We start from the raw sequence: 62,958 nt of genomic DNA, 5'->3' as shown, positions 1-62,958 counted from the left end.
GATTACAGCCTAGGAGATCCTATGGGGAGTTCTACTCTGTCCTATAGGGTCATGATGAGTTGAAATCAACTTGATGGCACACAACAATGACAGCCACCCTGACTGGCCATCTACCCCAGTAGCTGAAGAAAGGATTCCACTTCTGTCCACCTTGACCCATAAAATTCTGACAGGTCTGATCACTTTGTTTTGCATTCTGTGGAAGTGTACTTATAAATCCCATCTTGACATACTCAACCATACATCCTACAAATCCCCCCTGCAATTAGCAGCCAGTGCCCAGGTAAGTATATATATTAGAATAGGATAACTGCTATATTACATAGACCCCAAAATTTGCAATCAATCAAACACAAGAGACATTTATTTCTTGCTCTCATAACAGACTGGGCGTTGTGGTCGTAAAATGATTCTTCAATGGGAAAGTCATAAGAATGTCTTTCATGACAATGGGAGATGATCCTTGACTAGAAATGGGGAATGGAAAGTGACTCATGGGACTCCCTTGGTGTAGAAATGATTCCCTCATTTCTGAGGACCTGACACACTGTCCCTAAGAAGAGAGAAGGGGCAGATAGTCTAAAGGATGGAGCTCTGGTGGTGCACTGGTTAAGAGCTATGGCTAACCAGAAGGTCACCAGTTTGAATCCCCTAGCCACTCGTTGGAAACACCATGGGGCAGTTCTGTACTGTCCTATAGGGCCACCATGAGTTGGAATCAACTCGACCGCAACGGGCTTGGTGTTTTTGTTTTTCTTTTCTACCAAGGACCTAGCCTCTTGTTGTCTGTGTTGACCTGACTTCACTAAGTCAAGGGAAATTTCCTTCTGATTTCTCATCAGTATTTGTAATGGAAAACACTCTCGTACTTTTCCTGAGAGTTTTCTGATTTATTGTGCTGTTAGTAGACTATTACACACATCATCATCTACTTTGATTCACAGGGATTTCTGTTTGGAGAAGGGTAGAAATGAAACTGCACATAGACTATAACTTTTCCACAGCAGATGTATTTCTTACTTTATTCCAGGATGTGGTTTCTTTTCAGTACTCTTGGGAAGCTGGAGAAGAAGGTAAGAAGATACTTAGCAATGTCCAATGTTTGGACCAAATCTCAAAAAAAAAAAAAAAAAAAAAAAAATCTCAGGGACGAGGAATATGTTTATCATGTCTTCTTTTAATGTTTTGCATGGTCATTGGAATGTTATGGGTTCTTGCAGTGGTTCAGTTTTCCACCTCGAAAGCATAGATTAGGTTTTCTGTCTGTTTTCTTTATACTGTTGGCTACATGGAACTTCTGAGGAAATTCCAACATCTGAAGCTTACTTATGGGTTATAAGGGCAGAAATTACATGTACATGTACAGTAAAATCTATGAAAGCTGCAACCTGTGTGACGCAGAAAACTGTCAGAGAAGGAAATCTCAAATATTTTCCATTAAAGTGAGTGATAGAAAAGGGTTTAGACTACACCCTGTCAAAGGCAGAAAACTTGTGAGACCCAGAAAAACAAGGCGGTCCTGTTGAGTTTCAGCTGTCACAGGTTTCGTGTCTAGTATATATATTTATAAGTTTATGTAAATCAGCAAATTATATCAGAGTCCTGATTTCAAACTGGCGCTCTGCATTGTATATTCTCAGGACAGAGGAAAAAACAAAAAGTAGTGTTTAGCTTTGTGAGCAAAAACAAAAACAAACCCATTGCCACCAAGTCGATTCTGACTCATAGTGACCCTATAGGACAGAACAGAACTGCCCCACAGGGTTTTCAAGGAGCAACTGGTGAATTCAAACTGCTGACCTTTTGGTTAGCAGCCATAGGCCTTAACTACTATGCCACCAGGGATCCATGAGCAAAATAGCAAACAAATACAAGTAATCAATACATGGAAACCCTGGTGGCACAGTGGTTAAGAGTTCAGCTGCTATCCAAAAGGTTGGCAGTTTGAATCCACCAGGTGCTCCTTGTAAACCCTATGGGGCAATTCTACCCTGTCATGTAGGGTTGCTATGAGTCAGGATCGACTCGACCGCAATGGGTTTGGTTTTTTAGGTTTAATCAACATGTAAGGCTTACCGTGCACCATCATGACGTGCCACCAAACCCACACACGTACACACAAAGCTGGCTAATTTCAATTGTAAACAAAAACATACTAAGAACCAAAGTGATTTTTAAAAAATTAAGCTGACAACCAAGCAGCTAATCCTTAAATTATTTGGTCTAATGGAGAATTGCTATTTCACCTTCTGAATCACGGCTGTTATTAGCTAATGACAACCGCAATTTAGACCTAAACCAACACAGGATATGTGGTACAGCTAAAGCTGAAAAAATAGTAGTAACAGCAGGATTGAACAATGAACAAATGATTCATTTTTGTTTGTTTACACTTCCTAAACAAATTGTGGCTTTAACAATTGCTGACTTAGTTAAGGTATTTTAAGAGCTCAGACTGCTAACCGGTTCAAATCCACCAGCCGCTCCTTGGAAACCCTACGGGGGCAGTTCTACTCTGTCCTGTAGGGTTGCTATGAGTTGCGAATCGACTTGAGGGCAATGGGTAAGCTATTTAAGTTTTTAATTTTCACTAATATATTTTTATTTCATAAATTACTAATTTTATCAAGAAGCCAGAGTTAACCAACACAGTACAAGACAAATTAGGTAAAATCTAAGATTCCATTTTCAAAAACCGAAAACTTAGCCAGGATTCTCAAATTAGCTAATTAGTCTTCCCTGTTGATAATCCTTGGATAGGCTGTATTTACTTGTATATTACACACATTTCATCAGCAGAACGTCTGCTGTTCTTTTTTTTTTTTTCTCACAACTGTTGGCTCCTGTCAAGCAAGACCATAAAGAAAAAGTAATTAGTTCTGCAACTTACAGATAAGGTTCTAGAACAAGACACAGACTCAAGTAGCATTGTCTTATTTATTAACATAGTTGAAACATTTGGTGATAAAACTTTTGTCCATGACTATTCTAGCAACAAAATGTTACTCAAAATATTTCACTGTGAAATGGTGTTGCAACTTGAATGTAACTTTTCTTAATGAATTGATTTCCATAAAGCAAATCTTACTCTTAAAATGGCAGATTCAGTGACCAAAAAGTGATTCAAAAAAAGCTTCCCCCTCCCCATGCCAACCCTCAAGACCATTCGAATCAAGCTGAGCTCTGGGCCCTGGGCTTAGAATAAAGAAGGAGAAGGGAAGGAGCCATAACTCATTTCTAACTAACCAGAACGGTCTAATGAGACACTTCAAACTCACACGACAACGAAACCACATGAAGAAATGAGTTTACTAGGCAGCTATAGGAAGGTGCGAACTGGATGAATGCCACGGAGCATATTCATCATCATTACCACAATACGATCCCTCAAGCATGCCGTCCTAACTGGATGAGCTACAAAATCGGTCCCTGTTTCCACCCTTCCCATCTCACCTGTTGGCCCTACTTCAGGAGCTTGGGAGAGATCCTGAGCTTTTCGTATTCTACTAATTTATTTTGCATTATTCTTTTGATGAAGCAAATATAATCACATGCTTCTCTAATTAGTCCCCTAAAAGTGTGTGTGTGTGTATTAGATTGGGGGAGAGTGGATTCGGATTGTTAAAGTACAAGTCGTTTTTCCCTGTAATTCTCTGCCCCTCGCTGTAGTGTGATTAAGTCTTGCTTTCTGCTTAATTCGAACAGAAGTTCTTTTATTCCTTCCAAGAAGCTGGAGCATGAGACTAGAGAATGTTGGGGAAAGGCTGGCAAAGCTGAGACAGGAAGAACGGTGTCTCTAGAAGCTCTAGCTCTGGTTTCAGGCACTTCAGTAAGAGACATTCCCCCTACCCCGTTCCTATGTACATTCAAGGAAAATGAAGCAAGAAGGCCCCAGAGGCTGTCTGGGGGGCGAATGAAGCACCCTCAACAGCACAGACCCCCAGAAGAGCATTACTTAAGGAGAGAGTCATTGACACAAAGGGTTTTCCTCCTGCCTGTTCTTACACATATCAGTCATTTTCAGAAAAAATGGGAGAGACATTTTTTATTGGTAGGCAGGAAATGAGGCTCCAGACCCCTCTTGGCACTCTCATTCTAGCCCATGCCTTTCTCAAGCTCTCTGAGTCATGCCAGCTTTGGGTTGCCCTTTGTAGGAAGGAGCAGGATCCCAGAGGAAGTCAGGTCCTAGAGGTCATCCTGTTGGCACCTTAGTTACCACTTCAACTCTGAATCATCTCTGTGGTGTTGGCTGTGACTGGATCAGAGCCATGATGTCCTGCCCTGGAGAGAGAGAGCTGCTCTGACCTCCCCCCAAGGAAACAAGGAATGGGGCTGGGTGATAAATGGATGATTCTAAGAGAACTGGGGGTTGGCTTTCCTCAAAGGAAAGCTATTTTTAGCATGATTCCTGTGATCCACCACGTTAAGGTCTACCCCATTTCATTCTAGAAATCTACTTCTTCCATTGCCCTACCCTTTTCCTTCATTTATCTCACTCTCCCATCCCATAGGCCTCCCTGCCCCGACACTGAACACGAAGAGCCAGCCCAATTCCTTCTCATGAATTGTGGACTAAATGGCCTTGGCTAAAGACCAGCTGAGTAAGAGTAGACCTAAGAGACAAAACAAATCCAGTCTGTCTTGGGTCTGGTCAAATGGGCCCTCATACCCGGCCTTTGGAGTCTACCTACAAACTCCATGTTCTTGCAAATGCCACATTTCGCCCAGAAAATCTAGCTCCTTGTTTTCCTTTGTATCATTTTTCACCTTATGGCTCTTTTTCCTGGACAAAGTTTCTTCCATCTTTCTCTCTCCAACAATAGTATCATCCTGAACACTTGCTGTGTACTTGTTAGCCTTCCACAAAGCAGTCTTTTCTTGGCTTCAGAGGGTCCATTTCTGGGCTTCCCTGCAAACTGTTGAGAGATCTCTTGATTTCTAAGGAAAACCTAGCTTCCTTGTTCACCATCACGCCCTCTCCTGGGACTGATATGCACAATGCCACATGTGGGAACACCTGGGAGAGACAAAATGTAAGAGAAAGATGCCAGGTAAAGGCTTGGGAAGGGTAGAAACTACATAGTACCTTGTCAGTATCATGGAGAACTGGAGGGAGAGAGACCATGTGGTGCAATGGCCTAAAGGTCAGGGAAACAATATCCTCTTCCCAGGTTCCACACTTGCTGTGTGACCTTGGACGAGCCTTTTAATCCCATGGACCTCTGCTTCCTCGTCATTTAAAGGAGAATGTTGGATCAACAGAGCTCTAAAGTTTTTTCCAGTTTTATAAGTCCACGATCTTTGGCCAAACACTGAGACCCAAGAATAGGATCTTTGTTTCCTTCTATGGAGATTATTTCCACAATGCAAGAACAATAACACCCCTCAGGATGCTACTCTACCATGCTCCTATGTAGAATTGAGTTCCTTTTCCTGGAAGCTATCAAAGGTTGCTTCAGAGGTAACAATGTGTGAAGAAGAACGCTGTCCCTGGTGTCATGTCCCAGCCTGTTCCTCCTCGGCCATAACTACCACTAGATTTCTGTCAAAACTATCCTACTGCTTGGGGACTATTTTTCACAGACAACCAGAAACCCAAGAGCCAGAGACTAGCTGAGGGATACAAAGCCCAAGAAAGTAATTTTGGGCTTTCCAAGTAGGACATGTGTGAGGCCTTAACAATCAGAACAGGGCCTGTCAAAACTGTGTTACCAGGGGCAGCAGAGGAATGTGGGAAATTAGGGAGACAAGGGATGAAACAGCTAAATCCATATGGTTTAGAGGCTCCTAACCACCCTCATGAACTCTCTTCTGTGAACCCACTCCCCTGTCAGACAGATTTCAGCAGGTGGTTACAGTGGCTGCTAGGCTCTCCCAGGCCCTGTCAGAGATTTGGCCCAGTATCCAGAAACAGGACCAAGACACTGATTCACAAGACAGAATCAGCCTTGGGTGCCACCTGTGTTACCTCAGCTAGAGTGGGTGAGAATCATTAATGCCTTACAGAACAACAAACAGTTTTCTCCCAGATCATCCTGGGCTTAAATTATGGCAAAGACGTTTCCCAGCCAAGTGGGCAATAAATAATCACCATTAGCAGAGATCTCTAAGGTCGAGTGGATTCCTAGCAAGTTTTATTTAAGAAATTACTGCATTATCAGAATTTGGCCTTGCTTGTATGATTCTTCTTAGATGCAGGAATGTGCCTAAGTATGGCCCCCAAGGCCTTAGACTGGTGATCTTAAGGTTTCTTGGAAATGTCTGGGCTGGCAGGGAACCCATGCTCTGCCCATCAGCCACAGCCCACATAAGTAAATGTGCACATACCACCAGGACAGGGCTTAAGAAATGAGGATGGAATGGCTTCTTGTGAGCGTAGGTCCAGCACATCAGGAAAATGGTCTTCTGGAACTAAGGAAATGGACACAAATTCTTCTGAAAAACCTTACTATTCCCAGACTTGCCTCCCAGGTTTCAGGTCCTGAAGGTCTCACTCCTAGCCAAAGGCTGTGTATATGTGTTTGTGTGTGTGTGTGTGTGCGCGTGCTGGGAGAGCAGAGGTGTCTGGGCCCTCGTTACTGGGTGTGACCCTCACACATTTACTGAGTGCTGAGGCTGGCTATGATAGCCTACCAAAGGGAAAGTAATACCACAGAAGTGCATCAAGACTGTAACATAAAGAACCATGGATACCGATTTCATCCAAGTTCTAAGAGGGCTGGGAAAAAAAAGAAAAATAGCCCTTTGTGGTAAAGGGCATGCTGGGAAGGCGAGTGCCTGAGCCGCCTCCCCAGAGCATGCTGGGAGGATGGGCACCAGAGCCGCCTCTCTAGAGCATGCTGGGAGACAGACACCAGTACATCTCCAAGGACTGTACTTTCCCCAGCTCCTACCCCTATTCCCTCACCCACCCCAACCTGGAGACTAGAGGAAAGTTTGTTCAAAGATGACTATGGAGTAGTGTATGCCGTGGTTCTCTGCAGGTCCCACACACTGTGGAGGTTAAGTCAGCGAGTGCGGAGAACAGTCAAGATGAGGAGATGGTGAAACAGAGAGGCAGGAGAGAAACAGAGGGACTGACAGAGACTGGAGGGGCAGTGTGCTGGCGGAGGACGTGGGGAGAGTGGAGCAGAGGGCTCTGTAGTCGCTAGCCAGAGGTGTTGATGTACAGCTGGCTCTTGAGGATGTAGTCGATGACTGGCTGGGACAGATAATCCACAACATGGCCGTCCCCATGCTGCAGGGCCAGCCTGGACAAGAAGAAACAGTAGATCAGATGGGTACCCCGTTAAGCAAGTCAGGAAGACTCACCCGTTCACATTCCTTCAGGGAGAGGGACAAACTAGTAGGTTGACACGTGTCTCCCCAGCAACCCATTATCAGTCTCTTCCCTTAAGCTGAATACATGGTATCCATGTTAGGACAGCTATTTTGCCCCCACAATTCCTTCCCCACCCTAGCGACATCATTTCATCCTAGCTCTGCCACTTCCTAACTGAGGGATCTGGGAAAAGTTATTTAAGCCCCTCTGCTCTTCTGTTTTTTTCTTCTGTAAAATGAGGATATTTGTGCCCATCTCATTCTGTTATTAAAAGGATTAAATGAGTCATTGTGCAAAGCACTTAGAGAGGTACTAAGCACACAGTAGGCACATTATTGTAAGGTTAGTTATTATGATTTCATTCCTTTGGGTTCCTCCCCATGATGGTCTTATGATGGGAAATGAACATGAATCTCACTGGAGTTCTTATGACTGACCATTTCTTTTCCTTCCTACAGGAGCCCTCCACTGTGAGCTCTGTGGTCATGGAGGGACGGCACGGAGAGGCACGAAGTGCCTCCAGTGACACACTTTGGCTTCTGTGACATTTTGTTCCAGCCTTGGTCTGACTGCTTCCCCTTGTTTCCTCATATGATGGCCCTGGGAGTGTCAGACCCCAAGGAGCTATTTTCGAAAATTCACATACTCTTCAAGATATTTATATTCTAAAAGGCATCAGAGCTGTGTCCTGTGAGATCCTGAGAGGCTGACTCCCTGTCTTCTCTATGGACATACTGCCCTGATTGTGCAAGCGAGGTCCCTAAGTGCCTTCCTATCACGGTAAAACTTCTAAAAAATGTATAAAACAGTGCATTTCCAAATGTTGATCCCAACTTCATCAGAATCACTCAAGAAGCAGACTTGTAGGTGCATCCCCCAGAAATCTCAACTCAGTGGGACTCAATGGGACACAAGAGTTTTTATTTTTGTCTAAGTTCTCATGGTGATTCGGATAGTCAGCTATTTTTGGAACCACAGTCTTCCCGTGTCCACTCATTGTCATTGGATGTCTGCCCTCCCTCCCACTTGATGCTACTCTTGCAAGCGCAACCATAATTGCCTTCCAGGGAAGAAGTCCAATGAACTCATGAGTCCTGGGCTCCTTTGGTTTTTCTGAAATACTTGACACAGATGACCGTGCTCTCCGTCTTTGTAACCACTCCTACTTTGATTCTGGGCCACCACTGCTGGTAGTTTTTGACTGCTCGTTAGCCTTCTTCTAAATGCTGATGTTTCCCCATAGCCTTCTCTTCTTGTTGACTCTCCTGTGAGCTCATCCACACCTGTAACTTTAATTTATATTTATATGCCCATGACTTTCAGTTTTACACTTTCAGATCTCTATAGTCCACATATCTGAGCATTCTATTGGGTGTTTTCACTTGGAGTTTGTATTGGAGACTGTTAACTGACCTCTAGTATCCCTCCTCTCCTATTTAGTTATAAGACCTCCTGAGTTGCAGCTGGGCACATGGCTTATTAGCTATAAAGTCTATTTCCCAGCCTCCATTGAGGTGTGGCCATGCAACCGAGGCTGAGCCAGTGGGTTGCAAAGGGAAGTGATATGTGTGACTTTGGTTTATCTTCTTACAGACAAATCTTCTTGCCATGGGCTTTACCTTGCCCTTTCCCTCTGGCTAAGAACAGTCATTGCAACAGCTGCAGGCTCAGAGAGGGAAGCTTCATGGTGAAGAGAAGCCAGAGATGTCAATCCCTCTTGACTATTCAGTAAAGAAAAAACAAAGCAAACCTGTCACCATTGAGTTGAGAGGGAAACAAGCCTTTATCTTATTTTAAAACTCTTGATATGGATATTTTTGTTATGGAAGCTTAGCCTGTACCCTTACTAAGCACCTCAAACTAAAGAATCCAAAACTAAAAAAAAATCCTCCTTCCCCCTCAAAGCAGCTCAGAATAGATAATGGGCTATCCTCTTTTAAAAAATAAATGATTGGGGATAAATAAATGAGATCCAAACAGGAAGCTGACTACTGGAGCAGCAGGTGTTGGCCTGAATCCAAAGGTTAGCCTTGACTTAGGAGAGTTATACAGAAACTCATAGGCCTGTTTGGTCAAGTTCTCTCTGGCTGTTTGTCAAACATACCTGCTCTTGGTTGAACTGACAACAGACATGGGATGGTTGATGTCATCCTTCACTACCATGATGTTGTTCTGCAGATAGAGCAGAGAAGGTGGTTGTCAGCGCCTCACACTAAACTCCTCTTGCTCCCTCACTCCTCAGCCTCCCAGACCTCTCAGAGAAGGGCCACATCACAGAGTTATCCCAGAAGGGAGAAGGAGGACTCACTCTGTATTTGCGGAGTATTGAGGAATGGTTCATAATTCGGTCTGTGTCAGCTGCATCCCGGGGCACCACCACGATTCCAAAGTCCCCAACAATCACCTCCATCTGAAGAAACAGAGAGAGGTGGGGGAGGGAAGAAGAGATTGAAAGAGACAGAGAGCCCTTTAGTGAGACCATGACCCCAAACCTCTATCAATTGATTACTTAGCAGGGTGGAGGTATCTTCCACGTAGAACCTCAAGCTTTTGTTCCAAATTTGGCTTCTCCAGCCAGCCCTATCAGTCAGTTCCTGTACATAACAACCCTGGCTCCAGTGTTACTTGAATGAATGGAAACTTTGCCTGGCACACAAGAAGACACTTAATAAAATACTTCTAAACCGACTGAGGAGGCAGTGGTGGTTCAGTGGCAGAATTCTCGCCTTCCATGCGAGAGACCCACGTTCAATTCCCAGGCAGTGCACCTCAAGTGCCATCACTAGCTGTCTGTCATGGAGGTTTGTGTGTTGTTATGACACTGAACAGATGACTAGGAGAAAGGCCTGGAGAACTGCTTCCTAAAAATCAGTCAGTGAAGACCCTATAGATCACCACAGTCCGATCCTACTGTGCATGGGATCAACACGAGTTGGGATCAACTCCATGGCAGCTAACAACAAAGACTGAGTAAATAAATGTACTCGCACATGTCTGGGCCAGATTTTTCCAATTTCGGAGGCTCCTGTTGAGTTCACAATGCTGTGGGATAACGTGAATGACATATACTCCTTACCTGGTAGGTACCCTTCTGGGTAAAACAGATCCTGTTGCCCAGCAAGCATAGCTCAGCCCTCAGGCCTCTCATAAGAGGGACCGAAATGACCCTCTGGTCCACTGTGTACAAGCTGCTGTGGGGCTCAAGGGCAATGAAGAGCATGGAAGTGTTTGGAAGGCACTGCCACGTGTAAGGTAGTGATGATACAATTATTCCTCGCGGGGTCACCTCTGAGGCCTGCCTCGGATGGAAGCTGGTGTCATAGTGAGAAATGAAACTTTTTTTTTTTTTTTCTGATTGTAGAAGAAACACAAGCTTGGAAAGTCCAGGAGGAAAAAATAGAAATCAATTACAATCATACAGTCCAAATGTTAACATTTTAGTGTATTTCTGTCCAGTGTTTTCTTCCAATGAAGTAGGTGTCTACGCCCACAATTGGATTAAACTGCCAAACTGGTAATTTTCCCTGCCTTTATTCCCACTTAGCAGTATATTGTGAGCATTTCCTCCTACCATTAAAAATTATTTTAAAACCTAGTTTTTAACAACCCGTATAACATTTTATTGTTTTACAGTACCGTGATATACCGTGATACGGTAAGCCAATTCTGTATTATGGATCTTATAGTTACCTGTGATTTTTCAGAATTACAAATAAAACTTTGATGATGATCTTTATACATAAATCTTTTATCACATCTTTGATTACTTCCTTAGGTTAGGCAGTAAAATAACCAGATCAAAGACTATGACTGGACATATTTCAAGCTCTTGAGGCATATTTTGCCAAGCTGCTTTCTGGAAAGCTTGTGCCAATTTTTATTTTTCAAAGGTCCTGAAAGTTATGGCATTTAATATGATTGGATCTTGCCTGGGCATATTACTATTTAGGTCTTGCCAATTATGGAGCCCAGGTGGGGTGAGGAGAGGAGGAGGCAGGTTATTCTAAGCGGGCAGCTGACTGAAGAAAACATGTCTTTGGGGCAAGGAACCCAGATTTTTTCCCATAGTTCTCCAAACAAGTGCCACTAAAACAGACATTATGGACCACTGTGGCCCTTGCTTCTGTATTAGAGAGGATTTCTGATTCTTTGGTGGTGGTGGTGGTGTATATGTGTGTGTGTGTGTGTACACCCTTAAGCATTTCCATCCACCTTTACCCTCATTTTCCCATTTACTTACAACTGGAGCTAGAGTTGCAACTGATGATGCTGAAATAAAAACATGGCTGAAGGTGCCCCAGGAGGGAAGTTGTGGAGAGGAGTTAAACGCTGGGTGTACAATCCCAGCCTCCACTGGATCATGTCGTTTGGAAAGACACAGCGCATTCTAGAACCTGCTGCGTCTATCAACGGTGTTCAGACTGGGAAAGCCGGCACCAAGTCTCGAGTCCTATCAGTAAGGAATGCTCAGGAGAGGCGGGGCGGGGAGCTGGTCGATCCAGCTGCTCCTGTGATAATTTTACATTACTGCATTGGGGTTCGCCATTCAGAAGGTAATCTAAGGCACTGGTTCTCAAACTTGGCTGCACATTAGAATCACCTGAGGAGCTTTTAAAACTCTCAGAGCTCCGTTTACACCCAAGACCAATTAAATCAGAATCTCTGGGAATGGGATGGAGGCATCAGCGGTTTTGCCTTTTTTTTTTTTTAAAAAACTCTCCAGGTGATTCCAATATACACCCAAGCTTGAGAACCAGTGATGTTTAAGTTCTGAATTAAAACCCCAGGGAAATTGGTAGGGCAGAGAAAGAGAGAGAGGAAAAAGGAGAATGGAAGGGAAGAGAGAGTGCATCCCAGCTGGTATTTGTGGTTTCTCCCAAACTGCATGGCAACGTAGAGATTTCAGGATTATCTGGTACAGATCGCAGGATGTAGGATCTGCTTTCAGTTTGCTTCTGAGAGCTTGAGAGATGTTTCATATGATGCATGAAATAATGGGGCTCTTTAAAGTGTGCATCTTTGTTTAAAGGATGGAAATGAAGGCTTAGGATGGCAGCCAGGCCTCACGGGAGAGCTGCCCTGTGGGGGTGGTATTCATGCAGCTGCCCCTTTCCACTTAGGACCGAATGATCTGAGTACCCAATCAATAACAGTGCCAGGCTGCTCAGTTGGTGGCAAGCAGGTGGAGGCCTTCCTGCCTGAGATGTTTTCCTTTTCCAGAAACAGGAATCCCAAACGGGGCAAGGGAGACAGGGCCACAAGACCAGACACACAGCTTTAGCTCATCCAAGCAGCAACTCTGCGGAAGTCAGGCCAGAGACGGCAGACTCTCCCTATTCCTGTGGTCAGACACTAGGGCATGGGTGTGATTTTCATGTTAGAGGGTGTGTGTGTGTGTGTGTGTGTGTGTATGAAGAGATGGAGGGGAGGCATGCCCATCTCCATGTTCTAACTGCCCTTCCCACCCACATCTTCACTCCCTGCCTCCAGGACACCATCCTCTTCCTTGTTGTCCTTCTACCTCTCTGGCCGCTCTTTTTTGGTTTCCTTCTGCTGGTTCTTTCTCATCTCCCTGAACTCAAAATGTTGGACTCCCCTGGGCCTCAGTCCTTGGATCTCTTTTCTATCTACGTTCACATCTTTAATGATTTTACCCAACTTCAAAGCTTTAAGGACATACTGAAGGCTCCCAAATTAATATTTCCAGCATGGACTTCGCTTCTGAACTTCAGGCTCGTATGTCCAGCTGCCTTCTCAACATTCCCACTTGGACGGGGCATCTCAAACTTAACAGGTCCAAAACTGAGTCCTGGAGCCCACTAACAAAAACAGAGAAATGAAGCAAAACAACAAAAAATGTTTCTCCTGCAGTCTTTTCCACTTCAGTCAGTGGAAACTCTTCTTGTGATTGCTCAGGCCAAAAGCCTTGGCATTTTTCCTCGATTCCTCTTCCTTCACATTCCACATCAGATAATCTTACCCAATCCATCTTCAAAGCAAATCCAAGGGTCTGCTCATTTCTCACCATTTCCATCACTTTCATGTTCGTCTAAGCCTCCTATGGATGGCTGAATAATGGCCCCAAAGATATCTAGGTCCTAATCCCTGGACCCTGGAAAGCCTGGTAGTGTAGTGGTTAAGATCTATAGCTGCTAACCAAAATGTCAGCAGTTCGAATCCACCAGGCGCTCCTTGGAAACCCTATGGGGCAGTTCTACTCTGTCCTATAGGGTCGCTATCAGTTGAAATTGACAGCAACGGGTTTGATTTTTTTGTTTTTTAATCCCTGAAACCTGAGTGTTACTTTATACGGAAAAAGAGATTGTGGAGATGTAAATTAAGGATCTTGAAATTATTCTGGAAAATCAGGGTGGCCCTAAACACAATCATAAGTGTCCTGGTAAGAAGGAGGCAGAAGGAGACACAGCACAGAAGAGAAAGGCAATGAGAAGACAGAGCTGAGAGAGACTTGAAGATGCCACACCGCTGGCCTTGAAGAGGGAGGAAGGGGCCATGAGCCAAGAAATACAAGAAACGCAGCTCTAGAAAGTGGAAAAGGCAAGGAAACAGATTTTTCCCCTGGAGCTTCCTGAGAGAGTGTGGTGCCTTGGTTTTGCCCGGGAAAACGCATTTTGGATTTCTGACCTCCAGAGCTGGAGGAGAATAAGTTTGCATTCCCCTCCATCATCTTGCGCTTGGATTGCTCTGGTCTCCCTGTTTTTCTCTTTCTCTTTTCAGCCTATTCCCAACAGCCAGACCAAGTTCTGCTAAAATACAAGTCAAATTATGTCGCTCCTTGGCTCAAACACCTTCATTTAAATATTACCTTCTCAGTGACACCTTCCGTGGCCACCCTATTGAAACTTGCATCCCTGTCCACATGGACCTGCACACTCTCTAAAGCTTCACAGTCTCTATTCCCTTTTGTGCTTCATGTTCTTCCCTAGCACTTATCCCCACCTGTTGTTAGTGTTGTTTGGTGCTGTGGAGTTGATTTTTGACTTATAGCAACTGTATGTGATAGGGTACAGCTGCCTCCACTGGGTTTCCTAGACCGTACCTTTACAGGAGCAGAATGCCAGGTCTTTCTCCCACAGAGGCTCGGATGGGTTCGAACTGCTGACCTTTCAGTTAGCAGTCAAGTGTGTAATGATTGTGCCACTAGGGCTCCTTCACCCCTGATAACCACTAATAAAAGTTGGTCTCTATGCATTTGAGGACAGGAATTTTTCTGTGTTTAGTTCATTGCTATGCCCTCAAGTGAAAAGGACCTGGCACACCATAGGTGCTCAATAGATGCAGTCAAATGAGTGAGTGCCTACAGTCTTCTCTGGGCAGTTGTCATGGAGAAGTTAGCTGATAAACCCTCAAGGTCTCAGGATATGGAGGGAAGCTCATTCTAGCATTGGTGGCTCTGGGAGACCCAAGGAAGTAACTCTATAAAGGTAGATTTTCAGGTCCCTAAACAGGGGTGACCTCATTTTTGCATGTTCCCAGGCGTGATCTTGCTGATAGAAGAATCTCTCTGGGGAGCTTTAAAATGAAATACAGCCCTCACCCTAGAGACTTTGGTGAGGCAGGGCTGGGTTGGGCTGGAGCCTCTCTCTGAAAAAGGAGCACCCACATTTGGGAAATTATTGCTTTAAATCACCTAGACAGTTGGCTAAGCTGCTGACACTCTGGCCTGGCCTGGGTTGAGCCAGCAAGCACCTTAGCACCTCTGGGGATTCCAGCAGAATGAGGACATCACAAGTGTGCCCTGGGGCATGGGGTGGGCTAGGAAAGACATCTGATGGCAAGAAACAGAGGGGTGCTCGGGCAGTCCTATCCACAGACCCTGCCAGGGGTGCACCCAGGCCCCTGTGACTGAGCACGAGTGCCAGCGTTATTGTTGTAGCTGCCGTCAAGTTGATTCTGACTCATAGTGACCCCATGCGTACACAGTAGAACTGCTCCATAGCGTTTTCAAGGCTGTGACCTTTCGGAAGTAGATCGCCAGGCCTATCTCCTGAGGCACTTCTGGGGTGGGTTTGAACCACCAACCTTTCAGCTGGTAGTCGAGGGCTTAACTGTTTACACCAACCAGGCATTCCTGCATGGGTCCAGAGCCTCCTGCATCTTCATGTAGAGTCCTCTGTAGGCCTGCCCTTGCGGGAGGGGGTGGCCAATGCAGCAGAACTGTTCTGAATAGCAAGGTCCTTTCCTGCTGGTGGCCAATGGGACTTCACACTGCTGGTCCCAGTGGGCAGGATCGGGGTACGTTCTTCTCCGCCTGCAGCACACTGTGGCCGTCTCAGCTCAGCTCTGGGCTGTGTTATGTCTCCGAGGTGGAGGTCTGTGACATTCACCCTGCTCAATTTCCTGTTCATAGGCAGGTCTTTGATCAAAACTTTTCATCTTCTAGTCTAAGGCTTCCCAGGGGATGCAGGGGTGGGGATGGGAAGAGGAAGCTGGAGGGGGTGGATTCTGCTTCCCCAAATGTGGGAAATCTCGGGAAGGATATGAGACGTGTTGAGGCAGGAAGCAACTTGGCCTTGGGAGACAGAATACTCATGACCTAGGTGGCAAACCTCTTAGAAGGAATGTAGCGTTGTCATCATCCCCTCAGGATGAATTTTAAGAAAGACCTGCCCTGCTGGGTTTTGGAGATGCTGTGGGTGGGTGTTTGTGGTCTTAGCCAGGCTCTTTCCTAGCACTGGAACACAGAGGTTAGCAAGACAGATCTGGCTTCATCTCTTGGAAAGCTCACTATCTAGTGGGGAAACATTAAACAAATGATTATTTTTAGTTGTATCTAGTGCTATGAAGGAGAAGCAGAAGTTGTAATTGGGTGGTTGATATCTTCTGGCAGCTAAAGTCTTATGAGTAAATGGTAAAAGTTTGGGTCACATCTCATGGTGGAGGCTAACTATCTTATGGGCTGAACTCCTCTGATCTAGTTGGAGGTATCTTTCCATTCTTTTAATCAACAAGTTTTTATTGAGTGTATGTGGTGAACCAGCAGTGTTCTGACGTTAGCAAATAAGACAAGCGAGGAATTCAATAGGGCAGTTGCCCCAAGTCAACGTCATCTTTCGTGTCCCAACTCACCAAAACTACAAACTTTCCTATTTTAGATTCTATATATAGTCTATGTTTAGAATATATTAAAGCATATTCTATATTTTCTGCTTTTAGTATACTAATTGTTTCCTGGAACATTTTGCTTTCGTTACTACATTTTTTCTCCTTAATTTTCTTTTTTTTGGGTGGCATGTGTTTTCAGTATTGGAATGAATGCTTACTAATTGAGTGTGTTTACATTTTTGGTTGGTAATATGGATTTTGAGAAATACGATCTGGTAATACAATCCACCACTAAGGCGAGTGGCACTGTGGCACCACCGATCTGTGGTATGACAATACACCAAAGAGAGCTATATAGATAATTTATTGCAGGTGCCTTTCCATTAGGTTACATGAGAAACCTCTGATTTTCCAAATATGACACAGAAAATCCAAAACAAGCCCATCAGGAAAGCCATAATTATGCCTGTAAGCCTGATCTCACAGAAATAAAGGGGGTAAAAAGGGCAAAAGTTTATAAAACTAACACATGCAGGAAGCATCACCTAACAGAATACTCGACCTACACAACAACAAGGCTCCACTCTGACTCTGGTCTGCTGAGCTTCACGCATTTCAAAAGGGACCCACCCTGACACTAAATGCATTGGAACTAGAATAACGCCTTATTTCTGAGGTCCAAAGGCATAAGTGGCTGGTATACCGTTAATCCCATAGTAACGAAAAGAGTTAAAGATTGGGAATCAGAAGCCTATTTAGAATTAATGTATTACATATCCTGTACCCACAAAACTTATCTTCTAGTGGGGAGAGCTTATAAAAAAATATATATATATATAAATAAAAAAATATCAGCTAGAGCTAAGTACTGTACTGAATACCAAATAAAATGGCCTTTAAGCTGAAACCTAAATGACAGGAAGAGACCTGACATAGGGCTATATGGAGGAACAGCATTCCCACCAAAGGCCACAGTTGGCGCAAAGGCCCTGAGGTGGGAAAAACTTGTTCAAGTAAAGAAGCCAGGCCACAGCTAGTGCAAAGGCCCCCGAGGTAGGAAAAATCTATTCAAGTAAAGGAGCCGGTTGGGGCTGGAGTGTAGAAAAACAGGGGAAGTAACCAAGGACCTTATCATGATAAGGATGGGGTTTTATTCTAAAAGCCATTAGAGCTGGAATTGACTTGATGGCACCCAACAACAATAGCAGAGTGTTTTAAGCAGAGGGCTTTATTTAATTAGCAACAGGATCTGGTTTACATTGCCTTCCCCTGGCAAGCCTAACTGGTAAGAGCCTCTGGTTGGCTCATGCTGAGATCAGGCTTCAGGGTCCTGACCTTCTCCTCCCAACAGTGCTCTCTTCTCCAGGTACAGTTCATCAGTGCCTCAGGACCACGTGTGTTTCTACCCCAAGTGAAGATAGTCCAGGATGAACAAGGGGCAGTCAGTAAGCAGGGGAAGAAACATTGATGAAGGCATCTACTGTGTACCAGGCACAGTACTAGGAGATTTATTACCATATTTAATCCTTACACCAGCTATCTTATGAGACATATGCCTCAGTCCTCATTTCTTAGTTGAGGAAACCGAGACTCAGTAAGATTTAATAACTTGCCCAAGCTGCACAGCTAGTAAGTGAATTTGAGCCCACTCTGGCCTGACTTAAATGCTCTTTCCACCTCACACTACTTCTAGATCTATTTTTAAGATTCATATTTGAGTGACTTGAAAATTTATTGGTTTGGAAGTATTTTGATTTGAAAATCTATTTTTTTTTTTTTTCGTCCAGGATTACCACAGGCTGTCCTCGTTTCATTTACTCTATGTCTCCCCCTAGAGTGTATAATTTTGTATTCTTCAGGGTGGGATGAAAAAGATTCAAGGAGAGAGCATAGCTACATGTGAGAGGCTTCTGAAATATGCTCCACCCATTTCAGTGAAGAATCCTCAGCCCTTGTTCTGCCCCCTGCTCTCTCTGAAGGGAGGGTGGGCGGAGGCCAGTGTGGTCAGAATTGGGAAGGTGGGAACGTATTTCCTGGAAGGTTCTCTTAATACAAATAAAAGAAGGGTACTTAGAGGGGCTTCCCAGAGGAAGTTACCCCCACTCCCATTCCCAGTGGTGACTGGGGGTATGAGAAGGGAGGGAATTCCAGGCCCAAGTTAAAAGCCTGAAAATCAAACACAACAGGACCTTTCACATGAGAACCAGAATCCCCCAGGGCAGGAGCTGAGCCTCCTTCAAGCTAAGCCTGTAAATTTGTCCACCAGTCTTATCAGTGCAGGGGACTAATCCCTGGGGTGGACATGTCCATCAGCCTTCCTGGCTGGAGCTGGACTGTCTGATAAAAACCATCCGAGCCTGAATAACCAAATGTTTGTCTTTGTTGCATTTGTCCTGGGGCCCTGGGGTTTCTTCCGGAGGGCTAGTGCCCCAGGCTCTTCCTCTGTTTATTTTCTTTGGTTGTTTTCCTATAGCTGGTAGAGGTAGGAGGCAGTTAGTCCATGGCTGGTTGGTTTGAAAAACTGTGGATACAGCCAATTAGAGCCAGCCTGTGGCATGTTGTGATTTGAGGAACACAAAAAGAAAGAAAAAATCCCTCAGTGGCCCATTTCTGGTGCCTAATGTTCACACCTTTAGAGATTCATTCCTTTGTGTTAAATATTGACTCTTGCTTATTTAAAATGCAAATACCCTTTGAGAGCAGCTAATACATTTAATCATTAAACTTAATGATTTTGTGTGTTTGCTCAAAAGTCAGTATCTTCCAAGGTAAAGATCAAGATTCAACCAGGTGGAATCATCTCCCCAAAAGGTCTTGTTCTTACCACTAGATCTTTTACCACCCCCTCCCACGTGTCTGTTAGTTTGTCCTACCCTGGTGGCCTGTGTGTTGCTATGATGCTGGAAGCTATGCTCTCAGTATTTCAAATGCCAGCAGAGTCACCCATGATGGACAGGTTTCAGGAGCTTCCAGACTGAAAAAGACCAGGAAGAAAGGCCTGGAGATCTACAAAAATTAGCCACTGAAATCCCTATGAATCAAAACAGAATATTGTCCGATATAGTGTTGGAAGATAAACCCCCTAGGTTGGAAGGCATTCAAAATATACAGGGCCCACAATAATGGACTTGCTCATACCAATGATCGTGAAGATGGCACACGACCAGGCAACATTTCATTCTATTGTACAAGGGGTCTCCATGAGTCACAGTCAACTAATTGAGGAGACAAATAACAAAAAACAAATAGCAACCCTACCTAGAATGCTCTTCTCTTTCAACTCACTTGACCCAATCCTGCCTATCATTCGAAGCCCAGCTAAAGCGCTACCTCCTCTTCTGTGGCCCACCATGAATTATATAACTATTCTCATGTGTCCGTCTTATCTGGACTAGGGATTCAAAGACTTCTGTGAGGTCCTGCTCTGCCATTCAATAGTTAAAAGATCTTGGTCAAGTCACAATCTCTTTAAGCCCCAGTTTCCATATCTGTAAAACAGGAATAACCAAAAAAACCCAAACCGGTTGCCATCAAGTCGATTCCAACTCATAGCAATGCTATAACTGCCCCATAGGGTTTCCAAGGAGCACCTGGTGGATTTGAACTGCCAGTCTTTTTGGTTAACAGCTGTAGCTCTTAACCACTATGTCACTAGGGTTTCCAAAATGGGAATAGAGATTCCAAATCAAAGGACTGTTACAGGGGTTAAAAGAGATAATCCATGAGAAACTATCGAAGTGTGTATTTTGTCTCCCCCACTAGAACGTAAAGGGTACATCAGTCCAGGGACTTTGTCTTTCTCTGTTTCTCTGGTGTCCAGAACTGTGCCTGGCACATGGTAGGTGCTCAATCAACATTTTAAAGTACAAGTAGTCCCCCTTATCCACGGGGGGTAGGTTCAAAGACTCCCACTGTAGATGCCTGAAACTGCGGATAGTACTCTTCCAAACTTTTTAGATATTTCATATGATATAAAGAAATAATATAATAAAAATAAGGTATTTTTATACTGCAAGTACCTCAAGGACAAAGACATGCTATGTTCACACTGGGCATTCCATAAGTATTTGTTGAAAGATTGATCGAAGGAGAAGATACTTGAATCAGAATTAATTTACCAAATTGCCTTCCTTTACAATGACGGACAAAGCAGCTGGCAGCATACGATCCCTAGACATCGGTTTTGTTTGGGGAAGGGGAGGGAGCATAAATGTCTCCTGCTTCACAGATCTGTCCACAGCTGACCCTGCAGCCTTTGGCCTTGATTTGCCACAGCTCCTGGTCCACTCCTGGAGACCTGTATTGGTTCTGATATCAGGATGCAGAGAAGCAAAGGATCAAGTCTGTTGGAGAAGACTGGTTTTCCGATAAATAATCCCAGAATGGGGGTGAGGTAAGGGCTGGGTCCTGATCTCCCAGGCTGGTCTGGGAGCTTGGATCTTGGTTCCCTCAGAAATCAAGAATGAAAATGCCCACTGACAGGCCACACAAACAGCCCTTTTGTGTTCCAATTGAGAGAAATTTGATGAATATGGATGGAATTTTCCCCATGGAATGTAAGGGGAAGGAGTGTGTCATTGGTCAAAGAGAGTTAGAATTTGCTGTGGGCTAAAAAAAAAAAAAAAAAAATTTTTTTTTTTTTTAATGAGTCTTTGTGCCCAACGGGAAATGCCACAGGGATGTGTTTGGGGTGGGGGTGGGAGGTTGGCCCTTCAGTTACGTAATTAGATTTCTGCATGGAAGGAATCAGTTCAGGAATCCAAGGCAAAAGAAAGAGCAAGACTGACTCAGTGACGAGTTTGTGACTGTGCTGGTGAGGCCTTGCCAGTCCTGCTGTAGAACAGACATCTCAGCTTGTTCCCAGCCTTGGTGGAGGGAAGGTTGCTTTACAGCCCCTTTTGCCATTTCATTACAGAAGGGTGGAGAGGTCCCTTCTTATCCCCAGGCCAGTTTGAACTAGCGGCTTCTCTCCTGCCTTGTTTCTGAGGATTTTGGACAAGGCATGGGAGGCTGGGATGAGGAGCCAGGGCCTAGGATTTTTCTAGGAAGAAACTTTACTCCTTATCGCCCTTCAGTCCCCAGTACTGGCAGCTTCAAGGCTTTGGGCTCACTGTCTCTGAGCAGAGTTCTGTGGTCAACAAGGGTCACTTAGGACACCAGGTATTAAACAGAAATGTGTTCTGATAAAGCGGTGAATGAAAAAATGAACAAAACCTGGGACAGAAAGGGGGTCTCACATACTTCATCCCTGGTAGTCTCATGGTTAGGAAATGAAATCCCTAAAATAGGCCACTTCTAGGCAAATCCCAGATGGTAGAACTTTCTGGTAGAATAAGCAGGGCTCACCCTATGCCCAGTCTTGAAAGACCTTCCATTTCCAGATACTGAGATCCAACCTTCCTTAAACAAGGACAGTGGGATAAGTCACTGAGTACCTAACTAGTTTGTGCTTCCTACATTCACTTTGTTTGTCACTCTCAGCCATTTTCTGGCAAAGTACCAGCCCTTGCCTTTGGGAAATTTTGCAAGGCAGAAAAAAGGTGTTTGAAGTCAATGGACTGAAACTCACTGAAGGGAAGGGAGAAGGAAGAGAATAGCAGGAAGGAAGATGAGGTTCTGCTAACCCCACCCCACCCTTTCTCCTTCTCTTTCTGTCTCTCCCTTTTTCTTTCCTTTTCCCACTCTCATATACACTCTTATGCTGGGAGAGGCTGGAGATCTGTGAAGCCTACCTCTTCCTTCTCCTGGGACAGCCCCCTAGGGGCAAAGCCTCAGAGAAGAATGAGGCCTGGCAGTCACTGGTGGGTGAAGATCAGCACTGGGCTTCCCAGCCTCAGCCGGGAGTCCCAGGGCCCAGGTGGGCATGGAGGCAGAGTGCCGCTGACTTCAAGGGACCATGACAAGGGAAGATGTCTGTGGTGACTGTGGCAAACTGTCAGGGCACATAGGAGCCTCTCAGGTTTTGGGAATCAGTAATGACAGTCTAAACTTCCCATCATCTCTGTAGGACAAGGATTTGACTTTGAATTTTAATTTGATTTAAATAAATTAAATGTGATATTTCTGGTACACCTCTGTTGTGGGCTGAGATTCACAGTTACTATGTACGGAAAGAGTTCCTTGATTTGTTTGCCTCTTTACCTCAAAGCAATGACCCTAAGGACCCCTCAGATTTGCTGTGGGTTGAGTCAGGGGACTGAGCAATTGGTTGAGTAGGAGTGGGGAGGAAGGGCTGCTCTAGGTTTTAGAAAACCATCTGGTGTGAGCTTTGAGGGTCTGCTTCACCCAAATCCCCCAGATGCCTCTGTAGTGGACTGGAATTCAGCCACTGTGGACAGGATAGACACAGGGTCCCTGCTGGCCTGGAACTGTTGTGCTCTGTACTTGTGGGAGTAGCCAGGCTGGCTGCCCTGGGTCTCCTGGGTGACCAACCATCCTTGTTTGCCCAGGATTGAGAGAATTCCCAGGACATGGGACTTTCAGTTTTAAAACCCACAAAAGTCCCGGGCAAACTGGAATGAGTCCCTCACTCAACCTTACTTTTGGTTCATTGTCTCATCTATCCCTGGTTTCCAGGGGATTCTCCTAAATCGCTCATCTCAGACTGAGGAATAGCAGGATGGTAAGAGAGTCCCAAGGAGCCCTAGTGGCGCAGTGCTTAAGTGCTTAGCTGCTGACCAAAAGGTCTGCGGTTTCAACCTGCTAGCTGCCCCACAGGAAAAGGATGTCGATGTGGCAGTCTGTTTCCATAAAGATTTACAGCCTTGGAAACCCTATGGGGCAGTTCTCCTCTGTCCTATAGAATTTCTATAAGTCAAAGTAACTCGATGGCAGTGGGTTTGGCAATGGGTAAGAGAGTCCTCCCCCTTTTCCCATGACCACTTGCAAGGGACTGAAATTCTATGACTCCTTCAGGAATGCAAAAGGGGAAGAGAGTCAGAGTCAGGACTGGGACTGCTCAAGTGAGAACACAGTTCAACGGGCCAGGGTCTCACTCTACCTCTATGGTCATAAAAATATATATATATATATATATATATATAGTCCAGGTAAATCAATGGCTATTGGTTTCCCAACTTTTCTGTTTTAGCCAAGGCATCATTTCCCCTAGATGTCATTAACTACTCAGAAGAGAAGAGACCTAGGGTGCTTCTCTCTGGTCCTCAAACGTTGATATCAAGAGCTGGCATTTTGGAGGGCAGCTAGAGGAACTGCAGTCAGCAATCTACCTGGGAGAAACAGCGAAATTGGCCTTGTCAGGAGGGCTCCAAATTGTAGAGGTTTCAGGCCCCAGAAAATCCTCAAGAGGAGGCCCATCACACAGGTAGCAAACAGGCTCCCAGGATTCCCTGGTCCTTGGGGCACTTCAGGCTGCTACTCCAGCTGCCGACTTCATCCCTCTAAATCCCACTCTAACTGCCCATGGGGATGGGTCCCAGGCAATCACCAGGATTTGCCTGAATCTTGAAAGAGCTTTGCTGAGATCTTGTACAGAGCTTTGCCCGCATTACTTTTTTAGTTTCATGGCACCTTGTGAAGCAGAGAGGAAAGCAAAAGCTAATTAAGCTACTTAATCCAGAAATGAAAGGAGGTTTAGAATTTCACCTGCAGGAAATTTGTTCTGGGTGGAGATGAAAAGGCTACACAGTGTAATTTGCTTCCCTAAAACTCTTCCTCCCCTCTTGGTTATCCCACAGCATGTTAGCACTCATGACCTTCACCCTGAACTATCTGTGTACATCTCTATGTCTATTTAGGTAAATTCACTTATTGCATTTGCTGCATGTTAACTGTATGCCAGGCAGTGTGCTAGGCACTTTACATGGGCAATCTCATTTAATTCTCCCAAAACCCTGTGAGGTAGACTATTATTATTCCCATTTCAAAGACAGGGAAAAATGAAACTCAGAATAAAGTGTGTCACAAGCTGTGTTGAGTAGAATGAAGTTTGGAGGTCACATTCTCACTCATAGTAGGTGGGTCTCTCACTCCAGAAGTATACTGTGAGGTGTGGCATCATCTTGCAGAAAGCAATTTGGTCTTTTGTTTTCAGTTCTTTCAAGCAGTTCCAACCCAACACCTGAGGCTAATAAATAAGGGCGGACCAGCCCAAGAGGGACCACACGGGGATCCAGCCCTAAGTTTCAGGAGGCATGATGTAACCTATTAAGGCCACATGGCGAGACCAATAAGAGCCCCAACCCTTGAGGCTCAGATGGAGCTTCCTGGTTGGTGACCAGTCATGGATTGAATTGTGTCCCCAAAAATATGTGTCAACTTGGTTAGGCCATGATTCCTGGTATTGTGTGGTTGTAATTTTATGTTAAAGAGGATTAAGGTAGGATTGTAACACCCTTACTAAGGTCACATCCCTGATCCAATGTAAAGGGAGTTTCCCTGGAGTGTGGCTTGCATCACCTTTTGTCTTACAAGAGATAAAAGGAAAGGGAAGCAAGCAGAGAAGGGAGACTTCATGTCCCAAGAAAGCTGTGCTGGGAGCAGAGTGTGTCCTTTGGATCTGGGGTCCCTGTGCGGAGAAACTCCTAGCCCAGGGGAAGATTTGTGACAAGGACCTTCTTCCAGAACCAACAGAAAGAGAAAGGCTTCTCCGGGAGCTGATGCCCTGAATTTGGACTTCTAGCCTACTAGCCTGTGAGAAAATAAATTTCTCTTTGTTAAAGCCATCCACTTGTGGTATTTCTGTTAGAGAAGCACTAGATGACCAAGACGGTGACCACGCATAGGAGAGGGTAGTGGTTCCCTCTTTGGTCCATGGAGGCTTCTCACTGGGACCTCACCCAAACCTTCTTTTGTATCCTTTTTTGTTATAATAAAACTGTGTTTTGTAAACACTGCTATGCCAATTTTTTTAACATGTTGGGAAAGAAAAAAATTAGCATAGTATGCTTATAAAAATACCGTGCTGGGGGGCAGGAGGGGTGTGGTTGGCAAACAAATGAAGGAGGTACACATTATTTGTTTAAAAATACAGTAAGTATGGTCTACCCATTGCCATGGGGTCAATTCTGATTCATACCGCCTCTATAGGACAGAATAGAATTGCCCCCATAGAATTTTCAAGGCTGTAATCTTTATGGAAGCAGACTGCCACATCGGAGCAGCAAGTGGCTTCGAACTACTGACCTTTCAATTAGCAGCTGAGAACTTTAGCCACTGTGCCACCAGGCCTTCTAAGTATGGTATAAAACCAAACCAAACTCAATGTCGTGGACTTGATTCTGAGTCATAGCAGCCCTATAGGGCAGAGTAGAACTGCCCCACAGGGTTTCCAAGGCTGTAATCTGTATGGAATTTTTCTTCAGGCAAAAATCCTCACAACATCATTATAAATGGACAAAATATTGATGTCAAAGCTTTCATTTTACACGGATTCACAATCAATGCCCATGGAAGCAGCAGTCAAGAAATCAAAAGATGTATTGCACTGGGCATACCAGTTGCAAAAGTCCTCTTTTAAGTGTTGAAAAGCAAAGATATGACCTTGAGGACTAAGGTGCACCTGATCCAAGCCATGGTATTTTCAACCACCTATATGCATATGCATATGAAAGCTGGACAATGAATGAGGAAGACTGAAGAACTGATACCTTTGAATTATGGTGTTGGTGAAGAATATTGAATATGCCATGGACTGCCAGAAGAACAAACAAATCTGTTTTGGAAGGATTACAGCCAGAGTGCTCCTCAGAAGCAAGGATGGTGAGACTTCATCTCACGTACTTTGGACATGTTATCAGGAAGAACCAGTCTTTGGAGAAGGACATCATGCTTGGTAAAGTAGACGGTCAGCGAAAAAGAGGAAGACTCTCAACAACATGGATTGACACAGTGGCTGCAACAATGGGCTCAAATGTATCAATGATTATGAGGACGGGCCAGGACTGGGCAGTGTTTTGTTCTGTTGTACATAGGGTCACTATGAGTCACTAAGAGTCAGAATTGACTTATAACAACAACAATCTTTATGGAAGCAGACTGTCACATCTTTCTCCCACAGTAGCTGGTTGCTTTGAACAGCCGACCTTTTGGTTGGCAGCTGAGCACTTAACCACTGTACCACCAGGGCTCCTTAAGCATGGTATACCAAAAACCCAAACCACATTGCCATCTGGCTGATTTCAACTCATAGTGACCCTATAAGACAGAGTAGAACTGTGCCATAGGGTTTCCAAAGCTGTAAATCTTTATGGAAGCAGACTGCCACGTCTTTCTCCTGTGGTGAGGCTGATGGGTTTGAACCACCGACCTTTAGATTAGCAAGTGAGGGCCTAACCACTGCGAACAGCGCTCCTAAGTATGGTATTCAAACCAAACCAAACCCGTTGCCATTGAGTCGATTCTGACTCATAGCAACCCTATAGGACAGAGTAGAACTGCCCCATAGAGTTTCCAAGGAGCGCCTGGTAGACTCAAAATGCTGACCTTTTGGTTAACAGCTGTTGCACTTAAACACTACAGCCATCAGGGTTTCCAAGTATGGTATACTTTCGGGGAATTCTGTGAGTCATTCCTGTGAATTATCAAACCCAAAGTATCAGGGGGAATTGGCTAGTCTGAAGTGAAGGGAATCATGTGGACTCCCAGGCTTGTGGGTGGTACCCTGAAAGGGTAGAGGAAAACCCTGAATTTGGGGCCATCTGGTCTGAAGTGGAGGAAGTCACGTGTATTCCTGAGCTTATGGCCAGTACCCGCTGAACTACCCCCAGGTGGCTGGGTATGAGAGAGAGAAGGGCTGCTTGGGCACCTGGGGTCTGAAATGAATAAGGAAAAGAAGCTGAGACTTCCATAGGACGAAGCTGGCATGTGGGGTGGGCTTTTTTTTTAATCCACCACACATTTTGGCATCAGAGGTAGGCGATCTTAAGTTTCCCTGGACTGGTTTGCACACATACATATATGAAAAGATTTCACATGTATATATCTTACCACCTAATTTAAACTGCAAATACTTAGGGTTAATGACAGTGTTGTATATTTCTCTAGCTTCTCCGAATATTATAGATAGCATTCTAAAGATTTTATAGATTTAAAAAAAAAAACAACCCAAAGCCCAGAGGAGCTGAGTGATTTGCACAAGGCCACACAGCAAGTTAATAGAAAAATACCAGATCTGGGATGGACACTCTGGGGATCCAGCTCCATGGGGCCATGGGGTTGGGAGCTAGCATTAGCTCAGGCTGTCAGATGAATGAATTAACGGGAGAGTTAATGGAATTAAAGGCTATCAGAAGAAATGCCAGTGGTAACTCCACAAACTAGCTGGTTTAAGACCATCACAGTCAGATCTAGCAACAAAAGATGTTGATTGCACTTCTCAGTGGTATAAGTTAAAGGCTTGGTTCGCTTTGTCTCAAGTCAATAGCCAGGAGGGTCCTACTGACCTTTTGCCATTAACTTCTCCCCTCTTGACCCCTTTTCTCTTGTTGAGAGAGTTCTAAGGTGGTATTAGCCACCTCTTCAAAAGGAATGAAAAGAAAATAAAACACACAGACATCTCAAAAGGGCAGAGGGTTTTTGCTCCCCCCACCCACGACCACCACCACCAAGCACTACTTGGAGCAAGGTATTCTGTGACTCAGATTGCTTTTATCCCAGGGGCTTTATAGGAGCAAGCATGAGGAGGAGTGCGTGTGAAAATGTAGTAGGAGATAAAGCTTGGGGGTAGCTGAGAGTTTTCTTTCGCAGTGCGTGAATGGCTTGCCCTCCTGGGGCCTCCCAGGAGGTGGGAAACACGGAGGAGGAAGTCTGTCCGGGAGGGAAGACAAGAGGCCAAAATCAAGTGCACCCTCCCCATTTTTCCCCACCCCAGCCTTGGCACCATAACCTTGGTACTCACATCTGCCTCATTCCAGAGCCCTGGGATGCAGAAGGACTCCAGCAGGTCACTGCCACACAGCAGCAAGATCCGCAGCTCTGAGAAGAAGGAACGCAGTTTGCAAAGGGAGTCAGTAGAGACCTCGGAAGCATTCAGCACTCAGCTGTCTCCTCCTGGCAGCTCTTCCTGGTGAGCACAGAAATCCCCCATCCTTGGGCTCCAAGAGCCCAGTTCTTCCACCGTGTGTGCAATTTAGAAAGCTTTGGAGTGCCTGTCCTTCTGGCTCATTTACAGACCACCCTCATTCCCTGTGGGAAGAGTTACTCATTCAAGGAGCATGGGGCAGAGTGGTTGACCAACCGTCCTAGTTTGTTCGGGACATGGGTCTTTTGGTGCTAAATTAGGATAGGTGATCACCCCAACAGAGGATGGCCCAGCTAAGTGTCTCGTCTAAGATCTGCGGGATTCTGTCTTCCTCCATATCAAACCCAAGTGTCTTTGGAGTTAGGATTCTCTGCTGTTGTGCGTTATCCAGGCTTTGTCTTCCTTTGCAGGAGCCCACACAGAGGTGGGTGCTAGGGAGGACATTGCGTGCACCCACGAGTAGCTGAGCTCATCAGATACAGCCTCTCTCTACGTGGTGACTGTCTTCAGCAAAAGGCTCCAGCAGCCAGGCTGAGAGGCCTCCGCAGTCCCTCCCATCATGTACTTTTCCTGGCACCCAGGCACACTTCCTGCTTGTCAGTCGTTTTCCTTCCCTCATTAAGCCGACTCTGAATTATCCCAGCGAGGCCCACTGTCGTTTAAAAATGGGCAGCAAACTGACTCGCTCATTGAAACTGAGCAATGGGGAAAAGGAACCCTGGGATTCTCAGAACAACATGGGGGAAGCCCCTGCCTGGGACATCGCCCAGGGTGTTTGGTTCCCAGGCATTTCAGGCCCACCTGTCCAGAGGCTGTGGCTGTTGGGGGTCCTGTCAGAAACAGAGCCCTGTTTCGAGCCCAGCACCAGCCCCCTGGATGCAACTGCCACCCCTGACCAGAGGCTGAGAGATGCCTGCTGGCAGCTCTGCCTGCCTTGGCCCCCTAGTTCGCTCAGGGCCCTGACAGAGGACTTTCTGATGCTGTGCTTGTTCCTGCTGCAGAGACAATCTCCAGATGTCTCTCAGATGGGCGGAAGGCTGTCGTGCTGAGGACGAAGCCTACCAGCATCTCATCATCCGGGGCAGAGATGGATTAATCAGTAAGCACGGTATGTGCATTGAGCAAGGTATGCTTGGGCTTAATTGTATTTACTTGCTAATCTGTGGTGAGCAATTTCACATGGGTTTCACGACATCTTTGACGTGGGGTGGGACAGGTGATTTGTGCATTGCAGATGGTGGGAAGGCACAGTTGGGCCCCGCATGTACTTTGCCTATTGGGTCATCCAGCCCTGGTCTGGGCAGCTGACCTGCCTCAGGGAGTCCATCACACACTTAATTCCTAAATATTCCTGCTGCCTCTCCTTTCCTTCCCATATCAAACTATAGTCTAACGATCTGGTTATGAGAAGGGCCCTTAATTTATTTTTAATTTCCAAGGCATGGCAGAGCGACTGGCACACAATAGGAGCTCGGGACATGCTGAATGGGTGAATGAATGGACAAGCTGACACCAGAGGCCAAACAGCTGCCTGAGAGCCCTCTGGGCAGTCTGGGGTGGCTGTGGAGACACCAGAGGAAATGCTGGCCTGAGTCTTTGGCACCTTCCCCTCCCCTAAGGGACTGCTATGCATGAGCTGCTGGCCCAAATCCCCACCTGTGGGAGAGGAACCCGTACTTGGCATGGCTGAGAGGAGAAGATCAGGCTCACTCCTGAGGCCCTGTCCGTCCCCACTCCCTGACTTGCAGCTATTTAGAGTTCCAGATTCATTCCCTGTTGAAAGGCTAAGGCTCTCTGCCTCTAAAACCCGTTGCCATCGAGTCAATTCCAATTCATAGCGACCCTATAGGACAGTGTAGAACTGCCCCGTAGGGTTTCTAAGGAGCACCTGGCGGATTCAAACTGCTGACCTTTTGGTTAGCAGCCGTAGCTCTTCACCACTATGCCACCAGGGTTTCCCTGTACCTCTGGTCACCTAAAAACGCAGTTAGGTGACCATGTTCAGAGGATCTGCTGGCCCTCAGCTTCTTCTACAACAGTGGTTCTCAATGGGGAGGCAATTTGGCCCCCCAGAGGACACTTGACAATGTTTAATGACATTTTTGATTGTCACAACTGAGGTGAGGAGAACGACTAGCATCTAGTGGGTAGAGGCCAGGGATACTACTGATCATCCTACAATGCGCAAGACAAGCCCCCACAACAAAGAATTATCCTGACCCAAATGTCAATAGGGCTACTGTTGAGAAACCTTGCTCTATAGCCATGAAAAGGAATCTCTTCTTTATTCCCAAGCCATCGATGTATGTGCCCTCCCAAGTACTATGAAGGAATTTTGTTTAAAACCAAAGCATAGAAAGTTAAATTGTGGGGTCTTTTCTTGGAGGACCCCAACAAATGTACTTGCCACAGACAGGAAGCCCTGGCCAGGCGTGAGATCCCACCTGTGGCCGCTGGAGGGCAGCAGTGGTTTCTCCTGGTTTACTGTATGAGACTAACGCGTGTTTCCAGCCCACAAACCTTTAGTCTGGGGCAGCCCACGAGGAGCAGTCACCTGGTTAGGAGCGTCAGAATGGGGCCATGGATGCTAACTGAGCCAGGAGAAAATGACTTATTCTTTCTCGTGAAGTATGCAAAGGGACTTCAAAATAGGAACGCGCGTCGCGGGGCCTTCCAGGGCCCAGCCACCTGGAGGCAGGGCAGCTTCCTGCACCGCCTCTGGGCCCGCCTCGCTCCCTAGGTCACTCTCCCTCCAGGCGGGCAGCCAGACCCGCGCTCGCCCCACACACTCCCCTCCCAGGCCCCGGCTATGTGAAGCCCCGGCCTGAGGCCCATTCCAGTTCCCACTGCCCGCTGAGGCAGCCCACTTTTACCTGACAGCTGCAGCCACCCATCTCTCCCTTCTCCCAGCCTACGCGTTCTCCAGTCCCCTACCCACCCCTGGCCCTTCCTATCTTCAACACATTGGTGGGCTTCTTCTCCCTCAGTGAACAGGATGGGTGATGAAGGGGACAGACGGAGCCTCAGTGAAAGCCACGGGAGAGAAGTCGCCCCTCAACTCCCATTTTCAGTCACCCCACAATGGGGTAGGACGCTAATTAAAGTGGACCTAAAACTACCCCTACCCTTCACAAGTCCCTGGGTGGTACAAATGGTTAACAGACTTGTCTGCTAACTGAAAGTTTGGGGGTTCAAGTCTACCCAGAGGCACCTCAGGAGAAAGGCCTGGTGATCTACTTTCAAAAAAATCAGTCGCTGAAAACCCTGTGGAGCACATTTCTACTCTGATACACACGCGGTTGCCGTGAATCCGGAGTTGTCGCCACGGCAACTAATTTTTGTTTTGTTTTGAAACCCCTCACAAGGCTGCGGTGAGATGATGTAAGCGAAAGTGCAGTGTACCGTGCAGACACTGATCAGCACTGCCCTGTCTGTAGGAGGGGGCTCTCCCTGAGTCAGGGCAGGGGATGCCCCTCTGCTCCAACCCTGGGCGCTGGGAAGATAAACAAGGCCACAGCTTTGTGGCCACAATAAATTCTTTCTGGAATGAGGAGAGAGAGATGTATACCCCTTGCAGTACAGTTTACAAGTCTAAAGACCGCTCTGAGCTCTTTGCTGGCTGAAGAGACTGCCAGTGCGGGTAGGGGGTCCTGTCATATGCAGAAACTGCACGGAAGTGGGCATGCAGGGCTCTCGTGGTGGCCCTGGCACTCACACTCCAGTCCTTGTCTTCTGGGAGTTCTGGGGCAGTGGAACCAAGAGCCAGATGCACCTGCCTTCTTTGGGGAGCAACCAGGAAACCAGGTGCCCCTCCTGGTTGTCCTCAGTGATGTGCTGCTAAATAAGTGATATGAAATGTAGTAAAATAATCAGAGAGTGAGGAGTTTTGAGTAATCATTACCTTTGCTTTTAATACAATTGATTTAACTGTAGGTTTACATAATCTAATTTTTAGAATGGCTGTGTTTAACAAGCAACTCACAAAATTCCTGAAAATTTTACAGTTGGTTCTCATGAACAAGTGTGAGCCAACTCCAGCACACTACTGAGCCTCAGATCAGAGGAGGACACCCACAGAAGCCCCCTGAAAATGCACATCACGTCTGCTGGGCCTCTTGGGAGAGCCTGGTGCTTAGAAGCAGGCCCACATCTTCCCAAGATCATGGCAGGAGGCCCTGACCTCCAATCCTTAGAAGAGGGGAACACAAGGAAGGGATGCCTGGAGTATCTTTTCAGCTGGAAATTGAAGGCTGAGCATGTCTACCAGACACCAGGGTGCACATCACCCTGGAGAACTCAGCAGTCCAGTTGTCAGAGACCTCCTTGTCACCTGGTATCTGTGCCAACCCCGGCCCACAACTCCATTCTGGCATCTGTCTGTCTTCTCCCCAGCTCAGCCACTTGTGTCTCCCACTTTCTTACCCACTCTGGAAGCTTGGAAAGATTTCAGTTTTCTGGGTTGCTGCTCAGGGTTGCCTAGGACTTAGCTTATGTACATGGATCAGTGGGTTCCTTCCCCTTCTGTCAGCTCTGTGTGACTGCCCTGTAGCCTGCACTGGCCTGCTCTGGCCTTGGACCTATGCCAGCCCTCATACCAACAGAAGGATGGCTCAGCCTCTGCAGTGGAGGTTTGGAGGAGGCTTTCAGCCCCCCTTTCTCCTCCTCTACCTTCAAGCCCTGAAAACCTCTGATGAGAACAGCAAGCAGTGCTTCTGCCTCATGTGTAGTGTCTGTGGGCCAAAGAAGGGTCTCTGGCTGGCACTGAAACTCAGCTTTCACATCTTTTAGATGAGAGAGAGGAGGATCCAAAGGGACATTTGCCAGTGGATCTGGTCTGTCTCCTGGGAACTGGCTTGAGGCAAGTTAGGAGATGGTAAAGGGGAGATACCCAAGAATATGATCTTAGCTTGGGAAAAATTATTCTTTTGAGAGTAGACCCTGCTGCCAACACAACTCAGGGTTTCCAAGCCTCTCCCACTTTGTGGAAGCAGGCAGCTCCATCTGGGCCCAGCTCTCCCCGCCCCACTCACCTATCTCCTCGTATCGCATCACCGTGCCCAGGTTGGCGTTCTCATCTAGGGAGGAGAGAAGGAACACAGCAGCATTAGGGCACCGGCATTATGGTCCCTGTGTGGTCACAGTACATGGTCGGCCCAAGGGCATCCTCTGTAGGAGCACTTAGGATGGCCTGGGAGTAGAGGTTGAGATTACCTTCCCACACTGGGGGTCTGAGTGGAGTAAGTAACCAAAAAAAAAAAAAAAAGATAAAGAAAAGCCCAAATCTGTTGCCGTCAAGTCGATTCTGACTCATAGCGACCCTATAAAACAGAGTAGAACTGCCCCATAGAGTTTCTAAGGAGCACCTGGTGGATTTGAACTGCCAACCTTCTGGTCGGCCACAGCGCTTTTAACCACTACACCAGCAGGGTTTCCCAGTACAGTGAGTAGGGAGCATAAATGAAGAGGGAGCTGGTGCCTCACACTCTAGGGGCAGGACTTCACATTTCTGGGACTTTCAGGATTAGAGAAGCTCACTGGGGAACCAGTGGCGCGCACACACACACATACACACACGTGCTCATGCTGAGTGCCTTCTCTTTCTGTATCTTAGGGAGATGAGGTGCTTGATAAGCAGCATCTTAGGGTTGCCTAGGACTTAGTTAACACAGGTTAGTCCCTCCTGACATCCCTTGAACCAGCTTTGAGAGTCACAAGGAAGTGGCCCTCTCTCCTTAGGAGTTACCTGGCTTAAAAGATAAGAAAACTGACGAGGTTGAGGTTTTTTCACATGGGGTCATGTAGCAGGAGCCACAGGCACATGTGAAAGGCTCTGCGTGGGCTCTCACGTGAGCAATGCTGGGGGCGCGGGGAGTGGGGAGGGGCCCACCGGTGTGCACACACACAACCACAGAGATGCTGTTTTGGTCCCAGTCCTCCCTTCCTACTCCAGCATCCCTCTCAGTTCCTTTTCAAGGTGTCTGAAATTGGAAGTTTCAGAAATGGCAGAAAACAGCCCCAAAGAATCAAAGGAATGAGGTCTAGGCCTTCAGCTCTTCCGCAGAGTTGACTTTGGAATTTGTGGGAGAAATGCCGCAGGGACTAGACATCTTCAGTCCTGCTGGGTCCTTGGGGAGGAGCCCGGAAGAAGGAGCAAAGGAGAGCCTGGGGGGGATTTAGCCTCTCAGCAGAAGTACAGACACTGCCAGAGCTGGGAGGGCCTGAGGAGGACTCTGGGTCCCACTGGAAGAGGAAGTGGGGGGTGAGCACAGCCTCAGGGAGGGGAGAGGACCCCGGGAGGTCTCCCAGGCAGTGTGGGCCAGGTGGATCACCCTCCGGACTCCCACCCCAGCTTGGTACTGCAGGTCTGCTGACATTCCTGTGTCCTCTGGCCTCTCTCCATTATTGCTCTATAAATGGTCACCCCATAGCAGGAGCTTTGGGGGCATTTGCTGAATGAATGGAGGAAGGAAGAAAAGGAAAAAGACAGAATCAAGAAAGAAGGTCTGTGCTCACTTACCCACGAAGGTGAAGCGTTCCACCGGGGGGCGGACACAGCAGATCCGGCTTAGGCTCTCACCCACCTTCCCCAAGATCTTGGCTGTGGGAGAGATTAAGACAGACAGGGACAGAGAGAATCACTCACAACTTAACACTCATGCCGCCCGGCATTTGGGCCACTGTAAACCACAGGGTAGCCCTGGAGGGGGGCAGGGGCTGGGTAGTGGAAGGCAGAGGAGGGTAAAGAGAAAGAACAGAAAAGTGGCAGCAAAAATTCCTTCTTCCCATTCATACTCCAAGGCACAAGCATCTTGAGCCATAGCCTGGAATCTCTTTTCTGGTCATGTTTATTACATTGCAGAAAAATTGGGAAAATGTAGAGGAGTATAAAGAAGAATATAAGAAGCACCCATAGTCCCACTATTAGAGATAACCATTGCTAACATATGGGTATATTATTTCTTTTCTTTCTTTATTTTTGATGTGTATGGTGTCAGTGTATCTGTAAAACATAACTTGGATCATAGTCTACATGTAAGGGCATATAGAATATGATCAACTTACGTAGACATACCAACACAATACACATCAAAAAATATATTTAAAGGTCATATATGCCAGGTAAGGAGCCCTGGTGGCACATTGGTTAAAGTGCTCAGCTGCTGCTAACCAAAAGGTTGGTGGTTTGAACCCACCAGCCACTGTGCAGGAGAAAGATGTGGCAGTTTGCTTCTGTAAAGATTACAGCCTTGGAAATGCTATGGGGTGGTTCTACTCTGTCCTATAGGGTTGCAAGGAGTTGGATTTGGTTTTTGGTTTGGTATACGCCAGGTTGCTTTTTTTCATTTTTTATGTCATGAACATTTCCTTACTGGGTTTGTCCTAACTCTGTCCTCAATCATTCCCACCACTGAACAGTGATGCCCAGACCCCAGGAGACTTAGCCTGTGACAAAGAACACCCTTGGAAAAAAATCTGCTGGGCTAAGGCATTCCTTCCTATGCAGATGGCCTTTAAAATAATCAGGCTGAGAGGGATTTAGTTTTCAATTATCTCTCTCGACTCCAATCCAGAAAATGTTTCCAAGCCCCCATGTGCAGCTGTGTGCAAACTGTGAGATTTTGGAACTTTTTTGGAATTACCCAGTTTATGATCACTCATATAATAACTTATGGTCCAGGCTTGAAAAGAAGTGTTCCCTCTGCTGGAATCTGTCTCTTGGAATTGGCCTGGAAGGACATATTAGAAAGAACACGGACTTTGGAGTCAGACAGTCCTCAATATGAATTCTGGCTCTTCTACTTTTGAGCTGTGTGACCTTGGACAAATCACTTACTGTCTCTGAATCTGTTTTCTAATTGTAAATGGGAACATAATGTCATGTCATAGAAGTACTGCATTAAGTGAGAACACTTCGGCGCTGAGCACTGTGTGGGTACTACAATATTAGGTGTTCCATAAGGGTTGGTAGCTCCTGCTTTCTGTCACTGGGGGCTCTGGAAACCAACTGCCTGGCTTTGACTCCTGACCCTGCTACTTCCCGGCCATCTGACCTTGGGTGAGCTCCTCACCTCCCTAGAACCAAAACACCAAAAAAAAGCCCATTGCTATTGAGTCGATTCCAACTCATAGCGACCTACAGGACGGAGTAGAACTGTCCCATAGGGTTTCCAAGGAGCAGTTGGTGAATTCAAACTACTGACCTTTTGGTTAGCAGCTATAGCTCTTAGCTACTATACCACCAGGGCTCCAACCTCCCTGGAAGAGGTGAGAAAAATGCTTCCTTTTGTATTTTTAATTCCCAGTTAGGCCAATATTGCTATTTAAATGCAGAAGAAGAATGATAACCACCACCCCTGTATCTCTCTCTCCCTCTTCATCTCTATCTCCCTGTCTCTCCCTTTTCCTTCTCTTCTCCTTCCTTCTTTTCTTCCCCCTCTCCGCCTTCCTCTGTCTTCCCCTACCTCCCCTTTTCTTATTGTAACTATTCCTCTCTGAAACTCTATATCAAGGGTTCTCAAAGTGTGGTCCCCAAACCAGCAGCAGCAGCATCACCTGGGAACTTGTTATAAATGCAAATTCTATCCCACCCTCTAGACCTACTGAACCAAATTCTGCAGGTGGGGCCCAACACCCTGCCTTTTACCAAGCCCTCCACATGGCCCTCATGCACATTGAGCTTCTATTCGATGTTCCCCTACCTGCAGTGGGCTTGGCGGGCACGTTGCTGTTCTGGTAAATGGGCTGGGGGGTCTCGTGTTGGGGCTGTCCGATCACGGGCGTCATGGAAGGTGTGTTGACATTGGAGAGGATGCAGCCAGTCACCCGCTAGGGAAAGGGAGAAGTTCAGAGTCAGTGTCTTGGCCAAGTGACATATGCAAAGTCTCTCAGTATTTCCAAATGCTCATCTGCTTGTCCATCACGGTGAGGTCACCTAGAGCCGAGGGAAAACACTTGGGGTGGGTGCTAGACCCAGCTCCACTGTGTGGTCACCAGGCTAGCAAGAGGCAGGGTTGCTCAATGTGGACTGTGCTGTCACGCAGATCTGGGCCCACGTTCTAGCTCTGCCCCCTCTGTCTGTGTGACCTTGGATAGTTACTTACCCTCTCCTGGACCTGCCTTTCTGGGTGTGGGTGGATGCCGTGAGTGAGCATATGCAAGGTGCCCAGCCAAGGGCCTGGCACATGGACGCTGATGTTGTAACCTTCTGAGGATCATGAACACCTGCCCTCCCTGCCTGCTTCAGGGGCCTCAGATGAGATCGTGTCTGTGGAAGGGCTCTGTGAGCTTGGGGTAGGTCATACAAACATCACCACCTGCGGCCTCTCAAGTGCAAAGCTAACTTGGTAAGAGAGCCAGTGCCAGGCGGAGCACTGCATGTTTGTGTCTTAGGAGGGGGAGGGGGTGTTCTGAGACTCTCACGCCTGCTCCAGTGAATGCACATTCCAGGGCCTAAAGGAAATTCTATGGGCATTATCCATTGTCCTGTGTTATCTGGCCTGTTGCTGATAACACAGCATTCTTTACAGCTGACCCAGACCTGATCCCCACTGGCCCTCAGTGAGTGGGAGAGTAGCTTTCGGGTCACAGAGAAACAGTGGACAAGTGTTCAATCTGTTTAGCTTCACAAGGGCCATTGCACTCATTCAAGGCCCCTTCCCAGAGAGCCCAGGCTTTCTGGAGTGACAGGACCTGCCACTCACCCCCACTCACCACCCTTTCTGGATTGTGGAATTCTGCTGCCAGAGGACCCCCAAACCCCAGGGCTGGGGTGACCCTCTGAAGGCACCTCTCCCACAGGCTACCCTGCAGGCAAAGCAGCACTGAGTCCTTCAGAGCCTGGGAAGAGGAAGCCTCGCGGGGTAACCTGTTGCTTCAGTAATATTCCTGATGGTAGGTGATCACAGCAGTATCCAGCCACATCAGGGAGCCAGCTGGGTCAGGCACCATGGGATCAGCCCACTTCATTGCCTTTTCTGGAGGAAGGGGCAGTCTACTTCCTTTTTATTATCATTTCGGCTCCAAGAAAGAAATATGCCACGTTCCCATTTAATAGCTAGTTAGGGTCGCTATGAGTCGGAATCGACTCGATAGCAATGGGTTTGGTTTTTGGTTTTTTGGTAGCTGAGGAATTTCTTCCTCCCAACTACCTTCCTCTTGCCACGTCATTAGTCTCATTTGACTTGTTCTATCCGAGAGAAGAAGAAAATGGCTGCCCGCATACCTGCTGCTGTGCTTGTCAGTCCTCCATGTGCTCTCATGTTCTCAGAGGCCATTCCAAATGTAGCCCTGAGTCACCTATTAAACCTTGTGTCTATCTCTCAGGCAGGCCTGCACTCTGTGCCAGGAGCCCTGGCCTGACGCAAGGAGTGGGGAGGCCAGGAGCTATTAAAAACCAGCTCTGAACCCTCACTCCAAGGCAGGGGGCCATCGTGACCTACATTCTCCCTCAGCCTCTGTCTGTCACGGCAACAGCTGCATTGCCTGGCTGAGCTTCTCTGGGCCAGACTCATGTCTCCTGAGTGACAGAGGGAGGGCTCAGGAAGCCCAGGCTTTCAGATAGCAAAACAACAGCTGGTTGCCAGTAACCACTTGCCATCGAGTTGACTCCAACTCATGGTGACCCCATGTGTGTCAGAGTAGAACTGTGTTTCATTGGGTTTTCAAAGGTTGGTTTTTCTGAAGTAAGTCTCCCAGCCTTTCTTCTGAGTTGCCTCTGTGTGGACTTGAACTGACAACCTTTTGGTTAGGAGGCTAGTATGTTAACTATTTGTACTAACCTGGCTTTATGCCTGGTAGTACACCCAGAGCCTGGAGGGTCCGTGGGACCTCCTTTCCATCATGGAGCTTGAAGCTTCCCCATCCTGAATGCAGATGTGGCAGCTCCCTGGGTTGAACTGAAGCACCAGATATTTGATCTCTTTTCGCTCCTGTTCTAACTCCTCTCTTCCCTACCCACACAGACAGCTCTCATGACCACTTTGTTTCTCATCTCCTTCTGCCATATTCAATTAGAACCCCACCTGGAGACAAACCACAGTTTGCAGTCCGAGCTCCCTCCCCAAGCTGGACTCATGCTTTCCTCCCTTTCTCCTTATCTTCTCAATCTACAGACCTGCCCTCTTAACCAGTCTCCCCCACCTCACCAAGATAATTTTGCTCCTGGGAGAATGTCAGGGAGGAAGTGAGTTTGCGTGGTATCCTAGCTCTTGAGTCAGAGCTTGGTTAATAGACTTAAAGGGCCTGAGTGTGGGCAAAGGGACAGTGAGCATGTGTGTTTGTGCATGCTTATATATACACGTCACTGAATCAGTCCAGAGAGCTGTCTGCTTGCAGGAGAAAAAGAAGAGGTTGGCACATGATGAAGGTCTCTCCCATAGCCTTTCAGCAAGCTTCCATCAGAACTCAGCAAGAGTGAAGGAAGAAGACTGGGGCATAGGTTGGAACTGATCCAGGACATGGAATTGAAAGACTTGAGTTATCCAGCTGAATGAGGTTAGACAACTCACTTAACTTCTCTGAGTCTGTGTCTTTATTCTGTAAAACTGTGACAACAGCCCCATCCTGCATCACAAGTGGATAAAAACGCTATGCAAACTATAAGATCCTGTGTAGTAGTCATTAATGCTGGTCACCAATATTGCCAGCTCATGGGTGCATGGTAGGATTGCACTTCCCCATCCCCTTTGAAGTATGGTCATGTGACTTCCTTTGGCCAAAAAATGTGAGCAGAAATGGCATGAATTACTTGCAGGCAGAAACTTTAAACACCAGGTCACGATTCCCCCCAGTCTCTTTCTCCTGCTGAGAAGGTCAGGGAAACAGATGTCATGAAGAGTTTTCTGTGTGATGAGGAGAAACACCGTTCCCCAGCTGACTCCCAGCTGACATGTAGTGTGAGAAACAAACTTTTGTTAAGCCCGTGAGGTTTTTTGGGTTGTTTGTTACCACAGCATATCCTAGCCTGTCCTGACTGATATAAACTCTTATACAGCAAGTTGAGATTTCTACTATTACTGCTGTTGTTGAGGCCAGTACAGAAGAGCAAGTCAGTGCCACACCATGTCTTAGGCTAGGTTCTCTAGAGAAGCAAAACCAGTTAAATGTACATATAGAAAGAAATTTATCTCAAGGAAATGGCTCACACAGTTGTAGAAGCTAGCAAGTCCCAAGTCCGTGGATCAGGTGTCAGACTGGAGGCTTCTCCTGACTCATGCAGTTGCAGGGGCTAACAAACCCAAGATTGGCAGGCCAGAGGGCAGGCTGCTGACTCAAGTCCCAAGAACTGGAGGTCAGATGATGACGAGACAGATGCAGGATCCAGAGCAAGAGAGCTTTGCCAGAACATCCATATACATATTGGATGCAGGCCACACTCCCGAGGAAACTCCCCTTACAACTGATTGGCTGATCACAGCAGGTCACATCATGGAGGGTGACTACATCATTACATAATGGTCAAATTGCATCATTACATAACTGAAAAACCACTGAGAATCATGGCCTAGCCAAGTTGACACAGAACCTTAACCATCACACCCCATGTTAGAGTTATTTCAACTAGTAACCAGTTGCCGTGAAGTCAACTCCAACTCATGGTCACCCATGTGTGCAGGGTAGAACTGCTCCATAGGGTTTCCAATGTCTGTGTCCTTTCAGAAGCAGATCACCAGGTATTTCTTCCAAGGCACCTCTGGGTGGGTTCCAACTGCCAACCTTTCAGTTAGCAGCTGAGCACTTAACAGTTTGTGCCACCTGGGGAATCCCTAGAGTCTTTTCAATGGGACCAGAAAAGACTCTGCATGTGTGTGAAGGGTTCTGAAAGCAGAAGAAAGGGAAATCAGCTTTCTTGGTTTCCATAGGGAAAAGAAATTCAGTTGATTAAGCAACAGCTACCTGGTCTTTCCTACGTCTCCTATTCTATGCCCCAGGATGGTCTAGAGCCTTTAATCTCCATGTCAATTAAAATAAAGAACAATTGGTTGGTTGTTGGAGTGTGGGGTGTCAGGGGCTACTGGTAGCACACCAAGAAGAAGATTCTGACAGACCCTCTGATAGCAAGAACTCAGATGAGATGGGGATTAACCTGCATCAGAACAATGCCATTTTGATTGTTATTTGGGGCTTAGGGAAAGCTCTGCATCAGGGTCAGTGGAAGTGAGAAGAATTTATTATTTCTTGTCTTGGTTGTTAAGCTTCTTGTTATTGAAGGTGCTGCTTTTTACCTTGTCACCATGGGTGTTGATGGGATGGTATTGATCTGTGTCATGGATCAAATTATGTCTCCCCAAAAATGTGTGTATCAATTGGGCTGGGCCATGATTGCTGGTATTGTGTGATTTTCCTATATGTTGTAAATTCTGCCCCTATGATGTTAATGAGCGAGGATGGGCAGCAGTTGTGTTAGTGAGGCAGGACTCAACCTGCAAGATTGGATTGTGTCTTGAGGCGTTCTCTTGAGATATAAAAGAAAGAAGCCAGCAGAAAGACAGGGAGACCTCATACCACCAAGAAAGCGCCACCAGGAGCAGAGCATGCCCTTTGGACCTGGGGTCCCTGCACCTGAGAAGCTCTTCGACCAGGGCAAGGTTGAGGACAAGGACCTTTCTCCAGAGCTGACAAAGAGAGAAAGCCTTCCCCTGGAGCTGAAACCTTGAATTTGGACTTTTAGCCTACTTTACTGTGAAGAAATAAATTTCTCTTTGTTAAAGCCACCTACGTGTGGTAATTCTGTTATAGCAGCACTCGATGACTAAGACAATCTGTGATGGGTGTATTCTTCAGACTCTAACCACCACTACTGGCTGTGTGGAGCTTATTCAAACCAGCAAACAGTAGCCAGGCTGCAACCCCTGGACCCTGGACAGAAACGCAGGGGCAGTTGGGAGTTCTTATTCAATGTGCTCACTAAGCATTCACTGCTCAGATAAGTTGGCTCACCTCTCTGCTTCCTTTTACTTGTTAATAAAACAGAGGTCAGCATACCGTGTGCCTCTAGGGCTAATGTGGGAAGAATGAGTGGGAGTGACGGGGCCATGGCTGACAGGTAGGCATGCTTCAGTAGCATCATCCTCATGCCAGAGTGAGGGACTGGTTAGTCCCACAATAGGTAAGATGGCCTTGCTACTTGTACATCCCCTGAGTGCTCCTCTCTTCTCCGGCCTTTGCTTGCCCAGTCTCTTCCTCTCTTCACTTTCTGGAGATCTAAGACTATGGTTTCCTTTATTCCACCTTGAACTTGCTGCCAGAAGATAAGAGCTGCCCCAGGTCATATCCAGCAGCAACACACCAACTGGGAGGCCAGTTAAGGGAGGAAGAGAGGGAGTAGTCTCTGGTACTGCTCCAGGCTCCTAATTCACTGCCTTCCTCAGTGCTGTTCATGGGCTGCTCTCCCACAGCTGGCCGAGAAACAGGAAACTGAAACCAGGTCAGTAGGCCTGCAGCCTCCTTGCCAGGCCTGGCCTGGCTCTGCAGAGGACCCAGCCCCTTCCCTTCACCACGGTGGTCCACCAACCCTCAGCCATGGCCCTGCTCACCTTCATGAGGTCTCGATGATGTTCCAACACGCTGCAGGTCGTCTGCCAGGTGTCCTGATAGCACTCCCATGGGTCTACCCTGAACATAATCAGAAAGAGGTTTCCCTTGGTTTCTATCCTCAGACACTCTTTCCTTCCAAGACCATAGCTCAGGGAGCTCAGGAAATCTGCTCATACTGCATGCTTTGATCTTGACTCAGATAAAACAGGCTTGCAATGCCTCCCTGACCCTCAGTTTCCTGTAAAATGAGAGGGGTAAGGCATAGGCTGTGAGACTAGATGCTGGAGTCTCTCTGCCTGGGTTTAATCCCAGCCCCAGCACTTTCTAACTGTGTGACTTTGGGAAAGTTCTGTGATCGCTCAGTGCCCCAGTTTCCCCATCTGTAAAATGGGAATAACAAGAGTAACTATCTTATAGGGTTAGTAGGAAGGATCAATGAGTTTTATATGTAAAATGCTTGGTACAGTGTCTTGGTCTTGCCCTTACCTGCAAAATGGGAATTCCCCTCTACAGGACTCGGTAAGGGTTAAACGAGCCAGACCCCCATCACGTGGTAGCTGCGTTATCCTTCCCAAGCTGCAAGCACTGGGGACTCAGCCCCGGTATGCCTCCCTGTGCAGTGGGGTGCCTTGTGGGCACAGAGGTGGGATGTAGCCATCAGGTGGGAAGGTGAGACCAGTCAAGCGGTCCCGCACACTGAGCTGCGAAGTTCCAGACTGATGCAGCACTCAGGTTTAATTGCCAACTTAATAAAAATTGGGTGATTTCTCATTTTCTTAGCAGTTGAGCATTCCCCACCCACTTCCCAGGAAGGCACACTTAAGGTTCCCAGAAGGGACAGATTAACCAGTAAGCAAGACACGCACTGGCTTACAGCAAGCAAGGTATGAACGGGCTTACTGTGGTTACTTACTATTCCGAAGTGCACAATTTCACATGGGTTTCACCATACGATGTGGTGAAAAACAGATGAAATTGTTACTACAGATTAGTAAGTAAGCCCAGTAAGCCCGTGCCTACCTTGCTTATTGGGTAATCCATCCCTGGCTCCCAGACATAAGCTCTCACCAACAAAAAACCTTTAGTGAATCAGCTTACCCTGAGCCTCATGCCCCCAGACCTCCGACACCCTCTCTGCATCCCGAAGTACACACATATGCCTGGAGATGAACAGACCCCAGACCTGGCTAAGCAGGCCCCCCAAGACCACGTTCAGCCCCCATCTCTAGAGCTCTGAGTCTCCCTGGTGATCGCAATTCTCCAAATTTTTCTCATCCCCAGTGCCTAGAGTAGTGTGGAGCAGGCAGTAGACACTCAGAAATGTCTGTTGAATGAATGAGGGAATTACTCCAGAATCATTTAATGACATCCAGGCAGTAACAGCCTTCTGCCCAGTGCTTTCCCCTCAGGACCCATCTTCCCCAGTAGCTCACGAGTGATGAGGTCAATAGGTCTCATTCCTAATCCTCCTGTCCCCACAGATGAACCACTCATTCTGGTGTTCATTGACTTCTCTGGGCCTGTTTCTCACCTGACAAAGGCGAATGTCTCTCTACCTGATTTGTATCTGTGGGGAGGATGAGAATGTCTGTAAAAGGCCTCTGCTTCTCACACAAGTCATTGCACACAAGCACAGAGATCCCTGTGTAATTATTATTGTCTCTTCTCTTCACTGCTCTCTCATTTCCTCCCAGCCCATGTTCCCATCTCTTCTCAGCTAACTCTCTGCCTCCCTTGCTCTGAGGTCAGCTTCCCATCATTCTCCCCCTTTCATGGAAACCTCTAGGTACTGCTTATTTTTCCACAGGGGGAAATTACAGCACAAATGGTGTGCCATTATTAAAAAAAAAAAGCCATCCTTTCATGCAAATTATAACGTAGGAACTTTGGGGAACGTAATTAGCATACTTAGTGAAAGCTTGCTTTAATTACATTGCAAGCTCAGCAGATAGCCATGTCTGCCATATTAGCGAGAGGGCCCTGCAGGGCCGTCTGGTGGGAAAGGAAGAGTGCAGTAAAAGGCTATGCTGTCTGCCCTCACCTCTGTCCCAGACAGTGTGGGGCCACTGGGGAGCCAGGAATGGGAAACAGCCAAGGCCAGGGAACATTCCCTGAAAGTTACTGGGAGTGATGATAGAGAGGCATTCTGGATTCCTGGCCATGCCTCACCCAAAACCCAATGGTGTTTTTGGAAGCTCCAAGCCATCACCCCAGGATCCAGAAGTGCCAAAGCAGACAAAATACTCAAATCCCCCTTTAGTTTACTGGGCCCTGTGTTGCTGTTAAGTCCTGTCGGGTTGATTTTGACTCATAGTGACTCTATATGACAGAGTAGTACTGCCCCATAGGGTTTACTAGGCTGTAATCTTTAAGGAAGAAGGTAATTAAAACCAAACCTGTAGCTGTCAAGTTGCTATTCTGACTCATAGTGACCCTACAGGACAGAGTAGAACTGTTCCATTGGGTTTCCAAGGAGCAGCTGGTGGATTTGAACTGTTGACTTTTTGGTTAGCAGCCAAGCTCTTATAGCCCGGTCTTTCTCCCACAGAGCTGCTAGGTGGGTTTGAGCCACCAACCTTTCAGTTAGCAGCTGAGTGCTTAACTCCTGCATCACCAGGGCTCTTTGCTGGGTCCTATGGGGTCGCTATGAGTCAGAATCAACTTGGCAGCAATGGTTTGGTTTGCTTTTTTTATGGCTTCGTTAAAGTTAGCAGTTGGGCCACTCCTGAAAGTCTCTCCCCCTACCTTTTCAGCAATGAGATTGCTGTTGGGACACTTCCTCTTTCCTACTCCACCATCAATGAGTGCCAGGGCCACCCACCTCATCCCCATTGTCTTCAGTGGATCCAAGGCCAGCCCTACCTGATCCAGTCGGAATTCTGGACTGCCAGTTGGCACATGATGAGACGATGCCGGCTCGACACAAGGCCCTGGAAGGCAACAGAACAATCATTAGGAGGCTCCCTCCTTTCCCCACAGGATCCCTGAAACACCATCCCAAGCCTGCCCATTATAAAAACACAGCCAACTTTCAGTGACAAGAGGGAATGAGGGGCATGACCCCTGTACTTGTCCACCTGCCACAGAGACTAACACACTGAGTGGCAGAGGGGAAAAGAAGGGAATGAAGGGTGTGTAGAGTATGCCACTAGATGTCAATAGGGTCAGTAGATGTGTCTCTGTTTATGGAGCACCCCATTGTGCCCATACATTGGATACTGGCTGATGTCAATGGCTAACATGCCCTGCTGATAACCAACGTTAGGAGGTTTGAGTCCACCCAGAGGCACCTGGGAAGAAAGTCCTGAAGATCTACTTCGGAAAAATCAGCCACTGAAAACCCTACGGAGCATAGTTCTACCCTGACACACATGGGGTTGCCATGACTCCATGGCAACTAGGGTTTTATAAATGTGTGCCCAGTGCAGAGATGAGACTTAACTCAGCAAATGTTGCCTTGTCTTATGGCTCAATCTGGATGGCTAGGTGACTCCCCACAGACTCATCAAGCTGCATCTGTGGGAGGAAGCTGGTAGAGCCCCTAGGTTTTCCAGGCCATGTGGTAGGGAGGAAAAAGCAGGGACGTGAATTTTAAAACAAAAAACAAGAAGCATAAATTTTTTTTTCTCCTAAAATCCTGGGAAAGAATTGCCCAATGTAGCTCAGTCCATAAACAGTAGCTAATGTGGCACCAGGGCCAATTCACACTCAGCAGGTATGTCTGTTCCTCTTTTAACGAGCTCTGATGGGGGCCTGGGCAGGTGTTAGCACCTGGTCCTTCCAGCTGCTGCTCTACATCCATTCGCTCAGATCTGACTGGGGTCCAGAGATGGGAAGGGGGGCCATGTTATGCCGGAGGAGCTATCAGGTTAGAGAAGGCAAGCTGAAAGGGGAGAGGGGCAAAGGAAGGAACCCACCGGTTTTCCATAGGAGTCGTGGACAGGAGAGACAATCCCGCCAATCACAATAAACCTTCCAGTTTTGTGCAGATAATCCCTGGCTCTTTCTAATTAAGAGAAGAAAACCACATATTATAAGAGGAAAGGTGTGGATTAAAGGTGATCATTGAAATCAATAGGTTCAGCCCTGTAAGGCTAAGGTTTATTTTCCATCTTGCTTGCCTTTTAAACAGGAAGTGCCAACTTGGAATGTCTAACAGTGTTGCCTCAAAAGGTTTTGAAACCACATTTCAGCCTCCAAAGCAAACGGATTTAGAACTCAAGGTGATTAAGCCAGTTTTAAAGGTCCTTTGTTGGACAAGCTCCGAGTGGCTCAGAGGGGTTTAAGACAAGCACTTCATTAAAAGCCATCAGTGCCATGAGATTGGAATTTACCCCTATAATCACTCACAGAAATTCCAATGTATAGGAGTAGTTAAAAAAAAAAAAAAGAAAGCCTCTTTATAATATGAAAGGTGGGCTGATTGCCTCATCTAGTTACTCGGAAGAGAAAAACCACCAAAAGAAATTAAAAAGGCCTTGCATATAATTAAGGAGAATTAACAATCAGACCAGAAAACCACCATCATTACAGTTGGTTAAGAAATATTCAGCCAGAGCAAAGCTTTTTTGCCTTGGGAAGTAATGTCATGTTGTCTTTCCAAATTTATCAGACAAGCCCAATTCCATTTTCGTGAGAAGGTTCAGAGAACTAGGAAGGGGCTGCAAAGCTTGGCCTCTATTTTACATCCAAGGGGGCTCATTGTCCAGTTCCCACCAGGCCCCGAGTTTGTACCAATGAAGAAATCTGTGATGGGTTTTACAGGTGAGGGATTGTATAAGTGAAGAAAGTCCTAGGCACCAAGGGGGTCTGTGTAGTTTACAAGCAAAGTTCCAGGATCACCTTGCTGGCTCTCTTAAAACTAAAAAATAATTCTAAACTCTTTCCCCCCACGTTGTCTGTCAGTTTGTCATACTGTAGGGACTTATGTGTTGCTGTGATGCTGGAAGCTATGCCATCAGTATTCAAATGCCAGCAGAGTCACCCATGATGGGCAGGTTTCAGCTGAGCTTTCGGACTAAGACAGATGAGGAAGAAGGACCCAGCAGCCTAATTCTGAAAAGAATTTGCCAGTGAAAACCTTATGAATAGCAGTGGAACATTGTCTGACATAGTGCTGGAAGATGAGTCCCTCAGGTAGGAAGGTCGGAAGGCACTCAAAAGACGACTGGGGAAGAGCTGCCTCCGCAAGTAGTTGTTGTTGTTAGGTGCCATCAAGTCGGTTCCGATTCATAGCCACCCTATGCACAACGGAACAAAACACTGCCCGGTTCTGCGCCATCCTTACAGTTGTTGTTATGCTTGAGCTCATTGTTGCAACTACTGTGTCAATCCACATCGTTGAGGGTCTTCCTCTTTTCCACTGACCCTGTACTTTGCCAAGCATGATGTCCTTCTCCAAAGACTGATCCCTCCTGACAACATATCCAAGGTATGTAAGATGCAGTCTCGCCATCCTTGCTTATAAGGAGCATTCTGGTTGTACTTCTTCTAGGACAGATTTGTTCATTCTTTTGGCAGTCCATGGTATAGTCAATATTCTTCACCAAGACCACAATTCAAAGGCATCAATTCTTCTTCGATCTTACTTATTCATTGTCCAGCTTTCACATGCATATGATGCGATTGAAAATACCATGGCTTGGTTCAGGCGCACCTTAGTCTTCAGGGTGACATCTTTGCTCTTCAACACTTTGAAGAGGTCTTTTGCAGCAGATTTGCCCAATGCAATGCGTCTTTTGATTTCTTGACTGCTGCTTCCATGGCTGTTGATTGTGGATCCAAGTAAAATGAAATCCTTGACAACTTCAATCTTTTCTCCATTTATCATGAAGTTGCTCATTGGTCCAGTTGTGAGGATTTTTGTCTTCTTTATGTTGAGATGCAATCCATACTGAAGGCTTTGGTCTTTGATCTTCATTAGTAAGTGCTTCAAGTCCTCTTCACTTTCAGCAAGCAAGGTTGTGACATCTGCATAATGCAGATTGTTAATGAGTCTTCCTCCAATCCTGATGCCCTGTTCTTCTTCATATAGTCCAGCTTCTCAGATTATTTGCTCAGCATACAGATTGAATAGGTATGGTGAAAGAATACAACCCTGACGCACATTTTTCCTGGCTTTAAACCAAGCAGTATCCCCCTGTTCTGTCCAAGCAACTGCCTCTTGATCTATGTAAAAGTTCCTCATAAGCACAATTAAGTGTTCTGGAATTCCCATTCTTCGCAATGTTATCCATAACTTGTTATGATCCACACAGTTGAATGCCTTTGCATAGTCAATAAAACAGGTAAACATCCTTCTGGTATTCTCTGCTTTGAGCAGGATCCATCTGACATCTGACATCAGCAACGACATCCCTGGTTCCACGTCCTCTTCTGAAACCAGCCTGAATTTCTGGAAGTTCCCTGTCAATATACTGCTGCAGCCATTTTTGAATGATCTTCAGCAAAATTTTGCTTGTGCGTGATATTAATGATATCGTTCTATAATTTCCACATTCGGTTGGATCACCTTTCTTGGGAATGGCATAAATATGGATCTCTTCCAGTCATTTGGCCAGGAAGCTGTCTTCCGTATTTCTTGGCATAGACGAGTGAGCACCTCCAGCGCTGTATCTGTTTGTTGAAACGTATCAGTTGACATTCCATCAATTCCTGGAGCCTTGTTTTTTGCCAATGCCTTCAGAGCAGCTTGGACTTCTTCCTTCAGTGCCATTGGTTCCTGATCATACGCTACCTCTGGAAATGGTTGAACATTGACTAATTCTTTTTGGTATAATGACTCTGTGTATTCCTTCCATCTTCTTCTGATGCTTCTTGCGTCGTTTAATGTTTTCCCCATAGAATGCTTCACTATTGCAACTCAAGGCTTGAATTTTTTCTTCAGTCGTTTCAGCTTGAGAAGCGCCAAGCGTATTCTTCCCTTTTGGTTTTCCATCTTCAGCTCTTTCCACATGTCATTATAATACTTTACTTTGTCTTCTTGAGGCACCCTTTGAAATCTTCTGTTCAATTACTCCATCAATTCTTCCTTTTGCTTTAGCTGCTCGACATTCGAGAGCAAGTTTCAGAGCCTCTTCTGACATCCATCTTGGTCTTTCCTTTCTTTCCTGTTTTTTCAATGACCTTCTGCTTTCTTCATGTATGATGTCCTTCCACAACTTGTCTGGTCTTCAGTCACTAGTGTTTAATGCGTCAAATCTGTTCTTCAGATGGCCTCTAAATTCAGGTGGGATATACTAAATGTCATATTTTGGCTCTCGTGGACTTGTTCGGATTTTCTTCAGTTTCAGCTTGAACTTGCATATGAGCAATTGATGGTCTGTTCCACAGTCGGCCCCTGGCCTTGTTCTGACTGATGATATTGAGCTTTTCCATCATCTCTTTCCACAGATGTAGTCAATTTGACTTCTGTGTGTTCCATCTGGTGAGGTCCATGTGTATAAAAATAGTCGCCGTTTATGTTGGTGAAAGAAGGTATTTGCAATGAAGAAGTTGTTGGTCTTGCAAAAATTCTATCATTCAGTCTCTGGCATTGTTTCTATCGCCGAGGCCATATTTTCCAACTACTGATCCTTCTTCTTTGCTTCCAACTTTCGCATTCCAATCACCAGTGTCTGTCAGTTTGTCATACTGTGGGGGCTTGTGTGTTGCTATGATGCTGGAAGCTATGCCACCGGTGTTCAGATACCAGCAGGGTCACCCATGGAGGACAGGTTTCAGTTGAGCTTCCGGACTAAGACAGACTAGGAAGAAGGGCCCGGCAGTCTACTTCCGAAAAGCATTAGCCAGTGAAAACCTTATGAATAGCAGTGGAACACTGTCTTATATAGTGCTGGAAGATGAGCCCCCCAGTTTGGAAGGCACTCAGAAGATGACTGGGGAAGAGCTGCCTCCTCAAAGTAGAGTCGACCTTAATGATGTGGATGGAGTAAAGCTTTTGGGACCTTCATTTGCTGATGTGGCACAACTCAAAATGAGAAGAAATGGCTGTAAATATCCATTAATAATCAGAACCTGGAATGTATGAAGTATGAATCTAGGAAAATTGGAAATTGTCAAAAATGAATGGAACACATAAACATGGATATCCTAGACATTAGTGAGCTGAAATGGACTGGTATTGGCCATTTTGAATCAGACAATCTTTTATAGTCTACTATGCTGGGAATGACAACTTGAAGAGGAATGGTGTTGCAGTCATCGTCAAAAAGAACATTTCAAGATCTATCCTGAAGTACAACGTTGTCAGTGATAGGATAATATCCATATGGCTACAAGGAAGACCAGGTAATATGACTATTATTCAAATTTACACACCAACCACTAGGGCCAAAGATGAAGAAATAGAAGATTTTTATTAGCTGCTGCAGTCTGAAATCGATCAAACCTCAAAGAAGAGTCGGCCTTTATGACGTGGATGGAGTCAGGCTTTCGGGACCTTCATTTGCTGATGTGGCACAACTCAAGATGAGAAGAAAGAGCTGCAACGCAGTGGCTGCAACAATGGGTTCAAACATACCAATGGTTGTGAGGATGGCGAAGGACCAAATAGTGTTTAGTTCTGTTTTACACAGGGTCTATGAGTCAGAACCATCTCGATGGTACCTGACAACAGCAACAACCACTTTCCACAATTTTTTTTTCAATGTGAGATCTCTTACATTTTTAAAAATATAATTAATAGACTTAATTTTTTAAATTTAGTTTTAGGTTTACAGAATAATTGAGCAGATAGTATATAGAGTTCTGCATGCCCCCCCGGCCTCCCCTTTCTCGTATTGTTAACATCTTGCATTTATGTGGTACATTTGTTACAATTAACGAACTGGTACTGATACGTTATTAAGTGTAGTCCATAGCTTTTTTTTTTTTTTTTATAGCTTACACCAAAGTTCACTCTTTGTGTAGTAGAGTTCTGACAAATACACAATGTCACGTATTCACCATTACAGTATCATACGGAATGGTTTCACTGCCCTAAAAATCCATGGTGTGCCAACTATTCATTCCTCCCCACCACCTGAACCCTTGGCAACCACTAATCCTTTTCCTATCTCTATAGTTTTGTCTTTTCCAGAATGCCACATAGTTAAAACCATGCAGTATATAGTCTTTTCAGACTGGCTTCTTTCACTTAGCAGTATGCACTTAAGGGTCCTCCTTGTATTTTTCTAGCTTGATAGCTCATTTCTTCTTATCACTAATACTCCTTTGTATGGATTTAGCACAGTTTATCCATTCACCTACTGAAGGATATATCTTGGTTGCTTCCAATTTTTGGTGATTATGAATAAAAAACCAAAACAAACCTATTGCCATTGAGTCAATTTCAACTCACGGTGACCCTAGAGGACAGAGTAGAACTGCCCTTTCAATTTTCCAAGGAGCGGCTGGTGGATTTGAACTGCCAAAATTTTGATTAGCACTTGTATCACTTAACCACCGTGCCACCAAGGCTCTAAAGTAAGGCTAAGTAAGAACCATATGCACCTGTTCTGACTTAAATTCGATTGATGACTTAAAGACATGGTTAGGAACTGATCTTGTTTGTAATGAGGACTGCCTGTATTTGCTTTTGAAGAGAGTAATAGTACTCCAGTTGTTTTCCAGTCTTATTTTGAGGCCAAGGACAAATTGAAGGTCGCTTAAGCTGTCAAAAACAAAACCTTTTGAATCTTCCTTCCCTTGGCCCTTTACACCCATATCTTCCTCAGGATCATTGAAATCTGGCCTTTGATCACTGTCAGACTGGAAACCCAGGTGGCGTAGTGGTTAAGTGCTACAGCTGCTAACCAAAAGGTTGGCAATTTGAAACAACTAGGCACTCCTTGGAAACTCTACAGGGCGGTTCTACTCTGCCCTATAGGGTCACTATAAGTCAGAATCGACTGGATGGCAACGGGTTTGTTTTTTTTTGTTTTGGTACAGACTCTCTGCTGCAACAGCTCGGTACCTAGTATCCCTCCCTGTTTCTTAAAAATGCCCTCTCCTTACTCCCCACTTGCCCAAGCACCTCATTTGCAGCATCCAGCATGCCTGCTCTGTCTAACATCCCTCTCCTCTGGACTTACTGTTCTACTAGCTTGCTATGCATCCAACCAAAACAACCAAAATCAAACCAGCTGCCATTAAGTAGATTACAATTCATGGCAACCACATGTGTGCAGAGTAGAACTGTTCCATAGGGTTTTCAAGGCCGTGACCTTTCAGAAGCAGATCTCCAGGCCTTTCTTCTTAGGCGCCCCTGGGTGGGCGCGAACCGCCAACCTTTCAGTTAGTAGCGCTTAACCATTTGCACCACCCAAGGATCCTTCCCAGGGACCTGGAAATTCTTCTGAAAGTGTGTGCCCTAGCTCCACTTCCTCCAAAGCAGGAACTTTGCTATAGCTAAGAGGTCCCAAACTCACAGCTAAAGGATGTGTGCCGTTAATACGCATATGTGAAGCATTCTGCATGTAAGATAATTTGCATGCAGCTGCTTGTAGGTCAAACAGCCTTGACTGGTTACGTTGCCTTTTGAAACACTGTGTGGGCATAAGAAAACACCTGTGCTCCAATTGTGGTGCAGTCTGCCGCCCAAGTCAGAGACTTCTTTGGCTCTGAAGAGCCCAGGGTAGTGACGTGTTTATTGAGTAACAGATGCTCAGTAAACGCTCATGCCTAGAAGGCTTACATGAGCTGCCAGTCCCTATGCTTGCCCCCTACGGGTGTCCTTCCACTGGGCCATCTTGATTCAGAGTGCCACCCACTCCATTCCTCGGACCACCCTCCAGAATTTCCAGTGGAAATTCATTGCCCCAAGAAAACTTGTTGCTTCTGAAGATGAGTCATTCTTTTCTCTGGCCAAGATGTGGGGGCCCTTCCCCTGGCAGTGCCCCAAAGTTCACTGCCTCACAATAGAGCTCCAACCCCAGACTCTGAAGGAGGACACTTGATCTGGAAAAGTTAAACTCAAAAGAGGGATGATTGTGACCATCCAGTTCAATTCAACTCAGTAAACGTTTATTGAGCACAGAACACCATGATGGATGTTAGAGGGAGATGAAGGTAAAGATGGCTTTACTTACTCTACAAAGGGTTATGATAATGAGCAAACAACAGAGGCTATGCTGACCGCTCTGATGAAAGGCCAATTGGAATGAGTGCTACAGCAATGACGTTCACTGTTCTTGTTTTCGTCACAACCCACAGTATGACATACATTGTATATCATGACACGATACACACATATGCATGTATACGTATATTTAACTAAAGCAAAAATTTTGCAATCCCCTTACTACTGCAGTGCACACTGACATTTTCCAGTGCATTCTATTCTAGTACAAAAAAAAAAATTCTAGCACAGTAACCACAAATTTCAGTAAAGAGCTGGTCACAACCTACTAATGGGTGGCAACCCATAGTTTGAACAACTCTGTGCTATAGTTCAGATACTAAGCTCAAGGGGGAAAAGGAACAGAAGATTAATTTTGCCTGTGGGAGTTGGGAATGGCTCCTTGGAGGAGGTATAATTTCAGTTTGGTCTTGAAGGATGGTAGGGCTTCAAAGGACAGAGTGAGGTAGTGCTGTCCAAGAAGAGGGAAGGGTTCCAGCGAATAGACAGAAAACATACAATGTAAACATGCTCACTAACTGGTTTAGTCAACCACTGTGGTTGGGCTGTGGGGGCTTGGTAGGGGTGGGGGTAAGTGAGGAACCAAACTGTGAAAGCCAGGTCAAAGAGTATAACCTTTCGCCCAGAGATTGCTTTTGCTCAAAGTATATTCTGTGGACCACTTGCATCAGACTAACCAGGGGAGGTTATCAAAATGCAGATTCCTGGGCTCTAGTTCTGAATAACTAAATCAGCATCTCTGGGGTTGGGGTTAAAAATTCTGCATTTTTAACAACTTTTTTCCTCAGGTGATTCTAAAGTGAGAGAACCACTGCTATAGACAATAGGGAGCCACTGAAGGTTATTGAGCAGAGTAGTGACATGCTCTGAGGTAGAAGGAAGAGAAATTCACAGAAGGGATAGTGAAAGGGTGAAAACGTTAGGAAGTAAACTATTTGAAAGGAGGCAAACATCCCAGGCAGGAAATACTGGAGCTGGTGATGAGTGATGGGGGAAAGGTGACCCATCACAACTTCCCAGTGAATGTTCAGGAACCATCTGTTGCCTTCCAGTCAATTCTGACTTACGGTGACCCTACAGAACAGAGTAGAACTGCCCCACAGGGTGTCCAAGGCTGTAAATCTCCATGGGAGCAGACTGCAGCAGCTTTCTCCCATGGCTGAGCGGCTGGTGGGTTTGAACCGCCAACCTTTCAGTTAGCAGTCAGGCGTTTAACCACTGCGCCAGCAGGGCTCCTTTTCAGAGACCACCCAGGAACAGATTTCTTCCTCTTCCCTCCCAGACGTTTTCTGTCCTGCTTTGCCTCTGGGGCTTTGCAGTTGGATGTGTCACTGCCATATCACCCAAATGTCATCTTCTAGACTTTATCTTTGTGATGGTATGAAGGTTTTATACCCTGTGATTCACCAGCTGCCTTATTATCCTCTAACTTGATTGGAATGTCAGGCAAGAAAGAAACCAGCACCCAGCTAAACAAAAGTGGCCAGGAACAGATAAGATTATTCTCTTCCTTGTTTCCCAAAGAGACCTCAAATGCCTGAAAAGTCTGGTTACACCATTTTGCACATGTGAGAAAATGACATAGAACTATGCACACACTTCATACCAATGCCAATGTCCTGGTTGTGATATTGTGCTACAATTACATAAGATGTAGCCACTGAGGGGAACTGGATGAAGGGTACACGGCACCTCTCTGTGCTATGTTTGCAATTACCTATGAACCTGTAATTATTTCAAAATAAAAAGCTTGTAAAAAGTGCATAGTAAAATGTAAGGCACTGTACAATTTTAAGATGGCTGTGGGGTGCAAATCCAGACAAATGGTAAGCAAATGTGATGGGCTCGGGTGCTTCTGGAACTTTCTCTCTCCCCATCCCTTTCCGTTTTTTGTTGCTGTCTGGATTCCAAGATTTTGAGCGGTTATGGCTTGGGGGTGTGGTCTCATGCAGTGCCCCTCAATCCTTGATGTGCACATGAACCCCTCGGGTCATGTTAGAATGTAGATCTGTTAGGTCTGGGGTGGGGCCTGAGATCAGGACCAGGATAAAGGTGAGGAGAGTGAGGCGAGATATGTAAGTGCAGGGTCAGATCCTGTCTTTATTTACCACTTTGATATCTTATTCATGGTGGATTTTTTTTTCATTAATTTTCTCTTCTGTTTTGTTTTAATATTATTTATCTTGATTACTGAGTTTTTGGAGTCCCTTTAAGTTATGTTCTGGAGGAGACATCTCACTGGCCTCACTCTCGTCCTGGCCCTGCCTGAGGTTCAGCATTTCTAACTAGCTCCCGAATGAGACCAGCGCTGTGGGTCTGCAGATTACATTTCCAATAGCAAGGGACTAAAGACAGGTGAAGAAGCCCTGGTAGTGCAATGGTTAAACATTCGGCTGCTAAGTGAAAGGTCGGTGGTTTGAACCCACCAGGAGCTCCACAGGACAAAAGATGTGGCAATCTGCTCCCGTGATGATTACAGCCTGGGAGACCCTATGGGGCAGTTCCACTCTGTCCTATAGGGTTACTAGGAGTTGGAATCGACTTAACGGCACACAACAACAACTAAGACAGGTGGGGCAGCCCCTGAAATGTTAGGGTGCTATGAAAAAAGCTCCCCCCCTCCACTCTACCACCACCTCTACCTTGCATGACAAGGGTGTTTCTGAACACTGGCAAGAAGCCCATTGGCAGAGCTGTGCTTGGGCCCTGGAATTTCAGTCATGCCAGGCTTCCCAAGTAGTGGTCTATTTTTGTCCAACAGCTCTGCCCCAGGGAAGGAGCCAAATTACTGTTAACATTTGACACTCAGACCTGACCTGCCTTCCATTTGGTCTGCCCTCTTTGCCCCTATTCTCACAGAGAAGGGGTCCAAGGCCTGCGACTGCATTGTGTGGCCTTCCTTGGGCAGCCTAAGGTGCCACCGTGCCTAGAGGCCCTAGTGCCACAGCAGTTAAGCTCTCGGCTGCATTTGAAACTCACCAGCTGCTTCACGGGAGGAAGATGTGGCAGTCTGCTTCCATAAAGGTGGAAACCCTGTGGGGCAATTCTACTCCCTCCTATAGGGTCGCTATGTGTAGGAATCGACTCGATGGCAACTGGTGAGGAACCAAGTAAATCCCCTCCCTGATAACCTGTGCTGGACCCACCAGCAGAGGACGGACTCAGCATGGACGATTTGCCCATAAATGTAAATCTTTATGAGACGGACATGTCTCGTCTGCCTCCTGGCTGACAGGTGTAATCTCCTCCACCCTTTCAGGGAGTTAATGGAGGAAACACCACGGTCAGGACATCAGCGCTAACTAGATTTTTCCTTTTCAGTTGCAATTAGAAATGGTCCAGCCTGTGTTGTATTCATAGTTGGAGCTGCCTGGATTTTCCTTGTATTTCACAACTTCCTTGTATTTCACAATGGCTGTCTAGATTTGTAAACATTCTGACAGCAAAAAAGATCAAGCACGGGATGATAAAGGAAGAAGCCAAGCTGTGAGTTCCTCTAGGCAGGGTTATTCCAGTGCAAGGGTAAAAAAGAAATTAATTTTTAAAAGGAGCCATTCCTGTGCCCTACCAAGCTGAACCTTCGGCACTCCCTAACAAAAACAGAATGAATACTTAGTATGTTCAACTAGTTCCTGGGTGGTGAAAAAGGTTAAGCACTCAACAACTAGCCAAAAGGTTGGCAGCTCAAACCCATCCAGAGGCACCTCAGAAGAAAGGCCTGGCAATCGGCTTCTGAAAGATCACAGCCTTGAAAACCCTATGGAGCTCAGTTCTACTTTGCAACACTCAAGGTCACCATGAGTCTGAATCGACTCGACAGCAACTGGTTTGGTTCTTATGTTCAAGGCCCTGTGCCAGGTGCTACAGGAGACATCAAGGAGTGAAAGTCACAATCCCATCTCCAAAGAGCTTAGGTTTTTAATGGAGGAGCACAGCATGTACTTGGTTTAGATAGCAGATCCCAAAATGAATGGCAGGGACATTTAAGGCATTAGTACTTCTGAGGAAGGAGTGATCCGACGGTAGGGGGTGGCCTGGGAAGCCTTCCTAGAACAAATGAGGCTTAAGCTGGGTCCTAACAGCAGAAAAGAGGGAGGAAGACACTCACACCAGAGAGATAAAGTGCTGTGAGCAGAAGAACTGCATCAGGAGGGGAGTCTCTTGGCTCTCCTGGTCCTTTGTTTGCCTTTTCTTGCTTGAAAATCAATGATATCATTTTCATTGGTTGTCACCAAGGACGTCTCACCCTCCCCGCACAATCCAGAGCACTTTTTTGGATCTCCCTCTAGTCCTAGATCCTCCAGTCCCAATCTGGGTAGTTTGGGGAAGGAAGTGGCTGGTGATCACATTCTCCAGGGTGGGTGATAAATGTGCCAGCCTTCCCTCTCTAAGTTGTCCAGTCTAAGCCTTAAGTTTTCAGATGAGACCCCTCCTTGGGTCTGAAGCAAGTAGGAAAAAGCAGCTTTGTCCCTGATGTTTGAACCATAGGTGAATCATGGGAGCCCACCATGTTATCCTTGGGCACTATTTGCTGACTTGTCTGAGGTCCCAAATAAACCCAAGCTGGTAAGAAAGGCCTGGCAATCTACTTCTGAAAAATCAGCCAGTAAAAACCCTGTGGATCACAGTGGTTTGATGCTGGTGTGCCTGGGTCACCATGAGTCAGGGGCGACTTGACAGCAGTTAACAACAACAAATTATAGATTTACTTTCTATGGGGAGCAATTAGCTCTGCTATTCCTTGTTTTTTTTTTTTAAAAAAAAAAATTTTTTTTTTTTCTTTTATTTTTTGAGCTGGACAGCCCTGCCCCTGGCTGTCGATCTACAAACACTGAACAACTGGGGCAGACGATGTGGATACCCCAGCACAATGCCCTCTCCTTCCCTTCCCACCCCTCACCCTTAACTATAGGAGAGACAATGATATGAGAAGCCCCTTGAGGTTATGAGGAGGAGCCCTGATGGTGCCGTGGTTAAGCTGCTACTAGAAAGATTGGGATTCGAAGCCACCAGCTGTCTGCGGGAGAAAGATGCAGCAGTCTGCTTCCATAAAGATTCACAGCCTTGGAAACACTACGGGCAGTTCTACTCTGCCCTATAGGGTCATTAGGAATCGGAATCAACGGGATGGCAGTGGGTTTGTTTGGTTTGGTTTTGAGGTTATGAGGCCACAATTGCTTTTTCACAGTAAAGAACATCCCCTTAGTCCTGTTTCTCTGACTCAGGAGGGCATGAGATGGAAGTTATATTTCCCGAGGGGATCATGGGGTACCTGATCTGGTATGTTCTCCCCAATCTCTGTGGCTGGTGGCTAACCTGCAGAAGGGTTGGGCTGGTCTAGTACACACATGGGGATAAGGCTGAGGTACCTAACAGACTTGTACACAGAACAGCCCTGCAAACCTTGAGAAGCCTTACTGGAGACATAGAATCCAGTACTCTTGACCACCTGTCCCTCCCACTAGCAGCCTTCACCACCACTGCACCCACCTGAAATCCACCACCCCCCCTCACCAAAAAAAACAAAAAATACCACTTGCCATCAAGTCAAATTCAACTCATGGCAACCCATGGGTGTATAACCGTGCTCCGTAGGTTTTTTCTTTTTTATAATTTTTATTATGCTTTAAGTGAAAGTTTAAAAATCAAGTCAGTTTCTCACACAAAAACCCATATACACCTTGCTACACACTCCCGATTACTCTCTCCCTAATGAGACAGCCCACTCTCTCCCTCCCCTCTCTCTTTTCCTGTCCATTTCGTCAGCTTCTAACCCCCTTCACCCTCTCTCTCATCTCCCCTCCAAGCAGGAGATACCAACATAGTCTCAAGTGTCCACCTGATCTAAGAAGCTCACTCCTCACCAGCATCCCTCTCCAACCCATTGTCCAGTCCAATCCATGTCTGAAGAGTTGGCTTCGGGAATGGTTCCTGTCTTGGGCCAACAGAAGCTCTGGGGGCCATGACCACAGGGGTCCTTCTAGTCTCAGTCAGGCCATTAAGTCTGGTCTTTTTATGAGAATTTGGGGTCTGCATCCCACTGCTCTCCTGCTCCCTCAGGGCTTCTCTGTTGTGTTCCCTGTCAGGGCAGTCATCGGTTGTAGCTGGACACCATCTAGTTCTTCTGGTCTCAGGATGATGTAGACTCTGGTTCATGTGGCCCTTTCTGTCTCTTGGGCTTGTAATCAATTGCCTTGTGTCCTTGGTGTTCTTCATTCTCCTTTGTTCCAGGTGGGTTGAGACCAACTGATGCATCTTAGATGGTTGCTTGCTAGCTTTTAAGACCCCAGACGCCACTCTTCAAAGTGGGATGCAGAATGTTTTCTTAATAGATTTTCTTATGCCAACTGACTTAGATGTCCCCTGAAACCATGGTCCCCAGACCCCTGCCCCTGCTACACTGGCCTTCAAAGCATTCAGTTTACTCAGGAAACTTCTTTGCTATTGGTTTAGTCCAATTGTGCTGACCTCCCCTGTATTGTGTGCTGTCTTTCCCTTCACCTAAAGTAGTTCTTATCTACCCCTCTCCCACCCTCCCTCCCCTCCCCAAGCACAAAAGAATGTTTTCTTCTCAGTTTAAACTATTTCTCAAATTCTTATAGTAGTGGTCTTATGCAATATTTGTCCTTTTGCAACCGACTAATTTCACTCAGCATAATGCCTTGCAGGTTCCTCCATGTTATGAAATGTTTCACAGATTCCTCACTGTTCTTTATCGATGCATAGTATTCCACTGTGTGAATATACCATAATTTATTTGTCCATTCATCCATTGATGGGCACCTTGGTTGCTTCCAGCTTTTTGCTATTGTAAACAGTGCTGCAATAAATATACGTGTAAAGGCTCTTATTTCTCTAGGATATATTCCAAGGAGTGGGATTGCTGGATCGTATGGTAGTTCTATTTCTAGCTTTTTAAGGAAGCGCCAAATTGATTTCCAAAGTGGCTGTACCATTTGACATTCCCACCAGCAGTGTAGAAGTGTTCCAATCTCTCCACAGCCTCTCCAACATTTATTATTTTATGTTTTTTTGGATTAATGCCAGCCTTGTTGGAGATGAAATCTCATTGTAGTTTTGATCTGCAATTCTCTAATGGCTAATGATTGTGAACATTTCCTCATATATCTGTTAGCTACCTGAATGTCTTCTTTAGTGAAGTGTCTATCTGTATCTTTTGCCCGTTTTTAAATTGGGTTATTTGTCTTTTTGCAGTTGAGTTTTTGCAGTATCATGTATCGGAAATGTCATAGCTACAAACTTTTTCCCAGTCTGTAGGTAGTCTTTTTACTCTTTTGGTGAGGTCTTTGGATGAGCACAGGTGTTTGATTTTTAGGAGCTCCCAGTTATCTAGTTTTTCTTCTACATTCTTTATAATGTTTTGTATACTGTTTATGCCATGTATTAGGGCTCCTAACGTTGTCCCTATTTTTTCTTCCATGATCTTTATCGTTTTAGATATTATATTTAGGTCTTTGATCCATTTTGAGTTAGTTTTTGTGCATGGAGTGAGGTATGGGTCTTGTTTCATTTTTTTGCAGATGGATATCAAGTTCTGCCAGCACCATTTGTTAAAAAGACTGTCTTTTCCCCGTTTAATTGTTTTGGGGCCTTTGTCAAATATCAACTGCTCATATGTGGATGGATTTATGTCTGGATTCTCAATTCTGTTCCATTGGTCCATGTGTCTGTTGTTGTACCAGTACCAGGCTGTTTTGGCTACTGTGGCGGTATAATAAGTTCTAAAATCAGGTAAAGTAAGGCCTCCCACTTTGTTTTTCTTTTTCAGTAATGCCTTATTTATCTGAGGCGTCTTTCCCTTCCATATGAAGTTGGCAATTTGTTTCTCCATCTCATTAAAGAATGTCGTTGGGATTTGGATCGGAATTGCATTAAATGTATAGATCGCTTTTGATAGAATAGACATTTTTAGAATGTTAAGTCTTCCTATCCACAAGCAAGGTATGTTCTTCTACTTATGTAAGTCTTTTGGTTTCTTGCAGAAGTGTACTGTAGTTTTCTTTGTATAGGTCTTTTACATCTCTGGTAAGAGTTATTCCTAAGTATTTTATCTTCTCGGGGGCTACTGGAAATGGCATTGATTTGGTGATTTCCTCTGCGATGTTCTTTTTGTTGGTGTAGAGGAATTCAACTGATTTTTGTATGTTTATCTCATATCCCGATACTCTGCTGAACTCTTCTATTAGTTTCAGTACTTTTCTGGAGGATTTCTTAGGGTTTTCTGTGTATAAGATCATGTCATCTGCAAATAGAGATACTTTTACTTCTTCCTTGCCAATCTGGATGCGCTTTATTTCCTTATCTAACCTAATTGCTCTGGCTAGGACTTCCAGCACAATGTTGAATAAGAGCGGTGATAAAGTGCATCCTTGTCTGGTTCTCGATCTCAGTGAGAATGTTTTCAGGCTCTCTCCATTTAGGGTGATGCTGGCTGTTGGCTTTGTATTATGTTGAGGAATTTTCCTTCTATTCCTATTTTGCTGAGAGTTTTCATCATGAATGAGTGTTGAACTTTGTCAAATGCCTTTTCTGCATCAATTGATAAAATTATGTGATTCTTGTCTTTTGTTTTATTTATGTGGTGGATTACATTAATTGTTTTTCTAGTGTGGAACCATCCCTGCATACCTGGTATGAATCCCACTTGGTCATGGTGAATGATTTTTTTGATATGTTGTTGAATTCTATTGGCTAGAATTTTGTTGAGGATTTTTGCATCTATATTCATGAGGGATATAGGTCAATAATTTTCTTTTCTTGTGGTGTCTTTACCTGGTTTTGGTATCAGGGATATGGTGGCTTCATAGAATGAGTTTGGTAGTACTCCGTCCTTTTCTATGCTCTGAAATACCTTTAGTAGTAGTGGTGTTAACTCTACTACTGACGGCACTGGGTTTGGGTTGGGTGTTAACTCTT

At 45.9% G+C, this 62,958-nt stretch overlaps 1 protein-coding gene across 1 annotated transcript; it reads right to left on the bottom strand.

Moving 5' to 3' along the window:
- Positions 1–2,234: 2,234 nt before the first annotated feature.
- Positions 2,235–53,631, bottom strand: NMNAT2 (nicotinamide nucleotide adenylyltransferase 2). Its single transcript, XM_023549138.2, has 11 exons — positions 53,610–53,631; positions 46,820–46,908; positions 45,765–45,832; positions 42,902–42,980; positions 37,067–37,193; positions 34,885–34,965; positions 33,398–33,442; positions 28,245–28,321; positions 9,630–9,731; positions 9,426–9,493; positions 2,235–7,250 (listed from the first exon to the last, which is right to left on the bottom strand). Exons 1-11 carry the CDS (start codon positions 53,629–53,631, stop codon positions 7,148–7,150), a joined length of 861 nt encoding a protein of 286 aa, XP_023404906.2. The 3' UTR covers positions 2,235–7,147.
- Between the last annotated feature and the right edge of the window lie 9,327 nt (positions 53,632–62,958).

This window comes from Loxodonta africana, chromosome 25 (genome assembly GCF_030014295.1).
Source record: "Loxodonta africana isolate mLoxAfr1 chromosome 25, mLoxAfr1.hap2, whole genome shotgun sequence".
NCBI classification, from domain to species: domain Eukaryota; kingdom Metazoa; phylum Chordata; class Mammalia; order Proboscidea; family Elephantidae; genus Loxodonta; species Loxodonta africana.
The sequence above is the reverse complement of the archived record's forward strand: the minus strand, read 5'-3'. Positions and strand labels throughout refer to the sequence as shown.

What these genes read in the sequence shown, in the direction of transcription:
- NMNAT2 (XM_023549138.2), bottom strand. Translation starts at nt 53,631, where the DNA reads ATGGCCCAGTGGAAGGACACCC. An exon ending in ACGACTCCTATGGAAAACCG is followed by an intron (nt 45,833 to 46,819) that starts GTGGGTTCCTTC and finishes GTTGCCTTCCAG; the next exon opens with GGCCTTGTGTCGAGCCGGCA. An exon ending in CAATACTCCGCAAATACAGA is followed by an intron (nt 9,494 to 9,629) that starts GTGAGTCCTCCT and finishes CTCTATCTGCAG; the next exon opens with AACAACATCATGGTAGTGAA.